General features: G+C 35.8%; 4 protein-coding genes and 1 non-coding gene across 6 annotated transcripts; all 5 read left to right on the top strand.

The window, feature by feature from the left end:
* The first annotated feature begins 17,165 nt into the window (after positions 1–17,165).
* Positions 17,166–18,581, top strand: LOC114273445 (uncharacterized). Its single transcript, XR_014346808.1, has 2 exons — positions 17,166–17,306; positions 18,353–18,581. It is a non-coding gene; the product is annotated as an uncharacterized LOC114273445 (transcript).
* Positions 18,582–24,323: 5,742 nt separating this feature from the next.
* Positions 24,324–26,054, top strand: LOC145804634 (uncharacterized). The gene is made up of 5 exons (XM_082899239.1): positions 24,324–24,872; positions 24,966–25,094; positions 25,200–25,418; positions 25,516–25,637; positions 25,726–26,054. The coding sequence occupies exons 1-5, from the start codon at positions 24,333–24,335 to the stop codon at positions 25,913–25,915; spliced, it is 1,200 nt and encodes a 399-aa protein (XP_082755365.1). The 5' UTR covers positions 24,324–24,332; the 3' UTR covers positions 25,916–26,054.
* A 3,564-nt stretch (positions 26,055–29,618) lies between these two features.
* Positions 29,619–40,422, top strand: LOC114273446 (large ribosomal subunit protein uL1). Of its 2 annotated transcripts, XM_082899240.1 has the most exons (8): positions 29,619–29,786; positions 30,086–30,122; positions 30,956–31,175; positions 31,948–32,113; positions 32,783–32,988; positions 33,924–35,785; positions 36,039–36,265; positions 39,720–40,422. In XM_082899240.1, the coding sequence occupies exons 2-6, from the start codon at positions 30,118–30,120 to the stop codon at positions 33,975–33,977; spliced, it is 651 nt and encodes a 216-aa protein (XP_082755366.1). In that variant the 5' UTR covers positions 29,619–29,786; positions 30,086–30,117; the 3' UTR covers positions 33,978–35,785; positions 36,039–36,265; positions 39,720–40,422. The 2 variants fall into 2 exon arrangements, with proteins under 2 accessions (XP_082755366.1, XP_028071039.1); XM_028215238.2 differs by lacking the exon at positions 36,039–36,265.
* On the top strand, positions 39,730–40,422 carry LOC114273447 (ferredoxin, root R-B1). The gene has a single exon (XM_082899241.1). The coding sequence runs from the start codon at positions 39,730–39,732 to the stop codon at positions 40,183–40,185; it is 456 nt and encodes a 151-aa protein (XP_082755367.1). The 3' UTR covers positions 40,186–40,422.
* A 5,460-nt stretch (positions 40,423–45,882) lies between these two features.
* LOC145803738 (uncharacterized) lies at positions 45,883–47,978 on the top strand. Its single transcript, XM_082897073.1, has 2 exons — positions 45,883–46,799; positions 47,843–47,978. Exons 1-2 carry the CDS (start codon positions 45,883–45,885, stop codon positions 47,976–47,978), a joined length of 1,053 nt encoding a protein of 350 aa, XP_082753199.1.
* Positions 47,979–72,089: the final 24,111 nt, after the last annotated feature.

Below are 72,089 nucleotides of genomic sequence, written 5' to 3' on the forward strand. Positions count from 1 at the left end.
GTTGAAACTTGAGAAAAGTTTACAAGTTAAAGTTAAACCGAAATCATGTTTAACACTTGTTGAAACTTGAGAAAAGTTTACAAGTTGAAGTTAAACCGAAATGATGTTTAACACTTGTTGAAACTTACGAAAAGTTTACAAGTTGAAGTTAGACTAAGACACTTGTTGAAATTTTATGAAACCAAGGTTATATTTAGAAAGGTACTTGGGTACTTGCCAAGATAAATCATCAGTTTGTATTACCGAGGTGTTCACCCCGAGAAGGTTGCACAAGACTAAAGAGCATTTTTGAAGACACAAAATTATTCTAAATATGGAAGTCATACAAGAGCTATAGAGGGAAAACAAACAATGCAAGCATTCAAGAAAGAAGGAAGTTGTATTCATAAAAATCACCTCGGCCATACAAAGAGTTTACATTGTCCCAAAAAACAGAGAAATACAAGAGGCAAAAAATACAGGAAAAAGACATCAAAACTATGATTCCTCAGCATCATTAGCTGGCTGGGTCTGGATCTCAGAAGACTGCTGGGAGGACATCTCGGCTACCTTCTCAGCCGCAAGCTCAACATCAATCTCTTGAAGGGTCTGATCAAGGCTCTTGTCGGCGAGAGGCACGTCCAATGATGCCTGCTCAGGGGTAGCTTCCTTGGGCACCTCCTCACCCTCCTCAACTTGGGTCAAGTCCAGGACTTGATCATTTAGAAAAGGGACTTGGCCCCAGCAGCATCTTTTGATTTCCTCACCAAAACCTCCTCCTCAGATTCAAAGTCGTCATCGGATTGAGTTGGAGTTGGAAGGAATGGAAGAGGAATGGCGTCGGCGTTCTGAAGGGGCGAGTCTGGCAGGGACTTCAAGCTTTTTTAGAAGAGACATCCAACCAAGAGTGAAACCCTTGTTACATGCCTGCTTCACTTGCTTCTCATAGTCTGCCGTGACATCGGCCACCCCTTCGTTGTAGCCCTTCTGGTCGGCCTCCTTTTGCTCAACATCTTTGGTGGCCAAAGCGTTTTGCAGTTCTTTTTGGGCCTAGGCCATCTTTTCCTCGGCGTTATTCTTTTCGACCTTAAGCACCTTCTTGAGGGCCTCAACAGATTCTGTTTTTTCTTCGGCATCATTTTGGGCCTTGATGGCAGCCTCGGCCTGGTCTTTTAGTTTTTTCATTTTTGATTATAAGCTTTTGTTGGCCTTTTGAAGACTGGAGACCTCCCTCTTCATCTCGGCCAGCCTCTCCCGGTTCTCGAAAGATTGTACTGAGAACGAATGGGCATGCTGGATGGCCTGAAAATAAACAGAACAGAAGTTGTTAGAAAAAATTACAAGTATGGAATGAACAAAAAAAAAGAAAACATTGCTAGAAAAAGACACTTACTTGAACGGAGCGTTGAAGCATCGAAGCGTAGTTTTCATACTCGCTCAACTCGGCATTTCGGTCGAGATCGCCAGGGAGAAGCAGAGCGATACTGAGGGCTACGCCAACTTTAATGTCATCGACACTATCGTTGGCCATAACTGGCTTATCTTACAGAGTGATTTTGGGGGCCTAGGGGGCATCATATTTTTTGGATCCCGAGGTGGTTGCAGAGGATGACCTCAGCCTCTTTGATTTCGGAGAATCGGATAGTTAGGCCTCGGCACGTCTCTTCTCCGCAGTAGGTTGGGACTTGTCACTTTCAGCCAGTTTGGAGATCAGCAAAGTGTCTTCAGTGTCAACCTGAGTCACCTTGGCCTTTGGTTGAGCCTTTTTAATTCTTTTTTGTTTTGGTGGAGGCTGGGTTTGCCCTAGTAGAGCATCAACGGTTGATGGGATGCTGGCCAGAAGATCTTCTGCAACAGCTTTTTGACGGTCCATCTCAGTAGAAAAAATGGTTCGTCGCCGACGTTATCGTTGGGATATCGGGATCAGGTATGGAGCCGATGTTGACGGTTGCTCAGTTGGATCAGAGGTTGATTCTTGGTCTGTCCGAGATGTGGACGCGACTTGTGGAGTTGTGGCGGAAGGTGGAGAAATGCTTTTCTTCTTCTTTTTCGGGACGTCAGGAAGAGTCGACTTATACGTAGGGATGAAGTTGAGAAGCAGAGGGGCCTTCTGCTTGAGAACTGGTAGATCCAAAAGTCTCCTCAAGTCTTTGCTAGGAAAGTAAGACTGACGGAGGCCCTTTGGTGGCTGAGGAAGAGCTGCAAGAAAAATAGACATTAGAAACAAATAGAGTATCAAAGACTTTGAAACAAACAAGTAATATGAACATAGGGCTCTTACCATTGCCCTCTACAAAAACTGATCGAGGAAGAGGGTAGAGATGAAGGTCCTCGTTTGGAGTGAATTCCCAGTTCCTCGAGGTAATGAAGTAATCATCTCTAGCTCCCTTGTTAGAGTTTGGGAGGTCGGCTACGATTTTGTATTCTGTGGACCTCGGTTTAAGGTAGTAAATATAGCCCATATCTTTTTTGAAGCCACACATGGTGTAACAATATTGGATGTCGGCTAAAGTGATCCTAGCATTTTCTTGTTTTGCTAAGGCAATTATACCGTTAATAACTCGATAGGAATTGATGGCAAGTTGCATAGGGTTCAACTTATAGTAATTAAGTATTTCACGAAAAAGGGTGTTCAATGGGAACCGAAGTCCGCACTCGATAAAGGCCACTACAGGGAAGGGCATAGAATCAGTGGTGGGCATAATGGAGTCATCATTCCCAGCCAACCTCAGATAGACGTCGGCAGGGATGGAAAACTCTCGCCTAAAGTATTCGAATTTTGTCAGAGTGTCTACCCTATGCTTCCACATACCCATGATATAGGCCTAGCTAGGAGGAACTGGATTTCAGAATGAAAGTGTTTTAAAGGGATATTGGGACCTTGGCAAAAGACCTAAAGAATGTGCTGGGTAAAGATTTGTAGAAATAGTTTCAGTTTTTCCTAATAATCGTGGGTTCTATAAGAAAATCCCAAACCTAGATCTATGGAAACGAAGATTGAAGGCACAAAAATCTAGAAAACAGAAAAGCAAGAATGTGCTTCAGAATCAAGAACAAAGATGGACTATCAAGAACAATGGCTAAAGTGCAGAAGAGTTATGAACAGTGTGTGCATTCAAGACATGAGCAAAAGCAAAATCGTGAAATAAACACACTGTCACGACCCAAACCCGGCCCTATGGGTTTAGCACCGTAACCGGCCAGTAATCCGAGATTACCGAAGGCTTTCTTAACAGTAATACAGTAAAACAGAGTACAGGGCCTGGCGGAAGCCAATACAGTAATTAAACAATGTCCAATGAGCTGTGACAGTCTGTATGCCAAAAAGATTTTTCATGCAATCATACATATACAAACAGTACAGTCTATACAAAATTTACAGTCACACAGTACAGGGACTTAATCCCTTGATAACAGTACAGTTAGCAACTGACAGTCTATACAGTAATCTAAACAGTATGGAGACAGACGGGGGAAACAAACAAAACACCCCAAAGCCATAGCATGGCAACTCGGAACCTCGCAGTGAGGCACAAAGGCTGGCTTGACAAAACTGGAGTCTAACTCACGCTCCTAGCTCCGATCTGGTGGCTGAGCACCTACATATATATATAAACAGTGAGCTAAAGCCCAGTGAATAACATAATGCGTAAAGAGGTTTAGAATGAATGTCCTTACGGTAATGAAAACAGTTCAATTCAATCAGTATTTCAGTTGTTCAGTACAGTAAACAGTCATATGTGGTACATCCATTAGCATAACAGTAACAGTAGGTCTTAAAAGATCGAACAGTAATGATGGCCATCAGTCAGTAAACAGTAGTGGCTCTACGAGGGAACCGACAGAGATCTCTGTAACAGTAACAGTAACAGTAAACAGTAGGTACTAAGGATGCCACAGTACAGTTCAGAAATAAAGGACATACATTCATTCAGTAATACCAGTTCAGTAAACAGTTCAGTTCAGTATTCAAAAGATATCAGTTGAACATATCTTTACACAATTGTTACTCACAGAGTTCGGGCTACAGTAAGCTAGAGCGTGTCTCCCCAGTCGCCAACCCTACACAGTTAACAGGTTGAACACACACTAAGCTACACAGTTGGGAAAGATAACAACTTAATCCCTAATGCCTCGGTGTGTTCTACATCTATATCCTCAACAAGATGCCTTAAACTAGGCCTAAGAATGCCTAGAACGGGATGAGGATGCAAAGATGCACATTTAAAAGCATTTTCAAAAAAACAGAGTCCCGCTCGAGCGCATGTTTCCCCGCTCGAGCGGACATGCAACAAAGGTACACGCTCGAGCGTAAACTTTTCCGCTCGAGCGTACTGTAAAAGTACTGGATGGGTGAAATCTCCGCTCGACGCCCGCTCGAGCTTGAGACATGACTCCGCTCGAGCGCCCAATCCTCCGCTCGAGCGGACTGCAAAACAGTGCAGAGAGATGCTGGTTGCTCGGATTCCATGCTCGAGCGTAACTTTCCCCGCTCGAGCGGAAGTGCGAAATCTGGAAAACCCAGATTGCACCTCCAAGCTCAAACTCAAGTTTAAATGCATCAAAACCGATCCTCTTGGGCTCATTTTCTGGAAAACATTTATAAACACATAGAATAACGTGGTTCAAAGCTCAATTTGAGAAATCAAAGCCCAAGGGTGTTTAATTCAAACCCAATTTCAAACCAATTTCAAATCATTTTCAAGAACAATCTTCAAACATGACATGCATGATCTTAAATCATTTTCAAAGCTTTAATGCTGTTTCAAAAGAGCTCAAGCCTTCAAAAACAAGATGAACTCATGGAGCATGACCAAAAGATGGACATGCATGTGAGGTATGATGAACTACAACCTCAAAACTTCAATATATGTACATGCATGCAACACTTAAGCTTCAATTCAACAACAATGAACCAAATCATGACTTAGCTCTACAATCTAACATGGACCATGCAACAATCAACTCAAAACATGAACAAGAAGACAATGGAGCTACCTTTAGTCTTGTAGTTCAAGAAGGGAGCTCAAATATGCAATCTCCTTAACAATTTCTTCAATTTCCAAACAATTCTACAAGCAAAATTGAGATGAAATCAACTCCTCAAGTCTCTCTCTCTCTAAGGTCGGCTAGAACAAGAAGAAATGGCTGATGAAATGTTTTGATGAAGCATACACAAGGCTTCAAATATGAGTAAACAAAGGCCCCACTAGATGGCAAAAGTGTAATTACGTCAAACTCTTTAATTAGCTTATTTTAATCTAATTTAATCATACCCAATCAGTTTTCAGGTAAATACACCATAAAATCACATTAATTACGAGGGTCATGGAACATCAATCGGTTTCTAATTCGGTCGCCGATAAGGCCTTCAATTAGCAGTTTAAACATATAAGCATGAACAGATAATCATACAGTCAAACAGATAGAATGAAATTTAACTAACATATACTCAATCAATTCGGTTTCCAATTTCAGTCATAATCAATTCAGTTTAACGGTAATCGATGGTTATCGGTAATCAATCAGTCATAAGTCGGTAAACAGTATGAGGGTTGTTACACACACTCAGACACATGATTCATAAATCAATTGCTTGAGTAAAATAGCAATGGCAACTAATGATGAAGTATAATTTCTTGAAAAGCAACAAGAAAAAAGAACCAGGAGGAACAGTGGCTTACCAGAAAGAGGGAAGCCGGAATGGGATTTGCCGAAGTCTGACGACAGTTGCAAAGGCGGAAGATCGGTAGAAATCACACCGGAGGTGGTAAACGAAGTAAGTTGCAGAACTCAGAAAGCTTGGAACAATGGAGGAGATGGAAAGCTAGAGAAAGAGAGAACTTCAGAAACAATGAAAAGTGAAAAGATGAGGGAAAGAAAGAAATTTTGATAAAACAGAAACGGCGGCAAAATGGCCATAAATGTGCCTAGAAGAACGTATGCGCCAGACGGCGCACGTGAGAAAGATTTGATATGTAGACGCGTATCAGGTACGATCTAGTAGGAGAAAGACGCGTGGCTAAAAATGGTTGAGTTATTATGCACGACAGCTCATATGCGTGAGAACAGCTCTTGGATTTCTTGATCTTTAAGAAGACATGTCGGCCTATAGTGATGAACTCGGCTTAAGCCGATGTACTGGCAGGAAGTACCGATATAGGTTCCATCACCTCAGAATGCCGAGGTAATAGAACCTAGGGGGCAGTTGTGAAGATATATTTTCTGAGTGCCAACACGTGACCAAGGTGATTCCGACGTGTCAGCCGAGCTGCCACGTGTCCAGATCATGACGCCGAGGTTATCTCGGCAAGGCCGAGATTATCTCCGAAGATATCAGAATCCGAGATAAGCAGATAAGGGACAGGAGTCCTAGAATGACGAAGGACTTTAACATGGATAAGGATAAAGCTCTTCGGGAGTTTATCTTTATCTATTGGAGAGTTCAGGATGAGCACTGAGCAAGAGTCCATTGAAGCTAGGCTTCTAGTGAGACTAGGATTGAGTTAACTATAAAAGAGAGGCACCCCCAATGGGTCTAAGGTTCGCAATTTATATTCTGAACAGTGAGTTTAACACTATTGATTATCTTTGAGAGATATACTGACTTGATCGTCGGAGTGCCCCCGAGTGGACGAACCACCGCCGGAATCTTCTCCTTCTGTTGCAGGTCAGCTAGGTGTCATCTATTCTGCCAGTTCTCTCCAACTGAATACTAAGTTGGGCAGTGTGATCGGAAAATCACTCACACAATTATCTATAAAAATAAATTTAAATTAATTAAATATTGATAATCATATTTTTTAATCACATTTATCTTAAAAAAATTAGATAATAAATATAATTTAAAAAATAAATCGTTTATTTTTTTAATATTATTTAAATATATAATTATCGATATTTAATTAATTTGATTTTTTATATGAATAGTCTACACAAAATACACTAAAAATTTAATAATTCGGATCAATGAAATAAACCCATAATAACTTAAACTTAAGGTTATGCAAAATATCCTCAATCTGTTAAAACCACCAAATTCGCACTGATTCCCCAATATGCACTGATTTTCCAGCTAACCACTGATTAATTTGATTTATAGTTTAAAATTTATAATTTGCCTTCAAAATCGATCCGCTCTGTTATCTTACTACATATATATTTTTAATTCTAATAAAATATGAAAATAAAAATCAATGTAAGAGAGATTTAGAATGTGAAATTTATTACAAATTAATGTTATATATATAAAAATATTATGTAAAACTAGTTGGTGTTATTTATATAAAAAATAATTATACAAATTAATGTTATATATATTGTGCAAATACTTATAATTAATTAAGAGTATTCTTCATTTAACTAATAAATTAAAATTATCTAAATCACGATGCAGTTATTTGCCAATCCTTCATTAATGATTGAATTTATAATTTTACTCACAAATTGCATTCACATGCACACAAACTACACCTTTCAATCCAAAAAAATAAACCTCATCCTTTTTCTTTTTCTTTTTTTTTGTGAATATTTATTTATTTTTGGTATGCAAAGAAAATGGGGGGTCTTTTGAAGGAACCCACTAGAATTCAGCATGACTCCTACTCCACTCTCTCTCTAACCGCCTATGATTTCCCATTGGCGGCTCCTCATAGAGGTGCAAGTGCTAAACTTAGAAAAATAAATAATAAAACCAAATAAATCCAACACCCATTAACAGATGAGACAAGTTTCTTTCGTAAAGGAAGAGGTAAAAGCTGTTAAAAAAAATAAAATGAATAAAGATAGTTTCTTGATTTTTTTATACCTCAAAGAGGAGTTTACTTTGACACCCACAGTTTTAAATAGCACACTATCATATGGGAAGCATATCAAGAATGAAGAGTAATGATGGTGATTTTTTTTGAAATAATTCATCATTAAATTTTTTTTTTATGACAATCTATAATCATATGGGCTATGGATTAATTCATGAATAGCAATGAATGATTAATATTATACAAATAAAAAAATTACACATAATTTTCATACATAATGATGTGATTTGTTATGCATCTTCATTTAAAATTAAAACACATACAAATTTGTTTATAAAAATGACAGTATTACATTATTCTTGTCAAATTTTTTATATAAATTTTATGATAGAATTTTCCATATCGATATCAAAGTAAAAAAAAATATATATACATATTAATTGATACTTAAAACTATGATAACAACCCTTGGTTCATAACAACTCTTGGAGTTGGAGAGAAGAAGAGAGATAAATTCTTATTTAAACTTTTGTTTATCATATTTCTACCAAAACATTAGAATAATCACCAATAAGAAAGCCCACTTGTATATATATTTAATCCAAGCAATACAGATGGGTTTGTTTGGTATTATCCCCTTTGTTGATGGGTCAACATCCATTCCCTGTCATCACCTAAAACCATGCCACATCAAGATTCTTTTCCATTAATAGAAATTTTGTTTCCCAGATGTGCCTTGAATAGAGAGGTCCATGGCAGAGTGGATTTTATTATTTGCTCATTATGACTCGTTTTTTTTTAAATAATAATAATAATTTATACGCAAAATTTTTATACAAAAACTCATTCAGTATGATTTGAGAGTAATATTTTTAAAATTAGAAATCAAAATAATGAATATTTTATTTTAAATTGAAAGAATTACAAAAAAAAAAAAAAATCATATTATTCTATATAAAATTATATAGAATATATATACACACCTATCATTAGGGTCCTTATTGTTCCCACATTAACATTAGTCAAGGTTTGTATGGTTGTGATGTCTTAAACCTAGTTTCTATAAGGACAAATTCCCTCAAGGCTGATGCTCTAAACACTGCCCCCATTGTCATCCCCAGAGACACAGGTTAAGGATTTTGTTCCCACTCTAGGAAGGAGGTTTGGATATATCCATTACCACCAATATTGATATTGATATAGATAGATAGATAGATAGAGAAAAAGAGATAGCAGAAATTATCTAATAGGTTTGGAACATAAAGTGTTTGTGCGCTCAACCAATGATAATGCATAATTTTCTTGATTTTAAAGTTATGTATTCATTTAGTCCCCTATTATTGATTGGATACATCGTCGACTTAACATTTTTGTAAGACATATTAGGAGAGCGACATAAGAGAGAGGAGAGAGTCTTTAGGTGATGGATCCGTGATCTCTCCCATGAAGAGGTGGAAGCAAATATTTTATATTGTGTTGATCTACCACTTTGCAGGGTAAATGTTTCCTACCTGTTATTCTTTCTCCTAAAACCAATGATTGGCCTAGAAAAAATTTGGTCCAAATAAACAAGTCCTTCATGGATTAGGTATATATGCATTATATACCATGCACTAACTTTTATTCTTGATGCAAAATTTGAGCTTTAAGGGATTAATTACTTGGATCTTGCTTTCTTTCCCAACTTCAGTTCTTTTATGGCTTCATTGCTTCATTGTCTGTAGAAAGCTAACTGGTCTAGATCATATCTAAAAGTATTCTTTATGACTTTACACAGCATTGCTAAATCATGTTTAGTCATTGCTTGCCACTTAAGCATAGTTACTTATTGATATTATATTACATGTACATTTATGTGTGAATTTCAGTGATAAAAGTTTCCATTTCCTATTCTATGTCATTTCTTTTTACAAGATGTACCTTTTTTTTTGAATTAAAGTTTATTAATTTAACACATCTCATGGCCACGACAAAGAGATAGAATTTTAAGAACAGAGAATCAGATCTCGTATATATCGTGTTTATATTATGTAACTTAAGCAAGAGCAACTTGCATTTTATTTGACATTTGTTTCAACATCAGCAAGCTCATGACTAATTCCTCAAAATACCATTGACTCTGCCAAATAAGAAATTCCCCAATTTCAATCAGATCGAACACTTTTGGGAATCATTCATATATGTCATTCAAGCATGCATTGCTTTCATGAATATCAAATTCATTCCTTCTTCTTCAAGTTCATTATAGAAATCAGAGAGACAATGCAGTACCGTAAAATATATTGGAAAAGGGCATAGCTATCGTCTTTGTATATTCTATATAATGGGTCTTCAATCAATTGAGAAGAAAAATTGATAATGAACATTTAATTACTTTTGAAAGTTTCTCTTATCATGCCGTGAGACAAAGGATATCTTTGTGCACAGTTTGTGAAATAACTTTGTATTGAATGAAATATGATGTTGACAATGCATATCTTGAATTTGATTAGAAATTTACAGAGACAAAGAAAAATAAAAGAAAAATGACAAAACATTGCCTATGATATTCAAATATACGGTCAAACACAACCTTAGGGGGGGAGTATATATATTACGTTTTTTTCATCTTTTTTTTTCCCTTTGTTTTCGCCTCTTTCTTTTTCATAAAAACTCATTTCTCAAAACATTTTTATACCTTATGAATTCGTCAAAAAATAAATTTGTTGATTTTATGATGATAAATTGTTTACCAAAAAAACAAAATACGTTAAATCAAAACCGGCAAAATTATAAAAAATAAGTAAAAATTGCTAGTTAATTTCATCTTGGTCATAGTTGGAAATTAATTAATACCATAATCACTTTCCTCAATGCTGGCTGAAATTTCCACCAATGCTTTGAAAACTGGGGCAACCATTATCATCATTTGCCTAATAAAGGTATAACAAAGACAAGAATTTTTTTTTTTTCTTCTTTCTTTCAAATTGCTAGAACAAGAAACTAAAGAAATAAAATTCTCATTACTGATTCATATTGCTAGTTGACTATAACAGTGTTCTAGATGTTAGAAGCACATGTTTGCTTACGTAAACTAGAAGACTGAGTATATTACGGCCATGTTTGTTTGGGTGGAGTTTCGGATCAGATTAATAGTCTAATAAATTATTAACACTATTATAAAAATAGTTAAAGATCACTCTTTGACAAAAAAAAAAAATCTCACTTCTATTGGAAGTGTGATTAAAAAAATTAGATTGATATTTTAATCACACTTAATTTGATTGAGTGTGATAATATTCATTTTTTATGTCACTTTTCAATTAAGTGTGATTATATATTTTTTTTTTAATCACACATATATAATTAAAGTGTGATTATATATATACTACTGTTTTTTAATCACACTTTTTAAATAAGTGTGGTTAGATATATATTTTTTAATCAAGCATTCTAATTAAAGTGTGATTATTTATATATTTTTTAATCACACATTCTAATTAAAGTGTAATTATATATACATTACTACTTTTTAATCACACTTTTTAAATAAGTGTGATTATATATATATTTTTTAATCACACATTCTAATTAAAGTGTGATTATATATACATTACTACTTTTTAATCACACTTTTTAAATAAGTGTAATTATATATATATATATATATTTAATTACACTCCACTATAAGAAAAAGCATCTTTAGCGACTAAAAAAGTACATTTGGTCGCTATAGGTTTTGGCGACTAAAAAAGCATTAGTAGCCAAAAGTAAAGATTTTTGGCGATTAAAAAAATTTAGTAGCCAAAAGTATAGGTTTTGGCGACTAAAAATCTATTTGATTGCCCATATATGACTTTTACCAACTAAAAAAATTTTAGTAGCCAAAAGTAAGGCTTTTTGGTGACTAAAAAAAATTTAGTAGCCAAAAGTGAGGTATTGGGTGACTAAAAAGATGTTTGGTCGCCAAAAGTGAGGCTTTTACCGACTAAAAAAATTTTAGTAGCCAAAAGTGAGATTTTTTGGCGACTAAAAAAAATTTAGTAGCCAAAACTGAGGCATTGAGAGACTAAAAAGATATTTAGTAGCCAAAAGTGAGGCTTTTTGGCGACTAAAAAGAAGTTTAGTCGCCAAAACTAGTAATTTTAGCCTGAGAATTAAATTTTTTAACGACTAAAAAATAATTAGTAGCCAAAAGTATAGAATTGGTGACCAAAATTATGTTTAGTCGCCAAAAGTGGTCTATTTTTTTTTTCTAGTAAATAATTTATTTTTACATAAATTATGTTCAATAAAAAATAATTATCTTTATATATATACTTTTATATTAATATGGGTCTATGTATTATATAAATAATATATGTTGCATATATAATTATATGGTGTTATAGAGATGTAGTGGAAAGAGTGTGTTGTATAAGGTTGATGGTGTTGAGTAGAGATGGCAATTTAAACCCGGCCCGACAGGGACCCGACCCCCCGAACCCGATTAATACGGTTTTTCCCCAAAAAATATCCCCGACGGGCCGGGGATGGTATTAAAAAAATAATCCCCGGTCATTTTCGGGTCGGGGACGGTGATAAGAAATTCGGCCCCGGCCCCGGCCCCCCTCCCCGTTTCTGCCCCGCCTAATATATGTTATGTACTCTCTCTAATATAATATATTATGTACTCATCTCTCTATGATATATATTATATGTACTCTCACCTACCCACCCACTAAATATATCGACTCTCTCTCTCATCTGCTAGTAACAATCCCAAAGCAAACACACCTCTCATCTCTCTCTTATTTCAGATCGATCTCTCTCCCTCTCTACCGCCATGATCTATTCGCTCTCAAGCTCTCACTCTCGCACTGTTCTACTCTCTCACTCACTCTCGCACTGTCCGCGATCGTCCTCCTCCGTCGTCCATGGCCTCTGTCGTCGCAGTCGCAGTCACAACCATCCATCGCCTCCGCATCTCCGATCGTCCTGCTCCTCCTTCGTCCACCATAGATCTGTATGTGTATCGTCCTCCATCTGTGTGTTGATGATCCGATCTCAGATCCGATGTTGTTGTTGTTGACAATCCCAAAACAAACACATCTCATTTTTATGTTGATGTTGTTGTTGTATTCATTTACATTTTGTGTATGTATACAGGTATACATGTATACGTATATGTATATTTTTTTTTTTGGTTTATATTTTTTTTTTGATCTCAGATCCGATCTGTCCATTTTTTTTTTTTTTTGGTTATTTTGTTGATATGTTGATGTTGATAATTCTGTTGATGATGATGTTGTTGTTGTTGTTGTTGTTGTTGTTGATGGTGGTGTTGAAACAGATTTGGGGGCGGGGAATTTTCGGGTTCGGGGAAGCCCGATCCCCGTTGGGGGCGGGGATGGGGACGGTGGAAGGTTCCCCGTCCGGGATCGGGGCCGGGGCCGGGGCCGGGGAGATCTTCACAATCGGGGATCGGGGACGGGGATGGTGATCCCCGGCCCCGCCCCGCCCCGTTGCCATTCCTAGTGTTGAGAGGGTTGATGGTTCAAATCTCCACAAGAGCAAATGAGAAGCTAGTGAGTGCAATATTTTTTTTTTCACATTTAAATGTTACTAATCACACTTAAAATGTGTGATTAAAAATGATCCCTTTTAATTACACTCTCAAAGATCACACTTTAATAAAACTTAAAACGTGTGATTAAATAACATACATTACACAAAAAAAAGTGTGATCTTTATCTGTTTTTGTAATAGTGTAATTTGATATTTGGTTAAACAATTGAAATATATATATGATGGACTATTCAATCTCACAGAAGAGGATGAGATACAAATTAGAAGACTAAGCCAAAGTTTAGACTATTAGTCTATCCTCATAATCCTAACTCAATCCAAATATAGGATATGATACACAATTCAAAGGAATTCGTAGTCCTAGGACTATTAGTTATGGAAATGCTAATCCAACCTAATTCAATTCGCCCAAACAAACATGGCCTACATGTATAATTGAAATTGTCAATACAAAAATCAGGGTGGGAGTGAAAAGAAAGATGCTTGTGTTGAGTAGTAGAAATAGATATTTTTTTAAATCGTTACAATAATTGCTACGTAAAAATATATATTTAGAAAAAATATAACTTTATTATTTTTTTTGAAAATCAAAATTATGTGAAAAAAGTTTACACCAAGTAAATTTTGTAATTTATATAATATATATTTATATACACAAGGGGAGAAGAAAAAAAGGGTAAATTGTCATGGAAATTATGATTCTTCCGGCTACAAGCTGAGACACACAAATTGCCTATTTGTTGTAATGTAAATTTATATAAAATAAATCACGCTTTTAGTCTTTTACTGTTTGGATTTTTAGTGGCGCAATTGGAGTTACAAAAATAGTATTTTTAATAAACAAATTAATTAATTAAAATTGAGTATATTTTGCCTTCCTCAAACTCATTTTAGCAACCATCGGGAGTCGTGGCCCAGTGGAGAAAGCATTGGCCTTCCCTAGTAGAGAGTCAAGTTCGACTCTTGGGGGACAATACTGGATAATTTTTAGTGGTTCTCTATAGAGATCTCGCGCTGTACTCCGATTGAAACTTGGCCTTGCTGGGGTAGTCGATGAGCTTTACTGGTGTCTCGGTGGTGGGTCCCTTTATATGGATTGGGTTAAATCAGGCCCGCAACCAGCTATCTCGAGGCCTGGGCCCACGAATATTATAATAACATCTCAAAATATCATTTTTTTTGTGAGGCAAAAAAAAAAAGAACTTATTTTAGTAAGAATGTCGTACATTGAGTTGAGATTTTAATACATGGGAGCAGTTTGCCTCCAGTCTTTAATCAGATTAGGCGGTGTTGTTCAGCTTGTGAGGGCTCACCACGGATCCTGTTTTGATAATTCAAACCGCTTAATGTGTAGAACTCGTCAAGTAATATATGCCTATCAAAAATCACTTTGATCGGATATCGATAGCTATGTGATCAAATCAGTTTTGTATAAAAAAATGGACGGTGAACAAATTAATGGTTGACAAAAAAATGATAAGACGAGATAGCTATTGATATCTGATCAACGTGATTTTTTACAAGCATATAATACTCGAAGAGTTCTACACATTGAATGGTTCGATTACCAAAATGGGACTCATGGTGGGCCCCTACGGCCCAAACAGTACCATCCAATTCGATTAAGGACTGGAGACAAGCTGCCCCCATAGTACATCTATGTTTTGAACGTAAATTACACATTTTATATAATTTATATATGATGATATTAGCAAAAATTAATTATTTCTTATACAAACAATTATTAGTTGGTCCTGAGGCACCACGTGGTCATGTCCTAAACCAATCACAAATATTCATATCCTCTCATATTTCTCAATCACCCAACACAAAAACGTGGATTCCACCATTTCCACCAATCACAATACATATGAAGCGTCTTGTGACGCTGTCCCTGAATCAACCAATAGCTTCTCTTCTAACAGCGAGCCTAAATTTTAAAAGAGATAGATGAAATTTTTTCAATTACACTCACAAATTACATCCATTTCCCCCTCTATTTTAAGGAGTTATTTGGGAATACACTAAATAAGTGTACTTATTTAAGTTATATCACCTCTCTATTTTTCTATATATTCTTTTTGTAAAAAGTCAAAAAGCACCCGAAAACCTTTGCTTGGAAAGAGCTAATTTAGCTTGGCTAAAAAAAGTTCATTTGGAATAAATTTTTGACTTCTTTTAGTTTACATATGATGGTTACGAGAGAAAAAGGTGAAATAATTATTATTTAAATGTAATATCTTATCTTATCTTGACTTCTTAACCTTTTGTGGGTTAATCCTCCTCTCAAACGAAACCTAAATAAGCAAATTCCAAACAAATCGTAAATTATGGGGAGAAGTGTGTACTTTGTTGTTTTTAACTCAAAATTTAAAGGTTTAGGCTTTCCTCTTGTCCGATCATGAACAATAGGGTATTGTTGGGTTCGTGGGATCCATCATGGATCTCATTTCGATAATCTGAACCGTTCAATGTGTAGAACTCGTCGAGTACTATATGCTTGAAAAAAATTACATTGATCAGATATCGATAGCTATCTCATCGAATTAGATTTCTGTCAACCGTTTATTTTTTCACCATATATTTTTTTTATATACAAAATTGATTTGATCGCGTAGCTATCGATATCCGATTAACGTGGATTTTAACAAACATATAGTGCTCAACGAATTCTACACATCAATTGGTTTGGATTATCAAAACAGGATCTGTGATAGGCTCCCACGAGCCCAATAGTACTCTCTAGTTAGACTGGAGGGAAGCCAACCCCAAATTTAAATATTGAGTAAATTACAAATATAGAAATTGAGATTTGATTAAAATACGAATCGCCTCTTATGGTTTTGAAAATTATATTCCACCCACTGAGGTTTTTAATTTCATAACAAATCTCCATTTTTATTAATAAATCATCCAATCAATTAACTATTTTTAATAATATTAAAAATATATTTCAATTAATAATTTAGGTAATTTTATTATTGCATAAGAGAGAAATTATGAATTTTATTTTTTTAGTTAATTCTGTTAAATAAAAAATTCTAATAAAGGGATATATATAATTTTTTAAACTACATAGGATAATTTCTATTTTAAATAAATTCCAGGATGTGTATTTGTAATTTATTCTTAAATATTCTTAGGTAACTGAACCGGCGGTAGAAACTGTTCATTCAACCGGTTCAGTTTCAACTGTGAACCAAACACGTGTGTCCCTCACCTCACCTGATTGCAGCGGTTCATTTCGACAAACCCTCAATTAAGAGCTGAAACAGAGGAGAGAGAGAGAGAGAGAGAGAGAGAGAGAGAAGCAATGGAATCAACAGCGAGACGAAGCGGAGGAGGAATATTCGAAGGCCTCTACAAGGTGTTAATGCGCCGGACCTCCGTCTACGCCACTTTCGTTATCGCCGGCGCCTTCATCGGCGAACGGGTTAGGGTTCCGATCTCATCTTCGCTGCTTCCTTTTCATATACATGTATATATATATATATGTATGTATGTGTTTGCGTTCTTGATCGTTTTTGCTTCACGACATTTTGGATCTGAATTTCTACAATATTTGTGGTTTTTGAGATCTGTTTAGGGTTGTATCATTGTTTGTGTGGAAATTTGATCTGATTTGCCCATAAAAATGTTGTTCTTTGAGTTTGATTTAATTGAATTGTTGCCAATCAATTGTGAAATTTATTTATTTTCTGCAGGCAGTGGACTATGGAGTTCATAAGCTCTGGGAGTACAACAATGTTGGGGTATTTCAAATCTCCTGTTGTTGAATTTTTTACTTGTTAATTTCATTCTGGTTACATTTTGATTTGAATTATTTTGATTCTAATGGTGGCTATTATATGTATATAATTATATTGTATGTTTGTTATGGTCAGAAAGTTGTTTTACATAAGCACAAATGAGAAACCACGTGTTTCAATTTGAACGAGTGAGAGAAGTTGCAATTCCTCCATTCTAACAGTGTGGTGTCGTTTATGAGTAATTGTTGAAGGCTTTGCTTTATTGCAACTAGGGGTGGGTGTAAACGCAATGGTTTTGCATTTTTAAATCTAAACTTTCACGCAATTTGAAATGAGGAAGATAAGTTAAATTTGAAATTTGTTTACGGATTTTACTATAACCGCTTAGCAGTTGTTTTATGGGCATTATTGGAAAATAAAATAGTGTTAGAAAGATTCAATCCATCTTCTAAGTTGTGTGTTTTATATAATAGTAGAGATAGTTGTACTTCATGTTATGTTTATTAACCGTGGTTCTGTGCAACCTGACAATATATGGGTTTTTCACAGAGTCAGTTTGCATTGTAACTTCATTCAATTTCACATGATATGAGACTTGTATGATGGCAAGGAACTTAATATCAGTCTGCATTCATGACTGAAGGCAGTTGGGTTGAGACTCAGATCTGCTCTAGTTATGAAATCACTGATTGTTATGGTAGCTACTGAGTCCTCTTGCAGCCCTCTTACACTAAGACTTATCATTCCAAATAGGAATGCTGCTTATATAGGAGTAATTGAAAATCTAAAGCATGAAAAAACTGCCAAAGAATCATTCTATTTTATATGTCTACATATGTAGTCTCAAATTTTATTCTACAATTCGTAAAAATCCTGAAAAGTTTAAAATGCAGTAATATTTTAGAACACGAAAAAATAAACTCTACTAAAATGATGCCCATTAACTATAATTTTCTTCCTAGACCTACATTAATTAGGATGCATTGCATCACTTTGTTACAGTTATTAGTTGCTAGCTTGGGAGAATATTGATATACTTCAAGTCGTTAAAGAATTTTAGTTATTTTATGAATCAGATTTGATAAGAAGATAGAATAGGAAGATCATGACATGTTATGTGCATTTTAATCTTTTTAAAGGTTCGTTGTTCTAGTTTTGGCACTTGGTGGCAATATATAAGGAATGCTAACTATATGAATCCTCTATAATTTCAGCCAATAGTTAGATTCCTTCCCTTCTGTATCATGCTTGCTGTTGTTTCAACATTTGTTTAGGTTTGTTTAATTATCTTACCATGGTTTGTAAACTTTTATAATGCAGAAGCGGTATGAGGACATTCCAGTTTTGGGACAGAGGCCAGCTGAATGAATTACCAATCTCCCTTTTCTCGTCTTTTTCCTGGAGTCAAAATGAAACTTCTTATATTGATCTTTGAATAAGTATTGCTTTATTGGAACAATCCAATCTTGATATTTCAAAACATTTAGAACTTAGATTATTGGATTTGAAGCTTGGTTTTTTCTTATATCAAGGCATATTTAATTTTTCATTTTCTTGTGATTTGACTGTTACTTGCTTTTAGCTAGTATTTTGTGTTCATGTACTGAGAGTACAGTTGAGTTAGAGTGGGGGAAAGCATTTTCTTCTGAAATAAGAGGCCGTTTGGGTGAGTGTGGAAGTGAAGAAAGTTCATTTTCCTTCTGTGTTGGTCATGGGTCTGGCAGGGTGTACTACTTCGAACTAGGGTTGTCCATGGATTGGATTTAATTCAAGCCCAAAAGTCCAAATCTATTTACAAAAATATTGGGATCCGAAACTATCGGATTCGTATTTGGGTGACCTATAATTGGATATGGGAGAAATGGGTTTGGATCGGATTCAGATTTGTCTTAATCAGATTGGATTCGATTTTGACATATCTGATCTGAATCTGATTTGAATCTGATCCATTTACATGCCTACTTTGAATTCGATTTCCATATTGTTTAGCCGACTTCTTTGGTTTGTTTTCGTTTTTTGTGTTTTCATTAACAAAAAACTAATACAAAAAATTAAAAAAATGATGTTTTTGTATTGTTTATAGTTTAGTGCAAAAATAATTTTTGAAATTTTGAAAGGGCATTTTTGATATTTTCTTTAAGTGGTTGAAATTTTTTTCTTGAAAATAATTTTTAAAAATGGTTTGCCAAAACTTTTCAAAATAATAATAATAATCAGTGTGTTTGGTTTCAATTTTTTGAAAATTAATTTTTTTTTTTGTTTTTGAGTGAATATTTTTAAAATTTTAAGCAATATTTTATTTTTTTAGATGTATTTTACGTAGATGTATTCAAAAAAATATTTTAAAAAATTATTAAATAAAAATACAAAAAATGTACTAAATTTTTATATTTTGGTACTAGTGAATTTTTAAATTTTTATTCTCACAAATATTATACTTTTTAAGTGTATTTATGTTAGGTGTGTTTAAAAATTAAAAAAAAATTATTTAAAATATTAAAAAAATTCAATGAAAATAAAAAAATATAATTTTTTGAAAAATGAATTTTGAAAATTGAAAATAAACAGAGTGAATAATTTGCGGGTAATGCTAGAGATACTAATTTTTTTATTAAATAAATAATCAAATATCTCACATGGTGCGAATCTCACACCGACATTTGGTCGTTTGGGATCTATACCATTTTTCATAATTTGCAAGACAAGTTTTGTTTTCTAATAAAAGAAAAAATAAAAACATAGCAAAACAATTAGGACTCGCTTCACCTATGATGTGAAACTATTGTTTGGCTCCAATCATATTTATATGTTGTCCCGCTCTAACTATATTTCTTAAATTTACTTATGTATATAATATTTAATTTTAAAGGCTACAATATTAACATTTATTGATTTATTTATTTATTATTTTACATATTTTAACTTGTCATCGCAATAATATATATATATATATATATGTACATCCATAATAGAATTTATTTGTTGTACAAGTATGTAGAACTAATTAGGGTTAGATAAATATCTATCCGACCTGTCAAAATCGAATGTCTTGAATTAATTTGTCATGGAGTGGGCAATTTCAATAGTCTAAGTGGATGGATACAGATGGATTTTTCCAATCTACATAAGTTCGGACAGACGGTGAATGAGAGACCACCCGACTCTATTTGATTTGCTAATACACTCCTAAGAAAATAATTTTATATTTTTATGCTTTGTGTGTTAAAAAAAGACCTTTTTTTAATAATTATATTTGCTATTTATAAATTATGAAAGTTGAACCTATTATTTTTATCATAAAAAATAAACAATCAAACAATTTGGGAGTAGAATAGTAAAGAATTACAAGAACATAGTTCGAAAAAAAGGTACAAAACAATAAAACTCAAACTACCAAGTCAATCCACATTCACCCGCCAATCTACACAGCCTGTTCAATCCGCATCCGCTAACTAAGGTCTCGTTTGACAATTATATGTTTAGTCAAAAAGTCATAATTTGTCACATTACTTTCTTTATTTTTTTACATATCTTTTCGTAAAAAATAAAAAAGTAACTAAAATAGCTTATTCCAAAACAAGACTTAACTAAACGGATGTAGATTGATTTTTTTTCAATCTACTTAACTTCAAATGGATGACAGATGAAAGGTCACACGGCCCAACCCAACCCGATCTAAAACTAACTGACCAGTCAAATTTGGGCCCAGTTCGGGTCTGATAGTATTTCCTAAGGCAATTAAAAGTGGGCACAGTTACGGGTCCTATAGGCTCAATTCAATTTTGGGAGACTGACCCAAAGGTCCAAGCCCAACATATCATACCCCATTTAGACCCAAAACAAATTTAATACTCCATTAAATCCTCAAATTAACAATAATACGAAAATACCCACAATATATCATCCAATTTACACGCGCGCAACCATCTCCCACGTCCCCATCATCTCAGTCCGATCACTACACTGTCACGTCTCCGCCGCTCGAAATCGACTCCTCAGTCCTCCACCTCTCTTCCGTTCAACTCCATCCCCTCTGAAACCCTAACTCTAACCAGAAAACGTAACCGTTCATCTTCATCACCCACAATCATCTCAGTCTGATCAATACACTGTTACATCTCCGCCGCTCGAAATCGCATTCTCCATCCTCCATCTCTCCTCCGTTCGACTTCATTCTCTCTGAAACCCTACCCTAACCACAAAACCAAACCGTTCAACTTCAACACAACACCAAGCCGTTCATATTCTCCAATCGGCGACTCTCAACAACACGAAGAACCATCACCACTCTGAAGAGATTTCATAGTTCCTGACTTCCGATTCACAAAAATGGGGAAAAAAAGTAACATCTCTCTTCACCTATTCATTATTTTTCACATTTGTACATCATTCTTTAATATTTCTTATATACACATTTTACATACTTCCAAATGTATAAACCCTCTTTTAATATATATATAGTCCCCTGTTTTTCAACATTCTAAACACTGTTTTTGCACATAAATCCCTGTTTTTACACATTCAACACCTTATTCTTATTCTTGTTGTTCAATATTGGTTTCTCTTATTCTTATTTTTGAATTTTTAATCTTCTTGTTGTTATTGTTGCTTTTTACAAAATACAATGGGCTGTTCCTATTGTTCATACTGTTTCCTTATAAAAACTGCAACATCATAGTGTTTCATTTCATCACTATACAAGCAACATATCTAAATTTATTCAAAATGCAAATGAAACTGCAAAATTACACAGTTTAACCACTACTCAAAACAAATAGCTAACTTATTATAAAGTGCAAATCAAACTGTCAAATTATACAGTTTCGTAACTCTTACCAACAAAATACATATAACTTCATATTAAACTGCATATAAAACTTCAAAATTATACAGTTTTGTCACTATATTACTCATACCCTGTTGTCACTTTCATTTTTTCAGAAATAGCTGTTGGAAGATATTGGAAGAAACAAACCCGTATGCCCACAAATCCAATCAGGGATTTAACCATCTCCCCTTTTGAAAGTCCCTCTCCTGTATCCACTCAAATGCCACCACCACACCCAAAAACAACCAAATCCAACAGACCCCACCAAAAAACCCACAAAACAACCACACCACCTACAAGAAAAAGCCCAAGAACTACACCACAGACCCCACCCACCCAACAAACACCAACCACACCTCCAACCACAACAAAAACAAACAAAAGAAAGCCAACAAAAAACCAAGAAGCTCCTCCAACCAAAAAAAGAAAGCTCCAAGAAAGCCAATCAACTCCCAAAACAACAACCAAGGCATCAAAAGAAAAAAAACCAGCAGTCCCTGCAAAGAGAGTCCAACAATTTAATTATCGTTCCAACATCGGAACGGTAATCAAACTGTTGAAGGGGGTCAAATTCACAAAAGCCCAACAGACAGAGCTGCAAAAAACCCCTTTTTGGCCCCTTATAAATGCTCTCTCCTCAACACAACTGAAGGCCTCTTGGTGCAGATGCTACAATTCCATTGTAGCAGAAATGACAACACTCTACAACAAAAGAAAAAGATCATTTGTACTTGGCAAAAAGGAAATGAAACTCAGAACCAGTGATGTCAAGCTCATTTTTGGTATCGACTGTGGAGAAGACAGCATCACCACCAAATCCTATGCAAGACCAAAGGATTTTGAGCTTCCATTTTACAAACGAAGATGCAAATCAGTCAAGAGATTGGATGGCAAGTCTTTGACCAAAATGTTTCAACAAACAAAAAAAGGAAAATCAACCAATGATTGTCAAGATCTTGCAAGGGTAATCACCATTTACTTGTGCTTGAAACTTCTCATGCCCACAACAGGCCATACACTCAGTTGGAGTTTCCTCAACTATGTTGACAATCTCAACAACATCAAGAAGTACAATTGGGTTGAGGCAATAAAAGACACACTGATGAATTCAATGGCAAATGCAAACAACAACCCAAGGCATGTCACTGGATGCGTCATGTTACTCTTGGTAAACACATTACTCAACTACTTCCCACAAAAATATCAGACATTCACTTATTTCTAACTATCTAACATATTTCAACTTTTTTTTTTTTTTTTTACAGTACTGGTACTGTGAGCACAGTAAACTCCTCCGACCATCCAACAAAGAAGGCTTCCCAAGGTTTATGAAATAGAACCTTGGCAAAATGTACTCCAAGTGGAAACACATCAGCCTCGCTCACTTTGAAAAGGTATTCAAACTCTTCTATACTATCCTAGCACAAATCTATTCAACACTCTTTTCATATTCATTGTCGTACAAATCATATTATGAAACTGTGAAAATTTTCAGTTTCAAAGCACACACTTCTTTAACATCACTCATGTTATGAAACTGTAACATTTTTCAGTTTCAAAAAACATATTTCGACACTTAACCCACATTACTCACAGTACAACTCATCTTATGAAACTGACCAAATTTACAGTATTACTGATATATGCCACATTGTTCCAATGCAGGTTAACCAAAGTGCTTTAACCCCAACTGAACAAGAAATACAGTTATTGCATATCAATCAAAGCACATCAACAGACTATTCAGCAAAGAAACAAGACCACAAAAAGGACAATAAGCAAAAAAAGAAAACAAAAGCAACAAAAAAAAGAACACTTCTAGACAGTGATGAGGATGACTTTCTCGAAGAAGAACATCATTCAGAATCAGAATCACAATCAGAAAAAGAAGCACAACAAAAAAAAAAAGAAAAGAAAGCAAAAACCACAACAAGAACCACAAAGTGATGAACAAGAAGAAAAGAGTGATGATGAAAAAAATCAAGTGACTGATGAAGAAAAAACTGATGAAGAAGAAACTGAAGAAGAAGAAGAAACTGAAACTGAAGAAGAAGAAGAAGAAGAAGAAGAAGAAGAAGAAGAAGAACACCTTGATCAAGAAGAAGACCAACAACAAGAACAAGAAGAACAACAAACAAACCAACACGAAGAAGTCAATGAACAAGAACTGACAAACCAACAAGAAGAACTGCAAGAGAAATCTGACATACTTCATGCACAAGGTAAACTATTGTCTAATACTAAAGCATACTGCAAAATTTCATTAAACTAACCAAAACACAATCCAACATTTTTATAGGTCATGACCAACCACAAACACCAACCAAAGAGGACGACAAGGACAAGCTCATATCAGCCCTGAGAGCACAAATGCAAGAAATGGAACAAAAATTCATGGCTGAATTGCATAAAAAAGAAGATCAATTGAAGGAAATGTCCACCAAAAAAATTGGCAGTCCCCAACAAAGATCCATGGTCAAGAGAATCAAACAAAAATCAAGAAAACAAGCACATCACCCAGATTTTGAATACCAACCAATGACCAAACCCAAAGAAGATGCAACAAACAAGACACAAACTGCTGCTGATGTACCCAAACCAACACAGGGTACCAATGAAGAAAAACAGAAGAAGAATGACAACAAAAAAGAGGGTGCTCATGAAGCAAAACAACAGCAGAAAGAAAAGATGCAAGAACATATTGGCCAAGAGAAACCAGTTGCTGTTGAAACAAACCCAAAAGAGCATGCCAATCAAAAGAAGACAAATCTTCAAGTATTGGAAAGTGATGATGATTTCCAGGAAGAATCAATCCCAAACAAGCCACTCACCATTTCATGCCGCAAAACAAACAAGGTTTGGCATAGCCTATCCAAAAAAGACCAAGACCAAATTCAACTCATCAACAATACACAATCAACTGCTTGTGTCTGGTCTGGCAGCGAAGATGAAAACTGCGTATACTTTTCAGATATATGCAGATTGACCAACAGGGAACCCTTATATGGGAATGTAGGTCTCCAACTGCACAATTTTACAGTTTCTGTACGTATTCAATAACCTATTCCACAAACCTAACACATTCTCATATATAACATGTTTCAGGTCATTGATGCCTTCTCAGAAAAGCAATTGGCACTCCAACCAACCATTGAAGAATTTGAGAAAAACGATCTAGTCTTTGCAAGCAATCCATACGCAGGAAGATCTTACGTTTTCTCAACACTCATCAATGTAAGCAAAACTTAACATACCTTACAACTGCAAAATTTTCTACTTTATCAACATGTATTACTACATAGTTTTATGACATATTTCAAACATATATATGACTTACAGACTCCACTACAAAACCAAGATCAAGCACTGAGAGAAAAACTGATGGACAGCCATTTTCCAGAAGCAATGAAAAACAGATATATCCATTTCCCAATCAACCACGACAACCATTGGACAATTGTGGTCTTTGACAATGCTGATGGAATATGGAGACACTATGACTCTTTGAGACCAGCAAAACATTGCCATAACAAGCACTTTGAAATTGCAAAGCAAATTGTAAGTTAAAATAAAATTTCATACTTAGTTCCATCCCTTTACAAACATCTCAACTCATCACTATAACTAACAAAAACACCCACTAACTATTTTGTAGCAACAACATCAACTGAGATGGAATAAAGCATTACTCAGCAAACAGGGAAACATGTTTTCATCTCAAGAGTGCGAGACAGAAATTGCATCAATTGAGGAATGCCCACAACAAACCCCACACTCGTAAGATACAAAATCCATAAACTAATCTTCCAATATGCTAATTTTTGCAGTTTCACCTAACTAATTAACTTCATCTCAAACATTGCAGGAATGATTGTGCAATTGCCGTCTGCAATGTTATCAACCAATATCTCAACTGGCAACCTGTGCAGAAAAAACTTCGTCCAACTAAGTGGGTCAAATTTCGAGCACAAATCATCAATCAATTCCTCAATGATGAGAACCGATCTTGGAAACTCGAGCACTACCAAATGTTGACAAAACATACCAAACCATAGAAACAATGAACAAACTTCTTAACAATACAAATATTCAAGGGAACATATCTTTGAACCTTTTTTTTATTTTTTTTTATTTTTCTTTTTTAACATGTGACAAGTACTTTATATACTTTTGGGAATGATCTTTTTCTGGTTATCATGGTTATGGTGAAAATGATTGATGTTGTTGTTGCTCTTATTATTATTATTATTATTATTATTGTGGTTCTTCTTTTCATTGTTTGTCTACCTGTTTGTGGTTGCATATATTTTCATACAGTAAAGGTTGATTCTAATAATTCTTCAAACTGCAAAATTTTTCAGTTTCATCAGCTTGTTTCTAATAATTTTTAAAACTGCAAAATTATGCGGTTTCATCAGGTTGTTTCTAATAATTCTTAAAACTGCAAAATTATACAGTTTTATCGCTATGAAATATGAACTGCGTTTCCATATTATACTGTTTCAATAAGAAATTTTCAACAACCTTCTCTGCATTCCATAAAAATAAAAAACAAAACCAGACTATTAGAAAACAACTTCAATAAGTAAAAAACACATCAACAAACAAAAAACAATTCAACCAACTTTATTCATTACTTCCATAATACCAAGTATCACATTTTTTATTATCATAATTCCTCAAATTCAAATACAAATCCAAAAGAATAGATTGCGGCCTCAAATAGCAGCCTTGCACGTCTTCTTATTGTGATTCCCATATTTCAAGCACCTCCCACACTTGATTTGCTTCACATTCTCACCCCTTGAAGGTATCCTCTTCTTCTTGTTCCGCCCGGGCTGCTTCTTCGTTATAGGAGGTTTGATAACCGAACTACTGGCACCATCAAAGTCAAATCTCTCACTTGAAGGCACTGGATAAACAGATTCCTTGTATGACTCTCTAAAACAATCTACATGAAAAAAAGGATCAATGAAACCATACACATCTCTACCACTACTACGCAAAGCATGCACAGCATGACAACAAGGAAAACCATTCAATTGCCATTCATGGCAAGAACAAGTTTGTCTACCAATATCAACATAAAAAGAAATAGAAGAATGAACCTCAAGCACAGTATCACTCGCAACAATCACATCCCAAGACTCAGCTAGCTCCAAAGAGTCCACCAACTTCTTTTCCATAACTGGACACAATTTCGTAGTCCATCTTCTAGATTCAGCTCTTCTATCCGACAATTGAGTCATGATTTGAACCCTAATCATATCAACCATACAAGTAATAGGCAACTCACGGGCCCCACCAATCCAATTATTATAAGACTCGGCAGCATTAGATGACATCTCACCATATCGTTTCCCTCTAAAAAATGCATTGGCCCACTTATCATTTTGCAAACCATCCAACATACTATCAACTCTACCATTCCCAGCAATACGCCTCAATTTCTCCATATAATGTTGGAAAGAAGCAACCGTTGGCGCATAAGCACATTTAACTAATATTTTCATCAAACACAGCTTATAGTTAGTACGAAGTCCCACCAATTTGTCAATCAAATTTCTCTTCAAATGATTCAAGCAATAAGCATGATGTGCATTGGGGAAAACCACTGAAAGAGCGTCTAGCAATCCATGTTGACGGTCCGACACAAAAGTCAATCTCCGGCCTGAACCAACAGCCTTCAACAACTGACTTAAGAACCACATCCAATTATCTTGATTTTTAGCGTCAACAATCGCAAAAGCCAAAGGAAACAAACCTGCAAACAAACCCACATGAAACTGCAAAAATTAGCAGACTCACAATACAATAACACACTGACAAACTAAACCAATACTAACTGCAAATAAATACATACCTTGATTACCATCCTTTGATGTAACGCCCCTTCAAAAATGTACCATCAACAAACAACAACGGACGACAAAATTGAAAGCCATACAAACATCCATGAAATGCCACAAACAACCTCCGAAAACACCCACTACTTTCATCCACATCTAATTCAAACACACTTCCCGGATTCGTTCTCATAGCCGTCTCAAGGTACCATCGAAGCTGGTCAAAATAAGTTGCAAAATCACCAAACAACCCACCTCTTGCCTTATCAACTCCTAACCATGCAACCCGATAAGAAACATCTATACCATATTGCTTCTTCAACTTTTTTTTAACTTCAATAGGACGAGTCAACGGATTATCACTAATATCATTTTGCACAATATCAGACACAAGTCTAGAACCAACCATTTTGCTACAAGATCTACGAGCAACAACCCCACAAGTATGCACATTATCCAACTTCATTATAAAAAAAACACCAGAATCCATCAACACCCTTCCATGCACAAACCATTTACAACCCGTAGACGACTTCATCATACATTCAGCGGTTACTCTTGTTGCATCATTCTTCAAATAATTCACTGCAAAACCACACTGAACCGCATACTTAGCCAATGCAATGCGGAACCCCGACACTCCGCCTTCAAATTCTTGACCAACACTATGTATAATCCCCTTCCAACTAGCAGACAACAAAACTCTCTCTGGTTCTGGATAAAAACTACGCAACAAACCACCAACATCATCACAATCATTCACAAAAGAACTCTCACAAGTTACAGAATCAATCCTACAAGAATTACCATCATCAACCTCCACAACTCTCTTATCCCCCACAATAACATCAACAACATGACAACCACTACCACCTACCATTGACAGCATATTCCCCAAATCATCATCACATTCAACAATACAATTAGAATATCCAGGAACAGAGAAAAACAAACAAAAGTTACCAACACTCAACTCCTTGAACTTCGCACATATTTTCTCAACAACTTCATCATAACTACATCCGTCACTAATCTTAATAGCAGCACAACAATTACTGTATTTGCACATTAACATGAAACACCGCTCCATACTACAAAATCAGAAACCAACAAACAATTGTTCACAGATTCCAAACTGCAAAATTATGCAGTTACAACATATCAATAACAACAGTACACAATTTACAATTCCAAAACTGCAAAATTATACACTTACGACATATCAATATCAAAACACCAGAATTCACAATTCCAAAATACAACTTCAAAACACATTACACTATACGACAAACAAAATCAACAAAATCAAAATCAAACAAACAAAATTCGCCAAACACAAACCACATATCACGCAAATTTGCTTATATATATATACATACATATATGTCGACAAAATACAAACCACATACACACACAGACATATATATATATATATATACATATATATATATATACATATATATGTATATCTATGTATCGACAGATACATACATACACATACATATATCTATCACCAGAGAGAGAGAGAGAGAGAGAGAGACAACGTACGAAGATATCGCCTATACACAGAGATTCAAATCGCACAACCAGATCCACCTCACAGCACAATGAGATCGACCACACAGCACAATGAGATCGCCACAACGAAGAGAAATCGAGATCGCGGAGACGAAGATTTGATTTCCTTTTTTTCAACGAAGCAAAAATTTGATTTCTCACGTACATATAGATCTCAAAACAAAGGGTAACACAGTCATTTAAAAATACGAAAATAAAAAACGGGACCTCTGGGTATAAAACTAAAAAAACTGTGAACCTATTAAACTATTAAAAATAAATTAGGATTAGAAGGGAAATAGATCTTCTACATAGGACTACATGATAATTTTCCCTTGAATTTTTGTGGTGGTCAAAAAAGTAAACCCAGCCCAGTCCGGTTTGGGCCACAAGTGTGAGAAAGCAACTCTCACGTGTTTAGGGTTGGCGCTTGTGAAGAAATTATTTATCCCGAACGAGTCTCTCTCTTCATCCCTCAGTTATCGGCTATCACAAACCCTAATCTAGGGTTTTCTTCTCTCAGGTACACATTTTCTCTCTCTGATCTAAACATGAATTGCTGTGGTCATACATAAGGATCTGTGTATTACACTGCCAGATTTGTATATGGTTGAGAATCACTTCCATTTTCACCTTTTGTACTGTTTGGTTGCTGAGAAAGCTTAGAAAATCAACAAGAAACGGTTTCTTGTTTTTTGTTTTTTTTAGTTATCTAAAAGGTGCCATTGATGAAATAGGAATAAAAAATTGCTTTGATTTATAGTCTTCAGTCGTTATTGAATGATAATTGAGTGTTTCTTGTGTTTTTTGTTTTGGTGGCAGAAAGTCGGAAGAAAAGGAAAAAAGTTTCAATCATGAGGTATGTCAAATTTCTGATCTTGTTATATGTGGAGTTTCTTTGGTTTTGTTTCATGTGTTGCAACTCCATGCTTTTAATTTGTGTTTCTTTAAAAAAAAAAATTGGGTTCTCTCTGTATTCCTACATTTATATTTGTTGTGCTGTAGAAAGGTCTATTTTGAAGTAGTAGTGGCTTGCTTGAATGCATTTTTATTTGAAACTGTCCATAATTTGAGTATTGTACGATTGACATTAAGATAAGACAGACGTCTAGTTTTCATGTACTTTTCTGTGAAAATGGTTTAACCAGTACGAATTGTTTACCATCTAGTGCCTTGCTGTTATTTTTCGATATGTATTATTGGTTTAATAGTGGATGAGGGTGTTGTTAGCATAGGCCAATTTGTGATCACTCCCTATATGAGACACGTGAGAGACTCAAGCAGCCATTTGGATCATTAAAGACGTTGATGCTTGTCACTGTGGTGTTTTTTGGGTCCAAACTGTAATTTTTTCCCATGTGGTTTAATAGTTTTATGGCATTGTTTAATGTGCAGTTTTTGATTTGAGGTCATTGTCCAGTATGTCCCCAGATTAACTCATTTTGTTAATTGTTGTTAAACCCTAGTGTCTTTTCATGTTTTTAGAGGCTTCAGTCTTGGAAAGTTGGTGCATTTCTACTTTATAGTTATTCAATTCTCACTGATGATGTGCAGTCATATATGCTCTTTGTACATTTGTGAAATGTGTCATTATAGTTCCTTTATAGTATGTTTTTTTTGTTACTTGTAAGGCAATTTTGTTTTTATGTTGTTTAACCCCATTGAATCCTTTTTTTTTTTTTTCATCTACAGTAAGCTTCAGAGTGATGCCTTGAGGGAAGCAATCACCCAGATTACTAATGATGCCAAGGAGAAAAAGCGTAACTTCACTGAAACCGTTGAGCTCCAGATTGGACTGAAAAACTATGATCCTCAGAAGGACAAGCGTTTCAGTGGTTCTGTGAAGTTGCCTCATATCCCTCGTCCCAAAATGAAGGTTTGCATGCTTGGTGATGCTCAGCATGTGGAAGAGGTAATCCTGCTATGACAAACTAATGAATCAAGAAACTGAAGAGAAGTTTTACATTTTGGAGAAGGGGGAATTGATTCTTTAGTTGTTTGTTTTTTTCTGTTTGAACTTTTTTTGATACCCAAAAATTAGCATGTTTAATATCCTTGAAACTCAAATAACTGGAAAATTGCATTTTATATCCAATAGCGACCCTAGATTTGGAAGATCTTGTTGTCTAAAGTTCGATGATTTTTGTGTTAAAAATTGTTTTTTTTTTTTTTTAGTGTCATGTATATTATATATCAATTTTATTGTTTGATCAACTATTAGTTGCATGGTGATAGTTGTTACTTAGATGAAACATTGGCGTGCACTGCTTCCTCAGCAAAACTTTTCATTGCAAGCATCCAGTTTGTGTTTCATTTTCTTCATATATATATATATATATATCTTGTGGTTGTGATTAGGTATTTATTCATTTCTCTGATTAGCTAATCTCATACTGCTGTGGAAGTGATTGTGAAAACATGCATGAATGATTTTTTATATACTTCCTTTGCTACATTTGTTTTTCACATGACTGTTCAGGCCAAGTAAGCAGCAAACTGCTGCAATTGTTTGTATCCCACACTCTTAGGCGCAAGAGTAAGATTAGCTAATGCTTAAACATTTGCTTGAATATTAAAGAAGAATGTGCCTGCTCTTATTTTATTTTTATGAATTCCTGACTAAGTTGGGTCAGCGACTAATGTCTGTTGTCTTGAGGTGATCCTTTGTTTTACTTGATCTGCAGGCTGAGAAGATAGGTTTGGAGTATATGGATGTGGAAGGGCTGAAGAAACTTAACAAAAACAAGAAACTGGTTAAGAAACTTGCTAAGAAATATCATGCCTTCTTAGCATCAGAAGCTGTCATCAAGCAGATTCCCCGTCTATTAGGACCTGGTCTCAACAAAGCAGGCAAGTTTATATGATGGATCAGCCATCAACTCTCTGGATCATTTATTGCTGCATTAGATATATTGATCTCATGGATGGTGCTAGTTTAATTGTCTTTTGGCCTTGTAACCATATTATTTTTTTAAACATTTTTTCCCGCCAATGGCTTGTGTAATCACATGATTGGGTTGATCTGTATTAAAAACATTCTCGTGTTGTTTGAGTAGAAGTCTGTGGCCTTGCATGTTGGCACTTTTTACCTTCCTATGAGCTATATATGCATTTTCTATTGTCAGTTTCCATTTTTGTGAGAGGTTACCTGTTGCCTGGCTAAAGTAATTGGTGAATGGTGAGTGCATATACTATGCTAGGCAGCCACTATGGGTAATTTATACGTGCAATTTCTAGTGGTGGAACACCAATTAGTTTTATCCAACAATGTCACTGATTAGAAGGGAAATATTTTTCAGGCTGATTATAGAGTTGAATTTTTTTTTTTCATTCTTCATTATTCTAGTAGTGCTGTACTTTCCATCTCTTTGTTGGAGTTGCACTGGAAAGGATTTTTATATATGGGACTAGTTAGATTTATTGGGCAGTTGTATCCTTTTTATTCTCAGTGGTTGGAGTGGAATGTGTCAGTTTGTTAACTTTGTTTGTATCTGACTAGTTCCATTTCTTCCAATGCAGGGAAGTTTCCTACCCTTGTCACTCATCAAGAGTCTCTCGAGTCTAAAGTTAATGAGACTAAAGCGACAGTCAAATTCCAACTGAAGAAGGTTCTCTGCATGGGAGTTGCTGTTGGCAACCTCAGTATGGAGGAGAAGCAGATTTTTCAAAATGTGCAAATGAGTGTTAATTTTCTGGTTTCATTGTTGAAGAAGAACTGGCAAAATGTGAGTTTAGTGTCTCTCCTCAACTAAACTATGAAGTTGCCATGAATTCATGAAGTATTGCACTCAACTGTTACCAGGGGCTGTGCTGCAAATCTGGCACTGCTGTTACTTTTCTATTAGGCGTTTCCATCTTAATCATTTTCTTGATTTCGATTCTTACAGAATACTTATAAAAAAATATTACTATTATTGGTTGCCCTTATGCATCATCGAGCAGTTACCTTTGTAGGCAATTAGGTTGTTGAATTGACTAGTGTATTTGCGATGTTTTGAAATTTCAGCTGCTACACACACAAGCACAGCTTTAGGACTTTAAGAAGAGCTGCATTATAACAGAATAACGTGGTGAAATTGCTTATCAAAATGATTATATACAATAAACACAAACCAGATTAATGTGTTGAAATTGAATCGAAATGTATATACGCCACACACCATAATACTGTGTTAAAATTGTGGAGGAAAAGAGAGCAGCATGTTCCTAAAATAGCTATGATGACCATGATTGTTAAGGTGAGTTTATAAAGCTTTATGCATTTCTTCATGGCTCTTTTTAAGGACTCCTGTTTTCGGTGTAGAAGTAGAACACACCACTGCCGAATACCTCTTGACAACTTCATTGCAATTTTCATCCTAATCTCTTTCGCTGTGTTTGGTTAGGGAATTTGAAGAGGGATTTAGAAATGGAAAGGAAAAAGAAAAAATTAGGTGAAATGTGGGTAAAATATACCTACATTTCACTTAGTTTCACACACATTTTTCCTTTTCATTTCCAAATTCCTCCCCAAATCTCCCAGTCAAACACAGTAATGATTTATGTCATGTTGATTGATTTGCTAACCGTGTGAAGCTATGATGGGGTGTTTTCGTGTTTGGATTCTTATTTTTCATTGTTAAATTATCTTAATGACATTTTGTTGTTGATTGGAAATCAGGTGAGGTGCTTGTACCTGAAGAGTACCATGGGGAAACCAGTCCGCATCTTCTAAACCTTCTTTCTCTGTACTCGAGCTGTTTTACGGAGCAATTTAGTGTGAGCCAATGCTTAACAGATTTTTCTGGATTGAGCAGTTTTCCCTTTTTGTTAGCTGTTTACTTTGATGCCCTTTTGAATTTAATGTTTTCTATAAATTTTTATGGAGATGTGGAACTATATCATTCATTTACTGGATGATCCTTTTTGTTTTTGGTGGCATATGCATACTTTATCCTAGAAAATCTTTTTGCATATTGTTTGCTTCGCGCTTTGTGTTACCATTGCTCCAAATATATATATACTCTTGTTTTGAAAGATTGCTTCTGATTTGAGAATTTTTACCAGAATTGGAAGCAGCACCAAGTTTTTCAATGGGTAATTGCAGGTTTGTTTGGGAATTGGCTTTTTTAGTTTTTTATGAAAAGATTTGTAAAAATGTATGGGGAATGAGTTGATTTTTTGGTTAATTTTGTATGTTCCAAGAGCTTTGTGACTGCAATTGTTATGCATATGAAAACTAGAGGGGTTTGAGACTTCAGTGGCCAGTGTTGAAAGTTGGTGTTGCCTATAGAGGGTCTTTGGGGTGTCTTGCTCTGTCTTGTTTTGTTATTTTCATTCTTCACTTTGATTTTGATTTTAACATATTTTAATTTCACAAAAGAATAGAGGTGATGGTAAACTTCAAGAATGAAATGTATTTATGATTTATTGCAAGTATTTATTTTGTAATTTATTTTTATTTTTTGTTTTAAAATTTGTATCAAGGGTATTGTTTTTTTTTGTAATTTTGATCGCTACTTATTTCAAAGAAAAATATTAATTATAATTTATAATTAATTTTCTTATTTAAAAAATAATTAAAATAAATAATATCTTGCCAGGCAGTGTATGGTGGTCCTCTATTAGAAAATATTTGTGAATACACAAGCTTTTAGGCTAGTTTTAAGTAGTTAGGCCTATCTTGAGAAATTTTTTTTTTTTTTTTTTTTTTTTCTTTTCGGACTTATTAGCTTATTACAAAAAAAATGTATAAAAAATTAAAGAGTTGATGTGATTTAAATAAGTTAATAAATTAATAAATTGATTTTTTTTTTTGGTCTTTTGAAAAAAGGTCATTTTAAATATATATATATATATTTAAATGGGATGTATATGTATATACGGTAATGTTATATGTATTAATTAGTGTAATAATACTAGTTATGACACTATTATTGACGTCATTTATTATAAATATTAAATTTTTTTTAAATTGTGTCATATCATCAACTAGTATATTAGTTAATACATTAATTAGTATCTATAAACATATATATTATAAAATTAGTAAATTTTACTCAGATGAGTTTTATTTTTGAGAAGCACACCAGGAGTATAAAGATCTATTAAGTGGGATAATTGTTTACGAAACGGATTAAGTCATGTGAGTTGTATGATATATATTATTATCAAAGTTTGCTTGGTGCAAGCAAACTATAAAACTACAAATAATTTTTTTTAATTAAAAAAAAAAGTTATCTAAATATAAATATATTATTTTTTAATAAAAAAAATGCAAAGTAAACCAGGGGCGCGGCATTGGGTAGTTTCGGTTCGGCAATTGAAAGTTAGGGCATCTTCTCTCTCTCCGTCTCTATAGAAGATGCCAAACGCTTTTCTGCCCCTCTTAAATTTGCTTTTGTCCGACTCTGGACCCATGCGAAAGGCCACTTTCTCTTCTCTTTTCTATAAATAAGGATTTGGAGGGTGGTCAGGCCTTGGCCAACTAGAAATAATCTCCACTCTCCGGCGAGTCACTCAATCATCTCCGACAACACTTTCGTAAGATTTTCCAATCCCTACTCTTCATATATAATAATAATAATAATGTACTTTCTTCTCTCCGATCTCTCCTAGTTTTATCTCTTACTTTTCACTATTTTCTTGTTTGTTTCGTCTTCTATTTCCTTTTGATTCTGACCCTGCTGCATGGATGTAATGTTGCACAAAATTATTATTATAAAAAATTTCACACATATTTTTCTTTTCTTTTTTTAAATTGCTTCCCAAATCACTCGGCCAAACACGGCATCAGGTACATTTCTATAGGGAATTGTTCTTCAAAGGGCAGAAGAGAAGTATCAATTGGAGCAAATGTTATTCATGGTTTGCTCTACCATTAAATGTATTAGTACTTGAATGTGAGATTTTCGCTATCTGTTGGAATGACACGAAGCCTAGATTGAAGAGCAGAGAGCCACTCGCTTTGCTTCTTCTCACAGTGCTCCGACAGCAAATGCCTTGTTGTTGCAGGAATGGATAGTTGAGTTCCATTTACTTTTAATTTCTGATGAGGCAACAGGTTAATGGTCGCATCCACTTCCATGCTACAACCCTTTGGATCCTTGTCTTTTGGATCAGGGATGAGTCTCCCTTTTCTTTGAATTCTTTTGTTCTGCTTTTTTTGCACATCTCGTTCCATATATAATAAAGTCTTTCTGGTTTGCTTTTGTTTTGCTTGAGGCTGTGTTTATTGAAAGATTTGATGAGAGAAATGGAATGGGAAAAACAATCTCACTTTTTTGTTTGGTTATAATGGAAAACACAAGGGAAAAGAAATTGAGAAGAAAATGCAGTCCCACGTTTTGCCTTTTGTGTTCACGTACGCTCTATTTGGTTAGGAGATTTGCGAATGAATTTTAAAAGGAAAAAGAAAATGATTGGTGAAATGTAAATAAAATATAATTATATTTTATCTAGTTTCACATACTTTTTCTCTTTCTCTTCCAAATCTATTTCCAAATTCCCCAACCAAGGATTTTTTTTCTTCTTTTTTCTCAATTTCTCAACTCAACCAAACATATCAAATCCATTCAATTCTTTCTCCTTTTCTTTCTCTTTCCATTTCCCTCATCAAATTCTCTAACCAAATACAGCCTAATATACAAGGGAAATAGGGTGAAAAAACGCAGGATTTCTATTTTCCATCTATCCTGGAGGCTATAATTTTCTTAAAATCTTTTTTTAAATATCAAATTTGAGCTTCTTTTCCTTCAAAACATCCTAAAACATTAGGGGATTCAAGTGTCTAATTTGGGTCTAGGGGTTGGATGCTTTTTATGAAAAATGCTTGGGAGCACTAATTAGGTGGCAGTGGGTCCCGCCATTAATGATGTGATGTTTTGGTCTTGGAATTGTATTTTTTTTTTTTTTACTTTTTTAATGCATTAGTGCTATTAGTGGTGATGTTTTTAGTGGGATGAATTATTATTGTGTTTTTTATATCCTTAGCTTTGTCACACCTGGTGGATACACACACATATATATAGGTATACAATGAGAGTAATAGAGAAGTCCATGTAACACCGGTAGCATGGCAGGTATTTCCACTTGATTTATCGTAGAACTAAAAGGCTGGGTTATCTGTTAAGTGGCAACACTAGATGCAGGAAATAATGTTTGTTAGTTAAAAATAGGGGTGTACACGGTCCGGATTGGTTCGGTTCTGAGAAAATCCAAGAACCGAACCGATCCTAACGGTTCTGTGATTTTAAAAACCAGACCAGACCGTTACACTTGCAAAACCGGACCAGAACCAAACCGAAAAAACGGTTCGGTTTCGGTTTGGTTTACGGTTTCAAAAATTTCTATTTATAATAATAAATTGTTAATATTAGCAAAATAATCACTCAAACTAATTACATTTAACTCATGATATATATACCATCCTAATATCATTAAAATTATAAAAAACTAATTAATAAAAATAAAACTTGATATTATATATATATATATATATATTTTAAAATTCGGTTTGGTTCGGTTCGAATTGCGGTTTTTTCATAAAATCCATTAACCGAACCGTTTTTACGGTTCTCATATTTCTTAATCCGAAACCGAACCAATTCTTAATAGAACCGAATCAAACCGTATGATTCGGTCCGAATTACCGGTTTGAACGGATTTTTGACCGGTCCTAGTTAAAAATTCTGACACCTTTCCATGGTTGGTACAACATGGAGCCTCGAGTGAAGAGCAAAGAGCAACTCGCTTGCCTCTTCTCGTAGTGCTCCAAACATTGAATTGCTTCTCATTGCAGAGATGGATTATTAGGTTCCATTTTATTGTAAATTACGGCAAAGCAACATAGTGATGGTGGTGGTACTCATGTTCTACCCTTTTGCCTTTACCATTAGATTTAACGTGTTGGGGAGGCTGTGCATGAGCGCAAGAGCAGACAACCACTTTCTTGCCTATTCTCACTAGACTCAGAACATTAATTTTTCTTATCATTTTGGGATTGATGGGGAATGCCTTCCCATTTTGATTGATGTGGTTATGTTAAAAGTTTTGATGCAACCCGTAGGCTGAGTATGATTAGAATGAAAGTGGTGGAAAGTACGGGAAAGAGAAAAAAACAAAATATTTTCAGAGTTTGTTTAGTATAAAAGTGGTGGAAACTACAAGAAAATTATTTTGTACAACTCATAAAAAATCATTATGATTTGTTTGTTCTTGAAAATATTTTATCGACTAGATGTCGTAGAGAATTGAGAATTCTAATTTGTTTCAATTCAAAGACTAAGCATGATGTGAATAGAAATCCAATATTTTGCAATGGGAACAAGGTCAAAAATTGGAGTCGATTTTTTTATGAAAATAAAGATCTTGATAGAGATAAATTAATTAAATTCAAATTTTTTCTTTGGCCCAATTATCGATTAGAAGATTTAGCTTGTATGAATCGCTATTGGTTTGATACCAATAATGGTAGTCGTTTCAGCATGTTAAGGATACATATGTATCCACGATTGAAAATTCGTTGATGATACATTTTTCCTATCTATCCTGTACCATATCTGCTATATGAAAATAAACAGATGCACACATGACTTGTCTTCCATCTCATTCTAATATATGATACTAATTCAATAACGTAAACAACATGATAACTAATTTTTTAATTTTTTGCAAAATACATAATAAAACACACCGAATATTTAAATTTGTCCTTGCATGCGGTTACTTGTAATTAAAATTTAAAATTTATGACCTCTTTTTTGTTTTTTTTATCTTGCAAAATTTTCATTCTAATCAAATGTTTACAATATATATTTTCCTTTCCATTTCTTTTCTTTCACCTCAATTTCTACCACTTTTTCGCTTCAACTATTTTTTTTCTTTCTAATCAAACAGAGCCTTGGGAATATTGTTTTACCCCGCTACAGCCCACCTCTAATCATAGTAATCACAATAATAAACAAATGATGGGCGGAGAGTTGAATCGGGACAGAAATTGCTTTTGGTGCCGGAGAATTGTTTATAGGGGGCGATAGGTCATGTACTCTCTGCATATGTGTCCAATTTTGAGAGTTGCCATGTGACGGCTTGTAATGTTGAATATTTGAGTGTAATGGACATTCTATGTTGATCTACTATTGCCATTCATTTGGTCACTAGCTTGCTCGTACATTTACACTTATAGTGTGTTTGGTTAGAGGATTTGGGAAAAGATTTGGAAAGAGAAAGGGAAAATGTGTGTGAAACTATGTGAAATTTAGGCATATTTTATTCTCATTTCACCTACCTTTTCCATTTCCCTTTCCAAATTCCTCCTCAAATCCCCCAATCAAACACAGCATTAAGGTTGCATTTCTACATCCAGTGAACCTATTGGCAATACAGCTGAATCTTGCTGCAACACAGCATTAAGGTTGCATTTCTACATCCAGTGAACCTATTGGCAATACAGCTGAATCTTGCTGCTTGCATCCAGGTAAGCAAATATGTCAACCGCGATACTCCCCTCTCCTCACTGCTTGTTCAGAAGTGCGCCACAGAACCGAACTGCCAATGCCTTTGTCAAGACCCCATCCTCTCTAGGAACCGTAAAGAGCGTCTCTAAATCCTTTGGATTGAAATCCTCAAGTTTTAGAGTGTCTGCAATGGCAGCATACAAGATCAAGCTGATAACCCCAGATGGTGAAGAGAATGAGTTTGAAGCCCCTGACGATGCTTACATCTTAGATTCTGCAGAAAATGCAGGAGTGGAGCTTCCCTATTCTTGCAGGGCCGGTGCTTGCTCAACCTGTGCGGGGAAATTGGAGTCGGGTTTGGTTGATCAATCTGATGGATCTTTTCTTGATGAGAACCAAATGAAGCAGGGTTACTTGCTCACTTGCATTTCATACCCAACTTCAGATTGTGTCATTCACACTCACAAGGAGGAAGATCTTTACTGAGAGCATCCATCATACCCTGGTCCTCTGTTTTGGTGCAAGGAAAGTCTCAGATAAGGTTTCAACTTGTTATCTATCGATGTTATGAACCAAATCAACCATGTTCGTTCCCATAATTTCAGTCCCCTTTTCTTTCTAGCTTTTTTCAATGCTGCTTGAAGTTGGTTTTGACTAGAATCAATGTTTAATTAAATTTTTTTTTTAAAAAATACTACTAATAATAAATTTTTGTTTAAAATACAAGTGAGACATCAAATTTGGTTGATAACTTGAGAGTTGAGAATGGCCTTAGTTATTTTATATACTGTAAAATATAAATATATCTATTGAGATTTGTTTAAAATATGTGAATGCGGTTATGAAAATTACAAATATCTTTTTATCATAATTTTTTATTTGACAAAATTAAAAGAAAAAAAAAATTAAATTTTTAACTATTTTTCCATACAACAATAAATATTACTTTAATTGTTAATTGAAATATTAATTTATTAATAAAAGGGATTATTTATTATGTGATTAAAAACCTGAAATTTGAAAGGTTGAGATATAATTTTTAGAATTACAATAGACAATTTGTTTGCATTAGATGTGGATGTTTAAGAAAATATTTTTAAAATTTTAGTTTTTTTTTTTTTTTTTCCCTCCATTTGTTTGACGGTTCATATTTAAGAACATTGCATATCATAATTCAAGTGAGCAAGATCATGAACCATGATGAATAGTAACTGCATGTCGTGTGTCCTGAATTTAGATTTAGAGAAATAAAACTGGACAGTACAGTGTTACCTAAACAGCTCTCTTGTTGAATTGAAACCTCTCACTCATCAGTAGGAGAATGGTCATTTGATGGTATGGAGCATTGTGTCACACCATTTATTACTTTACTCTTGTCTTTTAAAAATTTAACAAAAGAATTGTTCCAAGATTACCAAATAATTTGTCCGTCAGTATGACATAATGTCCAGGGTTGAAAGCAGAATTGCAACATGACATGTAATGTAACATGGAAAATTGGCCTATTAAGAAGATTACTGTCATGCAAACCAATAAATTTTTCCTATCAGTAGTGACATAGTGTCTAGGATTCTTGGAGTGAAGAACCTAACCACAAGTTTTTCTGCAATCTTGGTGTGAATGCATCTTCACACTACAAATGCAAAATGATTTCTTTTCACTTATCTTACTCGAGACAATAAATTTATTAGTCAACAATTAATGAAATAGGTGTCACCACTCACTCATATATATATATCAATCATTTATGACTACAAATATGTAAATAGATGATATACATCAAATCCAAAGCATCCATCAATTCAGAATCAAAATATGTCAAAAACTTTAAATGGAAGTGTTGTTCAATACCTAAAGAAAAATCTATTATTAGCTCTACTCATTTACTAATACCAAACAGATTAACCAACCCCAATCCATTCTAAGCGACATGAATAGCGTTAGTTAGCTGCCACAAAGTTGTGGCCTTAATCTTACTAGTCTTCAAGTTGAGGCTCTTGAACTCATCCACTATCCACACACTTGTTTCCAATCCATTATTGCAGCAGTAACTATGGTTTGCAAATTGCTCAAGCGGCAGAAAAAATAATCATCCTCCCTGTTTTCACCACCACCAATACCCATTTGATCGAACTCTTGAACAGCTTGGCTAAGTGTCAAGGTGCGCTCATCTAAGGGTCAACACCTTAATGTCACACTCATTTGTGCCATTTGGAGAGCCAAAAACATACCCAAGAAGTTGTTGATGCAAGTGCAAGCCAAGGTCCAAGGCATGGTGTAAGATAGCCCAAGACATGCCATGAAGCAGCCAGCCACAACAAACCACAACAGGCCAAAAACTTACCTGTCCAGCAGCAATTGTAGGCCAACTTTTGAAGGGTCAAATGTAATCTTTTTGATTTGTAAATTTTTATATAAATACCTTAGTATTAAAGGTGTTTTGGGTCCAAGTACTGTAATTTTCTCTTCTTGTAGAATTTTTTAAAAAATCCATTATGATTCCTCAAACATAGTGGATGTTTCCTCTTGCCAAATAGGAAATGGCTTAACAAGCTATATTAAGGAGGAGGTACCCAAGTGTTGAACCAAACCACTTGTGCCTTTAAAGTACCTCCACCTAGCCATTGATAAGGCAACTTTTGTAGCACTTTTGGTGCATTGTTCAACGATTATAATGCCTTCTTTTGGTGCATAGCTTTGCACAATTAAGACTTGGAAGCAACTTAAGCATGAACTTTATATCCAATTCTTTCCTGAAAATGTTGAGCATAATGCTTGGCATGCTTTGCAGGATCTCAAGCACATCGGCACCATAAGAGATTACGTGAAACAATTCTCTGGGCTTATGCTAGACATCAAAGACATGTCATAGAAAGCCAAGCTCTTCTTCTTTCTTGAGAGATTCAAGCCATGGCCCAGAGTTGAACTTCAAAGGCAAAGAGTACAAGATTTAGCCCATGCACAAGTAGCAACTGAGTGCCTTACGAACTACGCCGAACCTAAGCAACGGGATAGTGGTTCCCCGCGCAAGAGTAGGGGAGGTGAAAAGTCCCAAGGCTATGGTAAACCTAAGAGTGGGGGAGCCAACATTTCTACATCCAAAACCCATTCGGGTGGAGGACAATGGCAACAAAAGAGCTATGGTGACAAGGTAAAAGCCCCTCAACAGTTCTCTACAAACAAAGCAAAGGGCCCTATCTCTTGTTTCTTATGCAATGGGCCACACCGGTTATTTGAATGTCCACAAAAGCGTGCCTTGAATCCTCTAGCAACAGTGCCTGACCATGTCTCTCAACCAAGTGACGATGATAGCAAGGAAAAAGATTGCAATCTAGGCGAAGTGGCAAGGGTTCTAAGGCAGCTGGCTCTAGAGTGGGAGCCTTTCATATGATGAATGCCATGAAGAAGAAGGCTTCTACAGGGAGGCCTAAGAAGAATGCCAAGAGTGGCAAAGTGGGCAAGCATTCAAATCCTAAATAACTTATGGAGTCTAAAGATGAAGACAAAGGGAAGAAACCCATGTATAGTGGGAAATCATCAGGCAAGTTGAACAAGAGCAAGTCGAACAAGAGCAAGTCATCCAACAAAGGTTTGATGTTTGTGGATGTAAAACTTAATGGGATGCCCTTCCATACTTTGATTGACACAGGGGCCACCCACAACTTTGTTGCTGGAACCGAAATTGAAAGACTTGGGCTATCTTTAGAGAAGGATAGTAGCCACATCAAGGCGGTTAACTCGGCGGCGTAGCCCATCTATGGGGTTGCAAAATCTGTTCATTTAAGGTCAGCACTTGGAAAGGAAGAATAGATTTCACCGCAGTACCCATAGATGACTTCCAAGCCATCTTTTGGTTGGATTTCTTGAGAAGCACAAAGACGACAGTCATGCCTTATTCTAATAGTATGTGTGTCATGGGGGACAAGCCATGTCTTATTCCCACTATAGCCACCAACAATAGTGACCAGTTTGTCTCAGTTATGCAACTCAAGAGGGGTGTTAGGCATGGTGAACAAACTTGGGTTCCTACATTGAAGTTGAATAAAGCTCTTGAATATACTCCTGTCCCAGCTGCAGTTAAGAAGGTCTTAAGGCAATTTGTAGATGTTATGCCTGAATAATTGCCTAAGGAGTTGCCTCCACGCCGGGGTGTGGATCATGCTATTGAGTTGGTACCAGAGGCAAAGCCACCAGCTCGTGCACGTATAGAATGGCTATTCCCGAGTTGAATGAACTAAAGAAGCAACTTACGGAGTTATTGGAAGTAGGCTTCATTAGGCCATCAAAGGCCCCATTTGGTGCACCTGTCTTGTTCCAAAAGAAGCATGGCAGTAGTCTTTACTTATGTGTGGATTATCGGGCACTCAACAAGCTAACCATCAAGAACAAGTATCCCCTTCCTCTAATTGCAGATTCATTTGATCAATTGAGCAAAGCGAGGTATTTTAGAAAGCTAGATCTTCGATCGAGGTATTATTAAGTAAGAATTGCCGAGGAAGACAAGCCTAAAACCACATGCGTTACTCACTATTGTTCCTATGAGTTCTTAGTCATGCCATTTGGCTTGACCAATGCCCCAGTAACATTTTACACCATGATGAATGAAGTTTTTTAAGAGTACTTAGACCAATTCGTGGTAGTATACTTGGACGACATTGTAATTTATAGCTCTACTTTAGAAGAGCACGTGGAACATCTCAGAAAAACATTGTCCAAGTTAAGGGAGCACAAGCTTTATGTCAAGCTAGAGAAGTGTTCTTTTGCCCAAGAGAGGATTAAGTTCCTAGGGCACATTGTTGAGCATAGATGCATCAAAATGGACCAAGAGAAGGTCAATGCTATTCAAGAGTGGCAGCCACCCGCTAATGTCTCAAAGCTGCGGTCATTCCTTGGGTTAGCTAATTATTATTGCAAGTTTGTTGAAGGCTACTCAAGACTAGCTTCCCCATTGACATAGTTGCTAAAGAAAGGCAAGCCATATGTTTAGGCAGAAAAGTGCCAACAAGCCTTTCAAGCCTTGAAAGAAGCTATGTCAAAAGACCCTATTCTTGCTCTGCCTAACTTAGGTAAAGCTTTTGAGATACAAACTGATGTATCTGATTTTGCTTTGGGTGATGTTCTTTTGCAGGATGGTCACTCAATTGCCTATGGGAGTAGGAAGTTCAATGATGCCGAGCGGAGATATCCAGCTCAACGGAGATATCCAGCTCATGAGAAAGAGTTGCATGCAGTAGTGTATTGTCTGAGGACTTGGAGGCACTACATCTTGGGCTCACGGTTTGTTGTAAAAACTGACAATACAGTGGTTAGCCATTTCTTAACACAGCCCAAGCTAAGCGCACAACAAGTACGATGGCAAGAGAAGTTGGTAGAGTTTGATTTTGCCTTAGAATACAAGGCTGGTCCCACCAACCATGTTGCTGATGCACTAAGTAGGAAGGCGGAGCTTGTCGTGTGCCATCATGTATGTTCACTTCCATTTCAACCAGCATCAAGGAGAAAATCAAGGCTTATCTAGACAAGGATGCTATGGCAGAGAATCTTATGAACCTTGTCAAAATAGGCAAGACTCGCCAATTTTAGGTGCAAGATGGACTTCTAATGACAACAGGCAACCGCATCTTTGTACCCAGGGCTGGTGATTTGAGAAAGACACTTCTTAGAAAGTGCCATGATACACTTTGGGCAAGACATCCGGGTTGGGAGCAAACATTGGACTTGGTGAAACAAGGATATTATTGGCCCCAAATACGTGATCATGTTGAAGAATATGTCCGCACTTGTCTCATTTGCCAGCAAGACAAAGTTGAACATAAGAAGAAAGCAGACTTGCTTAAACCTTTGCCCGTGCCTAAACGTCCGTGGGAAAGTGTATCACTTGACTTTATCACTGAACTGCCTAAAGTGGGAGACATCGAGACTATCTTGACTATTGTGGACCGATTCTCCAAGTATGTCACCTTTGTAGCTACCCCAAAGTATGTTTCAGCGGAGGAGACTGCCCAACTCTCCTTCAAGCACATTGTTAAATATTGGGGTATGCCTAAAAGTGTTGTTAGTGACCAAGATTCACGTTTCGTTGGCAACTTTTGGATAGAGTTATTCAAGCTTTTTGGGTCACAACTTAATACTTCATCAAGCTAACATTCGGAGACGGATGAGCAAACTGAACGCTTCAACTGTATGCTCGAGGAGTATTTGCGCCACCTTGTCAATGCTAATCAACGAAATTGGGTGCAACTTCTTGATGTAGCACAGTTATGCTTTAACTTTCAAAAGAGTAGCTCTACGGGCAAGAGTGCCTTTAAGATAGTGAATGGACAGCAGTCACTGTTTTCTCACACAATGGATGGATCTTATGAAGGAAAGTCACCCAAGGCTTACCAATTTGCTAAGGAATGGAAGAGAAACCATAACATTACTTGTGCCTATCTTGAAAAAACAACAAGTAAAATAAAAAAATGGGCTGATGAAAAGAGGAGGCCACTTGAGTTTAGAGTTGGGGATCAAGTTCTTGTCAAACTCAATCCCGAGCAATGCAAGTTCATGAGGGAAAGAGACAAAAGGCTAGTGCGCAAATATGAGGGATTAGTAACCATTCTAAAGAGAATTGGCAAGTGTGCTTACAAGATACATGCTCTATCTTGGCCAAAAGTGCACCCGATTTTTCATGTGAGTTATTTGAAGCCTTACTATCCAAACAAGGAAGATCCAACCCGAAATGAGCTGAAATGCCAAACCATCACATCCAAAGTAGGAAAAAGGTCTATTGAATCTATCTTGGCCGATCGGGTGAAAATGGTTTCTAAGAAGAAACAAAGGCAACACTTGGTGAAATGGAACGGCCTTGGAGATGAAGAAATAAGTTGGGAACGGGAGGCAGACTTGTTGGCTTTTCAAGACGAGATTGATGCTTGTTGGGTAAAGTTGTCGAGGGCGTCGACCGTTCAAGTAGAGGAGACTGTCAAAGTGTGCCCATTCCAGGGTCAACACCTTGATGCCACACTCATTTGTGCCATTTGGAGAGCCAAAAACATGGCCGACAAGTTTTTGGTGCAAGTGCAAGCCAAGGTCCAAGGCATGGTGCAAGACAGTCCAAGGCATGCCATGAAGCAGCCCAGCCACAGTAGGCTAAAGACTTGTCTGCCCAACAACAACTTTAGGACAACTTTTGGAGGGTTAAATGTAGTCTTTTTGCCTTGTAAATTTTTATATAAATACCTTAGTATTAAAGGTGTTTTGGGTCCAAGTATTGTAATTTTTCTCCTTTTGTAGAATTTTTTAAAAAAATTATTATGACTCCTCAAACATAGTAGATGTTTCCTCTTGCCAAATAGGAAATGACTTAACAGGCTATATTAAGGAGGGGGTACCCAAGGGTTGAACCAAATCACTTGTGCCTTTAAAGTACCCCAATCTAGCTATTGGTAAGGCAACTTTTATAGTACTTTTGGTGCATTGTTCAACTATTGTAATGCCTTCTTTTGATCAATGAAAAGTTCATTTCACCTTTATATTGTGCAAAGCTTTTTAATTGTTGCTTGCTTTACTTTTAGCTTGTTGCTTGCTATTTTATGGCTTGTCTCTAATTTTGTGGCTCATTAACTTAACTAATATTGTGTTTGGTTGTCTTTGCAAACCTTTTGAGCTTTATTAGCGGGCTAGTAAAGAGAGTTAACTAGTGTCACACACACTTGCATATCTTTGTCAAGGCTTCCGCATTGCCAATGTGTGACACTAAGCTTGTCTAAGTTATCATCCATGTGGTGCAAGCAATCTTCATAATCAGCAGCCTTGAATCCCTCAAATCTACTCAGCTTTTTAAGAAATGCCTTGGTGGAGTCTGCCCAGGCTAGGCTCACAGCCAATGCGAACTTAGCCAATCGGTAAGGGCTCTGGCTTTGCTCTCCCGTTGCCAAAAGGGAGTGAAAACACAGTCTCGGATATATGGTGGCATTGTTGCATGAGCCCCGATGCATACTCTAGCATTCGTTGGACATAAAAGACTCGAGGCCTAATCTTGGCCTCAATATTCATGAGAGAATAATTTGGATTATAAGTTGTAAATTGATACGGACCACTTTTTAGGTAATCCGATGCATCATCAATGCTATCCTTCAAATTCATTATGGGGTGCTTCCAGAAGTGGTCCTGGTCCTGAAGATGAAGATGATGATGATGATGACTCCTCATGGTTTTACGTTTACCATCATCACCCATTTGTTGAGGTTCTGGATAGAACTCCTAATGTATTGTTCAGTCTCATTCACAACATTTAGGCAATTCCTTATTAATTCAGATTCATCAGTCAGGAGGAGCTTCTTCAAGAATGACTTGGTTGATCGACTCCTGGCTAGGCTCTCAGATAAGGCCATCAATGCCAATTGACGCGGGATTTTTTGTTATTGTTGTTGAGTATCATTACTACTGAATCATTAAAAATATCAAATATCAAATATGAAGCATTACTCATCTTAAAATATAATTTAGGCCCCGTTTGGAGACTTACTTTTTTAGCCAATTAGTCAAAAAGTTACTAAATTAGCCAAAAAGCTAACAACTCATACAAAAAAGTCAAAGATTCTCTTTTCTCTCTACTTTTTGCACATCTTTTCGTAATTAGCCAAAAAGTCATCCCAAACATACAAGTTTTTTTTACCTACCTTTTTAGCCAAATAGCCAAAAAGTTACTAAATTAGCCTGTTCCCAAACGAGGCCTTAATAAATATGAATGTTGTAAGACAAAGAATAGATAATTTTCAATTTAATAAATATGAATGCTTCAAGTCAATTAGAAATGTGTAGTCTATAATAAGGTCTCATTTGGGAACATGCTAATTTAGTAACTTTTTGGCTATTTGGCTAAAATATGAGCTAAAAAAAATTAGTATGTTTGGGATGACTTTTTGACTTTCTACGAAAAGATGTGCAAAAAGTAGGGAGAAAAGAAAATCTTTGACTTTTTGGTATGGATTGTTGGCTTTTTGGCTAATTTAATAACTTTTTGGCTAAAAATGAGGGTTCCCAAATAAGGCCTAAGACTATATTTATGTTTAAAAAAATAATAAATGGTTAGCATAATTTTGATAATTTTTTGAAAAACAATTATGGTTTGACCATAGAACTATGTATATCCGATTAATCTCATTTTTTATATGAATAATATACTCGATAAACTTTATAATATGTATGGTCCAGGTCAATCAAAAAAAAAGTTGATACAAACTTCACCATGGCGTCACAGCGGGGGTGCTGTGACATCACTCTCCCCAAGTCCTAATCCAAGATAAGATATATATACAATCTATATTTAATTATGACGTCTTGAGATTTTCTGTTCTAAATTTTTTTTTTAATGCATTTTGAAATGTTAAATCATATTTTAAAATTCATTTATCTTGATAATCTTACATAATCTTATTACAATTCAAAATATATCTAATCATATAAGATAGAGATTTTAGAGACAGAATATCCAGAAAAATTATGACCACCAAATGGATACAAGGAAAACCACCCATCCTTATGCCACTCCCAAGTGAGACAACCCCCCAAAATCAGCATCCCCAATGAATAGCAATTTCCCTTGACTTTATCACCAACCCCATGCCAATCTCGTGCATCTCTCTCCCTCTTTCTCTAGAAACCTATCTGTATTTTTACTTTTCTTACCAACCACCACCACCATCATCATCATCATCATCATCCAACAAAAGGCTCTGGAGAGTCAAGCCATGGCAGCCTGTGGAAGCCTCCAACACATCTTCGAGAAGCCAATGCCTGAAAACCTAACACTCCTCGAATCCCTCTCATCATGGAAACATATCAAATCTTCAAAACCCATTGAAGATTCATCTTTCACTGAAATCTTTGGTGAATTGCATTTCAAAGAGAATCCAGAATCATCCCCATCTTCCACCACTACTCTTCCCCTCTCATCCTCGTCCTCCACATTATCATCTTCCTCTTCATTGTCATCCTCATCATTGAAAGCCATAGTCGAAAATCTCGACAATGAAGGAAGCACCAAGAGCCAAACATCAGATTATTATTCAAGAAAACAATACGTGGGTTGTCACAAGAACAGCGACAGCTTTTCGTCGATGAATTCAGATAGTTTGCAGCTATGCACTGAAGGACTTGGATTCGAAAGCTCCGACGATGTCGACTTGAAAACCGACATGGGTAGTAATGATTGGCAGAGCCAAGATGATAGAATGTGCATTGCCAAAAATTCATTGAATGAATTGAGGAGGTCGAGGAGATGTGGAAGAATATTCCCTCCACCGATATCGAGCATTGGGAAGAGTGGGAAGCCATGGGTGAGCTTCAAATCGTATCGCCACGATGGTAGGTTTGTGCTCAAAGAGATAAGGATCCCGGATAACGAATTGTTGCATGCTCGTCGAGAAGATGGCAGATTGATTCTGCAGTTTTGTCAGTCTGACGATGAGATTCTCGATGAAGATGAAGATGAAGACGAAGACGAAGAAGAAGAAGAAGAAGAAGAAGAAAAGAGTGATTTTGATGGCGATAATAGTAATGTGAAGGAAGATGAAATTTGTGCTGGAAGGGATGTGGATATCAAGACCAATGTAGATGGAGGCGATGATTCGGATTTGTATAAATAATGGGTATGGAAGCTTCAAGGTTTTGATTTTTTGAAAGCCAAGCATTCAAGGTTTTTTTTTATTTTTTTATTTTTCTTCAAGTTCATGCTCTTTGATCCATTGAAATGTGCAAATAAGTAGGATAGCAAAGGGGGATGAATTTGAGTTTGTTGTTTATTAGAATTAGTTTTTAGTTTTTTTTTTTTTTTTTTTTTTTTCTTGTTAGTTTTTACAGTTATTTGCATTTTGGAATGTGAAATTTAACACTCTAGAAATGGTGAGATTCTTTACGGGAAAGGGGTGCCTGCTGTACAGCAGGTACTACAGTGCAGTAAAACGGCACAATTTTATGTTTTTTTTTTTTTTTTTAACATAATATTTCTTTGTTTTGTTTTTTTGTTGGTGTGTGTTGCTATTGGTTAGTTTCTGGTTTGAGCACACCTATCAACATTATATTACTTTAAAAAAATTAACAAAAATAATAAGGAAAAATTATAAAATAAAATAAAATAAAATAAAAAATCTCAAAATTTAGTCTTTGTAACAAAATAAATTATGAGTTTTTAATTTTATTAATTTAAACTTTAATTTTTTATTTGTTTTTAATTTAAACTATTGACCTATTTTTGTTAGGTAAATTAATAGAAAATGATATTTTAGACATTTTATGTATATCTATATTGAGTTTAATGACTAAAAAAAAATTATGAGTTTTACCTAACAAAAATAGATGAATTGTTGAGATTAAAAACAAATCAAAATTTTAAAGTTTAAATTGATAAAATTAAAAATTCATAATTTATTTTATTACAAGGATCACTATATGAGATTTTTTTATTATTTTTTATAATTTCTTCAAATAATAATAATATTAATAATAACAACAACAACAATAATAATATTGTACTCATTCAGACAAATCAATAAAAAAAAAAAAATCATAAAACCCTCAAAAAATTACTGTTAAATTTACTTGCTACGATGTGTATTATTACATATTATTTATTGATTTGTTGAAAAATCAACCAATATACTCTGATAAATATCAATGTCAAATAAAATATAACTAGTCTCATTTAATTTTTAAAAACATTAAAAATATAATAACCAATAAGTAATAAATTTCAATTCATGTGAATTTTCAAAAATAAAATAAAAAATATGCTAGTAGATATTTCTCCTTATTACAATAAATGTCTATAAAGATTTGTAAAGTTTTATTTTGTTTTGTTTCAAACCAAAAAAAAAAAAAAAAAACAATGAAAGAAGAAGAAACTGTATAGTTTGGCACGCACAGCACGCCCTGCTGTGCTCTAGCCCGTTGTCCGAGATGTACTCAAACATATGAGAAGAAGGAATATGTCTTGGTTTTGGAAATCCCTATTTATTATGAATTTTTGTCTCAAAAATTATCCTGAAAGTGAAATGTACCATGCAAATTTAAAAGGGTGAATTTCATCAGTGCAACATAAAAAAAAAAAAAAAAAAAAAAAAACCCTATTTACATGTTAATGATAAATCTTAAGGTTAATTACACTAATAGTCCCTATAATTTGGAACTTGTGTCACTTTGGTCTCTGACTTTTCAATTGTGACACATTTGACCCTAAATTTTGAATCTTGTTTCAAATAAGGACAATTGAAAATATAATTAGATTTTTCAAGGGAAAAATCATCAATTTAATAAAATATAAACTAATTTGACAAAAATAAATATCAAAAAAATATTTTTAATTTTTTAAAAATTATTTTTATCCACCAATGATAAAATTATATAAAATTAATAAAAATTACATGATTAATTTTTTAAAATTAATTTTACATGATCATCGTCCAAACACATAATAAAAATTAATTTGGTAAAAAAACAAATAAATGTCTAAAAGATTTATCAATGTTACATAATTTTATTTTTAGTAGGTAGAAATAATTTTTAAAAATTCAAAAATATTTGTTTGACATTTATTTTTGTCAAATTAGTTTATATTTTATCAAATTGACAATTTTACCCTTGAAAATTCTAATGATATATTCAATTGTCTTTACTTGGAACAATGTTCAAAATTCAAGGTCAAATATGTCACAATTGAAAAGTTAGGGACTAAAGTGATACAAGCCCCAAACTATAGGGACTATTTGTGTAATTTGCCCTAAATCTTATAACATTAAAAATTAATTTTATAAACTTTTTCATTTATTAGAAATTATTTTTTTAACTTTTCACTTATTTTCCTATTTAAAATTTGTGGAATATAGGTCAAATTAAGAATAATTATTGTTTATAGTATTACTTTTTAAATAATTTTTCTAAATATGTAATATTATTGCTGAATTTTTGTCCCAACTATGCCTGCTTTTGTGAGGATAAACCCATTCCAGACAAGATTAATAGAAGGAACAATCTTACATACACACAATTCGTTTATAAAAAAATCACAAAAAAATTAATGTAGCCCAAATTCATTTAAGATACGCCCTACAATATATAAGAATTTAATCTAAATAACACATTATTTTTCTACGTATATGTATGCATATGAATTTTATACACATCCTTAATTATAATGAATTTTTTTTTTTTGGTTAAAGGAAAATCGTCTCACTCTCCCGCAGGTTAGGGTAGGGCCCCTTGCCAAGATCACTAAGATATTATGTTGTCCGTTTTGAGTAAGGAAACTATAATCTGAGAACTTATTCCGATCTCCTAAGACAAGTTCCACGTAAATTAGGACTCGCGCAGCAAGAGAGTATTGAGTTCACACCAAGTGCTGTGGTAGCAATAATTTGAGACTAACCTCCTAACTAATTGCGTTATGCCAAAGAAATTGACCTAAAAAATTTTTAACTTGAAACCTAAGTCTTAATTCCCAGACCTTTACCAAGTGCCAAACACCCTTAGGTTATCTATAATGGAAGTTATAAGCATATTGACAACGAGTCCGGATCCTCAACCGCCCTCTCCTGCGGCTCTTCCAGCAGTGCCCCAAAATGACGTCGTTTTGGGGCAAATTGCAATTAAAAAAAAAAAAAGCCAGAGCAGAGCAAACCAACGAAGGAGAAGAAGGAAGAAAGGAGAAGAAGGAACTGTTACCTGCATATTTTCAGTGAGTCGAATAAACAACAAAGATGAATAGAACACAAAATTTCCTCAACAACAAATTATCAAAATTCCAAATCATCAAACACTTTATAAACATATGTAAGAAAAACCCACAAAATTAAACACAAACACACACACACAAAAAAAAAAATTTTGAAAACCCACCTACCATCAGACTTCAACAAAGCCAAAAAGGACAAAAACCACAAATGCAAGTAAAAGTATGAACTGTGCCTGAAGAAACCACTGATCAGTAACTAAAAAAGAGAACCCAGAATTTGAGCCAGCATCAAATTCGCCTTCTCATCCAAATCTATCAAATACCCACAACACCAAATCATTCACCGTCCATTTATATCAATCAACCACCACAACCCACCTCCTCCACCATCGGTGTCGCTACCAATCCACAGTTCAACAGTAAAACCAGGGAAAAAAATCGGCCACCTGGTGGTTCATTTTGGCGGTGGAGGGCGGCGAAACCGGGTTGGATCTTCAGCTGCTATTGCATGTGTTTGGGAGATAAAATGAGCGAGAGAGTGTGTACTTATAGAATGGGGTGATTGGGCGACGGCAGCCAAATCCTAGATCTAGATCGATCGAGATGGTGGGAAGAGACCAAGGGTCTGCCATTGCTTTCTTCTCCCTTCTCTGGTTTGCTTTGCTCTATCTTTCTTTTTTTTTTTAATTGAAATTTTGCTCCAAAACGACGTCATTTTGGGGCACCGCAGGAGAAGGCGGCCGAGGATCCAGACTCATTGACAACATGGTACTAGAATCAGTAAAACTAGATTGAGTGGCCGACACTTAATCCCCTTAAACAAGAAAATAAAAAATAAAAAACCATGATTTTGCAAAAAAAAATTTCGCTCTTTCCATCCTGTTGGTAAAAATTCAATTCAAGCCTAATCGACAATAATTTGATCGACAACTTGAACCAATTTTTAAGTAAACACAAATAAAAATCATGTTTTGTGGTTGAGTTTTTTGCCTTAAACAGATTAAGGACTTCCATAGAGATAATTAAATGAAGAGAAAAAGGAACAGAACAGAAAATGTATTAATTCGAATGAATTGTCACTTGTCACTAGTTACAAGAACTTAAATAAGAACAAAAGATTGAAAAAATACAACAATCAGCAGAGAGAAGAGAAATAGGAGGGTTAGAAAAGCTACTTGTTTAATCTACTCCTAACGATGGCTAATTTAGAACTACTTCTAAATAACTCTACACGAGTATGTTTGATGGTTTTTTTTTTTCATTCCTCAAGCCCTCCTTTTATACTTGCTTGGCCACCTCATGTTGTAGCTATCAATCCATGATCTTCCTTGATCTTTGCTCTACTCAATCATATCTTATCTTTATAGGAACTACTTGTAGATTTTGTGCTTTGACTTAGTTTTGGCTCCTTGATCTCAATAACTACTTTTCAAATGGTTGCAATAGCTAACTTTCTGACCCTTCATTCAAACTGTCATCATCCTACATCATGCCATGTCCTTAACACATTGTCATGCCACGTCAGCATGCCCGTCGACAGACATAGTAATAAGAACAACAAATGTGGCCACTGTTATTCTTTAAAGATAGTTTATGATTTCAATCAACAAACCATAATCGAATTTGGTTATAATTAATAGGCCACAATCGACTGAAAAATAAAATGTGGTGCAAACAATGCCCCCCTCATTTAACTAGATTGAAGAATGGAATCCAATTAAATAATTTATAAGGCGGTTTAAAAAATCTTTTATGGTGCAAACAATGCCCTCGCCTGATTTACATCACCAGTATTTTCTAAGGCTTTACACTACTCACAAATGGTGTAGCTTGAGCCCTTTTGCATTTAGAGCAACTCCAACTACTCTCTACTTTTCACTAGCTAAATTACAAAAAAAGTACACTCTTTATTTTACCTAATTACTTTAGCTATTGTGTTCTCCAACCACGCTCTTTATTTTAGCTAATTATATAAACTAACTTAATTAATTTTTAAAATAAAAAAATACTAATTGTTGATATTTTACTAATATAAATTAGCAATAATAATAAATTTTCCCATACAAACATACAAAACCTATAGAATTAGGAGAAAAAAAATATAAAATACAAAATAAATTATTCCGTAATTCATCAAATAGAATTGAAAGAATATATAAAATCCCAAATCCAAGACATAAATATACAAAAATCTAAAATATACACATACATAATTATTTGGAGAGCCTATGGGGCTTTTCAATTGTATCCACTAAAAAAATAGAATGGTAAAATAGCTAGTCCATTGGAGCTCAAAATTAGACTTACATTGGTTAAAATGCCTAACAAGCCTTGTTTAACTATCCCCTTGGAGATGCTCTTACTGAAGCAAGGCATATGCGTACACTAACATTCAACTCCATTTCAAATTTTGAAACAAAAATTATTAACGCAAAGTATAACCATTTAGCCGTTGGTCATTATTAGTTTGGCCAAGTATTAGCTATTAAATGGCCATTTTTTTTTTATTCCATCAAACTTACAAGTATAAGATGTTTTTGTTAACCAGTTCATCAAAATTAACTTTTGATGTGAACCACAAACCCATGGTGGTCATTGGGTAGCAAAAACCATAATATTAAATGGTTTTAGAAAATCAAAACTTTTGACAAATTTAACAATGTCAAAAAATTCAAATTCAACAAATGTGGGTTGTTCATAATTTTCAGCCATCTTTGGCTTAAAATTATGCCTCCCAAGTGAATTTTCACCATTATTTTGTGATGAATTTTTAACATTTTTTGAGAAAAGGGGTTGGTTTTTTTTTTAGCCATTAATAGCTTGTCACTTTTTACCACATTTGACAAAACATCATGCCCCCCAAGTGAACCTTTACTATCAGAATTCTTAAATTTTTTTTTAGAGAATGGATTATTTTTTAATTTTAGCCATTAATGACCTATGAAAATTTACCAAAGTCATATTATTTTCATGATTTAGTGTGCTAACCCTTCAAGCCACGTACATTGGCTCTTCATGAATGATTGACTCTTCAAAACTATGTGTATTAATCTTATGAGCCACATTATTTTCATATTTTAATTTTTCATTGGCCATTATGTCTTCTAATTTTTGTTTCCAATGTAGAATTTCTTCATCAATTAGAAAAATTTGGCCTTTAAGTCAATAAATTTTTTCATCATAGTAATTTAAATCTCTTTGTGTAAAATAATACAAAGATGACAAAATTATTTGAAATCTTTGCCTATAAAGAGAATTAATTTCTTCTTTCAGGGCAAAGATTTCACTCCCACACCAATAAATTTCATCATCACAATTCCAAATCATTCTTTTTACATCATTTTTCATGCCATTATGTTGGCAATAAATAGTAGAACCACCACTATAACACTGACAATTTTTAGAATATGAAGTATTTCACTGATAATCTGTATCCATGGGAACACTGCCACTCCATTGTCAATTTACATCCATAGGTTCACAAGATGTAAACATACCTATTGAAGGCATGATTCCATAAGGATAAGTCTGCTTCTTCACCATCATCACTCGAAGTTAGAATGGCCCCACTGGGCGTGCCAATTTATGTTAGTAAAAATTCAGTTCACGTCTAATCGACAATGATTTGATCGACAGACTTGAACCAATCTTTAAGTAAACACAAATAAAATCAGGCTTTGTGGTTGAATTCTTTGTCTTAAACAGATTAAAGACTTCCCTGGAGGTAATTAAATGAAGAGGAAATGAACATAACTGAATATGTATTAATTTGAATGAATTGTCATTTGTCACCCGTTACAAGAACTTAAACAAGAACAAAAGATTGAAGAAATATAGCAATCAACAGAGAAAAGAGAAATAGGGGGTTGGAAAAGCTACTTGTTTAATCTATTCCTAAAATGACTAATTAGAAGTACTCCTAAATAACTCTACACAAGTATGTTTGATGGTTTACTGATGTATTTATTTTTTTTCATTTCTCAAGTCCTCATTTTATGTAATAACCCCGATCTCTGGCTAACATTAATCCATAATTAATTGTGCCCAATTAGTGATTAAGGTGAAGTTCTGAATTAAACTGCACGTGTGTTACATTGTTTGTGTTTATATCTGTTAGGCGTAGGAAGATCTGTTCATGTTTTAGTTTCGATTTGCGAATTGAAAGCCTTATCGGCGTCCGAATAAAAAATTGACTTGATTTATGTGTTAATTAGAATTTATAGAATTTTATGGTAGGTTTAATTAAAATTCGATTCGGAGCGATTAAATTTGATTAAAATAATGCCATTTGTTTACTTTTGATCAATTACTACTTATTAGGCCATTTTGACTCCACTAGCTTATGTTTTCTTTATTCACTCTTCCTCAACTTGATGCAAAATGTGAGAGAGAGAGAAATGAGGGATTTGGGTCCTAGTGCAAGAATTGAATTCACATAGAGAGAATTGCTAGGAGAAAAGAAGAAAATTGGAAGCTTTGGTCATCTAGTTCATGATTCTAGCACCTAAAGCCCAATAGATCATCTAAGGTATGGAACCACGCCTTTAGCCTTGAAGTTGTGTTGATTCATGCATGAGTTCAAGTAAATTGAGTTATATGATGTGAGAATCAAGCTTAAGGAGTATGGAAGTAGATCAATCTATGCATGCATGCATGTTTCATAGCATTTTGAAGATTGATTTTCAAGAATTCCTTCATGCATGTGTTGGGTTCACTTTAATTTTGGAAACACAATGAGTTTCATGTTATTTAGTAGCATTTGATCATGTTTTGGAGGGCCTTAGCTCAAAAATGTATATGCATGTTATGTTCATGAATTAATTTTGAGTTTAAAGTTGAATTTTTGTATAATTGGCAAGCCTTTGGGCCATGATTTCTTGTTGTAATTCTTTAAGCACGTTGTATTAAGAGTTTTCATGTATTTCCTCAAGTTTTGGCCCAGAAAAATGAGTTTTGGATGCTTCAAAGGATGAATTTGAGCTTAGTGATCGAATCTGGAACTTCCAGAAATTTGATCCATGCTCGAGCGAGGAACTTCACGCTCGAGCGTGCACTCTGAGTACATGCACTTCCGCTCGAGCGACGGTGGTTACGCTCGAGCGTGAAATGCATATACCCAGAAGTTTTTGTGTTTTGCAGTCCGCTCGAGCGAGGGAATCTACGCTCGAGCGAAGGTCTGAGTCTCACGCTCGAGCATAGGTCGAGCATCCGTCAAGCGCGAAAAACATGCAACCAGTACTTTTCAAGAGTTTACAGTCCGCTCGAGCGGGGAAAGTCACGCTCGAGCGGAGCTTCAATGTCTGCATGTTCGCTCGAGCAAGGAAAGCCACGCTTGAGCGTGGACCTTATCTTTAGCAAGTTTTAAGAAATGTTTTCCAATGCATTCGTGTATCCTCATTCCATCCTAGGCATTCGTAGGCCATGTTTAAGACTCCATAATGAGGATTAAAGGTTAGAAACACACTAAGAGCAAACGACATAAGTTATGTACAATTCGAACGTGTGTTCAAGAGTGTATCTGTTATGTGTCATGTAGGTCACGTGCCATGTACCGTTTGACCAATCTGCTCCGTCTGTCTGTCTCAAGGCCAACTGTGAGTAATAACATAGTAAAGCTATGTTCAACCTTATTTATTTTCTGTATGATGGGATAAGAATTGTTTTCTGAAATGTTATGTTCTGTACAATGAATGATTGTCCAATTTCTTATATGTATTCGTGACATCCTTAGTATCATGTGATATGTGTTGGCTGTTACCCGGTATCGGAGGTTCCATCATGGAACTTAATCTGTCTGCACTCTGTTACTCGTACCGGAGGCTCCATCATGGGGCTCAGCGTGTTTATTCTCTGTTACCCAGATCCAGAGGTTCCTTTATGGAACTAGTTATTCATAACCCTCACGTGTCTGCATCCGTTCTGTATCTGCTCTGTTAGCGCATATGGATGTATCACGTATACTTACGCATGACTTATGATTCTTGTATATGATCTGGACAAATTATGAATTTGATACGAAACTGAATTATGAATTTTGAATTCTGAATCTGTATAGACTCATTCATTGAAACCCTTTTACTCTGTTATTGTTCACTGAGCTTTCGTTCACAGTTTATATTATGTATGTAGGTGAGCCGGGGCGTGATCAGGGCCAGAGTTGACGGCCTTCATTTCTGTTTTTGTCAACCAACCATTGTGCCTCCCGAAGAGGTTCCGATTGAAGTCTAGTTACATGGTTGTTTTGTACTTATGTTAGTCTCTTTCTGTTTTGTACAGTTGGGTCCTGGATATTACACTCTTGTAAATGTTTTGTAATTATGATATCCTTCGATCGACACGCTTATGTATATACAAGTTTTGAAATATTCTGTCCTATGTTTATCGACACAGCTCATTGGACTATTTACGTTTTGTACATTTGCTTCCATAGCCCCTTATTATGTGCTTATCTGTTAAGAGGCCTTTGGTAATCCACAGATTACTAGCCGGTTACGATGCTAAACGTACAGGGGCGGATTTGGGTCGTGACAGAGTGGTATCAGAGCACGTGTTCTACTACATACACAGGTCCATATGAGCTTAGGATGTCCTAGTAAGAGTTAGGGGCATTCCATCTGCATGTGTGAGTGTGTGGTAATCCAAATGAATATGAAAACTGAATGTAAATTTGAGCAAATGAGTTGAAAGGAACGAATAAGATTATGCCTATGTTTATTATCATTTGATGTCTCTATAGTAACATGGAGAATGCAAGGGGAAGTGATGTAAATGAATCTTCAGAGGCTCGCATGAGCCGAATGGAACAAATGTTCGCAGCATTGACTGAAACTTTGACACAACAGCAACAACCTTTGCCCCCTCCCCTTCTGCCGGCACAAGTCGAAGCAGATAATAATAACATCATCAACTTGACACAGAAATTCATGAAAATGAAACCGCCGACATTCTATGGTGGAATTGAACTGTTGAAAGGAGAGACGCGGTTACTTGAAATGGAAAAGTATATGAAGTGTTTCCTTGTTCTGAAGTCCAGAAAGTCCTCTTAGCCACCTATACTCTGAAGGATGAAGGCCGAAGGTGGTGGTTACTGATTCGAAGTGGCAATGGGAATATGACGTGGGCACAGTTTAATGCGATCTTCTATGATAAATATTTTCCCTAGTGTTTCAGGGATCGGAAAGTGTCTGAGTTTCAAGAACTTAAACATGGAAGGATGTTTGTAGCTGAGTATGAAGCCAAATTCACCGAACTGGCACGGTTTGCTCCATATATGGTGGATACTGATTATAAAAAAGCACGAAAATGTGAAGGTGGACTAGATTTGGAGGCGTTTGATCGAGTAGGAGTATTGAAATTGCCTACTTATGTGGAAGTTTTAGATAGATCCATAATGGCAGAAGCCACACTAGCCGCCATGAAAAAAAGTAAGGCCCCAGCAGTTATACAAACGGATTGGAAAGGAAAGAGGTCTGGGTTTGGTTTTAGAAGAGGCCGGTCTTATGCTAGTAAGAAGCAGAATACGGGGTCTACAAGCAGCTCGAGTCAGAGTAGTGGGTCTATCCCGGTCTGTTCTGATTATGGTAGAAGGCATAGGGGTGTGTGCTACCGAGTATCCGGTGCTTGTTTCCAATGTGGCCAGACAGGTCATGTAGTGAAAGATTGCCCACTCAGGTCTGAGAATACTAGCCGTCCTACGACAAGTTCAGCTGGATCTGCCTCTATGGCCAAAACAAATGCAAAAGCCAATGCTGGGAAAGAACTTCTGAGACAAGGTCGAGTGTTCGCCTTAGTGTCCAGTGACGTACAAAACACCTATACTGTGGTGTCAGGTACACTCTCTGTATGTCCTCAAAATGTATGTGTACTGATTAAGGCTGAAATGTACATCATTGAGGCCGTTAATTAGAATCTCTTAACTTCACTTGTTGGTCAAACTGTATACTTTATGTGTGTTGAGTGTCAATCAGGTTGTACATCGTCGGAGCATAAAATAGGCAAAAAGACAGAATTTGGACAGAGTTGACTTTCCCGCATGTGTGCTGACTTTTTCTGGGAAAGTCAAACCGACATTTTAAACCTGTTTGAACGAGATTGGAAGTATAAAAAGGCAAGTAAAAGGCTAGATTAGGGTTCGGAAGTTGTTTTAACCTAAAGGGAGAGGCTAGGGTTTGGAAAGGAAGAGAAACAAAAGCTCCAAGATGTCTCCCATGGTGGGTCCTTCTCTTTCTACCTCCTTCCACTCCTCTATGAGTGGCTAGTCGTCTTTTCTAGGGTTTTGATGAAACCCTAGCCATGTAATTATTTTGTTTTCTTTTTGATCTTTAATTATGTAAATGTTTGAACATTTGTATGGTGATTTAGAAGTTTCTTTATTATATTTTTCATTATCTCTTCGAATATTTGACTTTCTGTGATTGTTGAATATTATCCATACATGAGTTTTCTATTCCTTCATATTCAAGGTATGAGACGAACCATGCTACGAGGAACGAGTCGTATCACTACCTTAGTTTAGAGTGAACGATTCGTATTACTTGAGATGGTTCGTGCTCGTACATTGAATGTGATGATCTTCTTGTTAAATGCTTTGAGCTTATAGTTGCGAAGCATTAATCCGTTCAAACCATAGCATAATTGATTTCAATTGGAAACCCTAATTATGTGGTTAGTGGTGAATTCTCTACCCTAGGATTTTTCCCCTAATTTAGTAAACCTAATTTCATTTATTATTGATAATTTAATTCCTTAGTTTAATTTATTTGTTATTAAATTAGGTTATAAACAACCAATCTTTTTATCAAAATTAATTTAGGAATTTGACAATTAAATTAGTTTAATTTCACAATAGTCCCTGTGGATCGATACCTGAACTTGCCATTATTATGATTGAATTTGGTATAGTTTAGTATTTAATTTTGGTGTGTTCAACGACCCATCATGTACTGATAGATTCTGGTTTTACACATTCCTTTGTATCTCGCATGCTTTCTCTCATAAATTGACTAGACCATTAGAACTTATGACATAGGTGTTATCTGTATCTACGCCGTTTGGGGATTCTATGATGTGTGCTCATGTTTATCCAGCATGTGATATTATGATCGGCGATATGATATTATATGTTGACTTATTGCCCTTGAACATTGATCATTTTGATTGCATTTTGGGAATGGACTGGTTGACTAAATACTGTGCTACCATTGACTGTGCGAGTAAATCTGTTGTGTTTAGACCACCGGGTATGCCTGAATTTACTTTTACTGGGAATGGGGTAGTTCCTCCCCTATATCTGATTTCAGCTTTGAAAGCCAGAAAACTGCTTAGGAAGTGATGTATAGGTTACTTGTGTTGTATACTGACTGCATCATCGGACAGAACTAATATAGAAACTATCCCTGTTGCTTGTGAATTTCCCGATGTGTTTCCAAATGACTTACCTGGGGACTTAGTTGATAGAGAAATTGAGTTCACTATTGAGGTGTTTGCGGGAATACAACCTATTTCCAAGACCTCCTATAGAATGTCTACCTCAGAATTGAAAGAATTAAAAACTCAACTTCAAGAGTTGTTGAATAATAAATTTATCCGTCCGAGCACTTCACCTTGGGGTGCTCCAGTCCTGTTGTCAAAAAGAATGATGGATCTTTGAGGTTGTGTATAGACTATCGAGAACTGAACAAAGTAACTATCAAAAACAAATACCCTATGCCCCAAATAGATGACTTGTTTGACCAACTTCAGGGTGCCCAAGTATTTTCCAAAATTGACCTCAGATCTGGGTATCACCAATTAAAGGTTAGGGCTAAAGACATAGAGAAAACTGCATTCAGAACTAGATATGAACATTATGAATTTTTAGTAATGCCGTTTGGGGTGACCAATGCACCTACTGCCTTTATGGACCTTATGAACAGAGTGTTTAAATCATTTCTAGATGAATTATTATTGTGTTTATTGATGATATCCTGATTTACTCCAAAAGCAGGGAAGAACATGAGAATCACTTGAGAACTGCTCTACAGACCTTGAGAGAAAAGAGATTATATGCTAAATTGTCCAAATGTGAGTTCTGGCTTGACAGTGTGGCATTTTTAGGTCATGTAATCAACAAAGATGGTATTTCTGTTGACCCTCAGAAAATTAAAGCTATTGTGGATTGGCCTAAACCGATAAATGTGACAGAGATTAAAAGTTTTCTAGGACTTGTAGGTTACTACAAGAGATTTGTAAAAGACTTTTCCAAGCTTGTCATGCCATTGACCCAGTTAACTCAGAAGAATGTGTCATTTGATTGGAACGAACAAAGAGAGACAGCCTTTCAAGAGTTGAAAACCAGGTTAGTGACTGCACCAATTTTAACTTTGCCCAATGGTACTGATGGGTTTCAAGTTTATAGTGATGCTTCCTACAAAGGTTTGGGGTGTGTATTAATGCAAAACGGAAAAGTGATTGCCTATGCTTCTCGATAACTCCGACCTCATGAAAAGAATTACCCGACGCACGATCTCGAATTAGCAACTGTGGTTGCTTTGAAAATTTGGCGTCACTACTTGTATGAGGTAACTTGTGAGGTGCATACCAATCATAAAAGCTTGAAATATTTCTTCACCCAAAAGGAATTGAACATGAGACTGAGGCGATGGTTAGAGTTAATCAAAGATTATGATTATAGATCTTATATCACCTAGGGAAAGCTAATACCGTAGCAGATGCCTTTAGTCGAAAATCCAGTGCAAATTTGTCATGCTTGCTGTCTAATTGAAAAGAATTGCTAGATGACCTGGAACAGAAGGAGATTGAGATTGTCGTGCGAGAACAATGTGGGATTTTAACTGCTATGTCCGCTCAACCTACAATTCTTGACGAGATCAAACAGAAGCAATGTGAAGATGAATACTTAAAAAAGATCATAGAGGAATTTGATTCAAAGCTGAGGTCGGGATTTGTGTTTGAGAATGACATGCTGAAATTTCAAAACCGTCCTTGTGTACCCGATTGTTGTGATTTGAGAAAACGTGTTATGACCAAAGCTTACAGCAGTAAGTTTGCCATGCACCTCGGGAACACGAAAATGTATCACAATTTGAAACAGAATTTTTGGTAGCCTGGAATGAAAAAGAGTATTGCAGATTTTGTGGCTAGGTGTCTACATTGTCAACAGGTTAAAGCTGAACATCAACGACCCGCTGGTTTGTTACAACCACTCCCATTGCCAGAATGGAAATGGGAGCACATAACCATGGCTTTCGTGGTGGGATTGCCTCGCTCTTCTGAAGGTATGGACTCTATCTGGGTCGTTGTAGACCGTTTAACTAAGTTTGCCCATTTTCTGCCTGTCAAGACTATTTATAATGCGGATAAATTAGCTAACTTGTATGTGAACGAAATTGTGAGATTGCATGGTGTACCGGTATCTATTGTATCTTACAGGGACTCAAAGTTTGTGTCGAGATTTTGACAGAGTTTACAACAGGCTTTGGGGACTGAACTGAGGTTGAATAGTGCCTATCACCCACAGACAGATGGACAAACTGAACGAACCAATCAAACCTTAGAAGACATGCTTAGAATGTGTGTATTAGACTTCCAAGGAAGTTGGGAGACCTATTTACCATTAGCTGAATTTGTGTACAACAACAGTTACCATTCAAGCTTCGGAATGGCTCCTTACGAAGCTTTGTATGGAAGAAAATGTCGTTCTCCGATATATTGGGCTAAGGTAGGTGATAGATCTTTGTTGGGACTGGAACTTGTGCAAGAAACAACTGAGAAAGTGAAACTAATCCAGCAACGTCTGAAAACTGCACAGAGTCGGCAGAAGAGCTATGCTGATGTCTGAAGAAGAGATAAGGAACATGAAGTTAGAGACCATGTGTTCATTAAAGTGACCCCAATGAAGAGTCAAACTCAGTTTGGTGTTAAGGGCAAATTGGCGCCAAGGTATGTTGGACCTTATGAAGTCCTTGAAAATATCAATCCAGTATCGTATCGGGTAGCCTTACCACCGGTAATGGCGCATATGCACAATGTATTTCACGTATTGATGCTTCGAGAGTATTTGAGAAATCTGCTCCATATCATTGAACCAACACATGTGCTCTTGAAGGACGACTACACTTATGAGGAAAGACCTGTCCATATTCTGAACCGCAGGGTCAAAAGATTGAGAAACAAAGAAATGCCGCTGGTAAAAGTCGATTGGCAAAATCATGGAGGAACTTATGTTACATGGGAAACAGAAGAAGACATGATAAGAAGATATCCTGAACTATTTCCGTTAGACCCAATGTTCTTCCAAAATGAAGCTAATCCGAGTTTGGAGGACCAAACTCTTTTAAGGGGGGGAAGACTATAACAACCCCGACCTCTGGCTAACGTTAATCTGTGATTAATTGTGCCTAATTAGTGATTAAGGTGAAGTTCTGAATTAAACTGCATGTGTGTTACATTGTTCGTGTTTATATCTGTTAGGCGTAGGAAAATCTGTTCATGTTTTAGTTTCGATTTGTGAATTGAAAGCCTTATCGGTGTCCGAATCAGAAATTGACTTAATTTATGTGCTAATTAGGATTTAGAGAATTTTATGGTAGGTTTAATTAAAATTCGGTTCGAAGCGATTAAATTTGATTAAAATAATATCATTTGTTTACTTTTGATCAATTACTACTTATTAGGCCATTTTGACTCCATTAGCTTATGTTTTCTTTATTCACTCTTCCTCAACTTGATGCAAAACGTGAGAGAGAGAGAATTGAGGGATTTGGGTCCTAGTGCAAGAATTTAATTCACATAGAGAGAATTGCTAGGAGAAAAGAAGAAAATTGGAAGCTTTGGTCATCTAGTTCATGATTCTAGCACCTAAAGCCCAATAGATCATCTAAGGTATGGAACCACGCCTTTAGCCTTGAAGTTGTGTTGATTCATGCATGAGTTCAAGTAAATTGAGTTATATGATATGAGAATCAAGCTTAAGGAGTAGGGAAGTAGATCAATCTATGCATGCATGCATGTTTCATAGCATTTTGAAGATTGATTTTCAAGAATTCCTTCATGCATGTGTTGGGTTCACTTTAATTTTGGAAACACAATGAGTTTCATGTTATTTAGTAGCATTTGATCATGTTTTGGAGGGTCTTAGCTCAAAAATGTACATGCATGTTATGTTCATGAATTAATTTTGAGTTTAAAGTTGAATTTTTGTATAATTGGCAAGCCTTTGGGCCATGATTTCTTGTTATAATTCTTTAAGCATGTTGTATTAAAAGTTTTCATGTATTTCCTCAAGTTTTGGCCCAGAAAAATGAGTCTTGGATGCTTCAAAGGTTGAGTTTGAGCTTGGTGATCGAATCTGGAACTTCCAGAAATTTAATCCATGCTCGAGCGGGGAACTTCACGCTCGAGCGTGCACTCTGAGTACATGCACTTCTGCTCGAGCGACGGTGGTTATGCTCGAGCGTGAAATGCATATACCCAGAAATTTTTGTGTTTTGCAGTCCGCTCGAGCGAGGGAATCTACGCTCGAGCGAAGGTCTGAGTCTCATGCTCGAACGTAGGTCGAACGTCCGTCAAGCGTGAAAAACATGCAACCAGTACTTTTCAAGAGTTTACAGTCCGCTCGAGTGGGGAAAGTCACGCTCGAGTGGAGCTTCATTGTTTGCATGTCCGCTCGAGCGAGGAAAACCACGCTCGAGCGTGGACCTTATTTTCAGCAAGTTTTAAAAAATGTTTTCCAATACATTCTTGCATCCTCATTCCATCCTAGGCATTCCTAAGCCATGTTTAAGACTCCATAATGAGGATTAAAGGTTAGAAACACACTAAGAGCAAACAACATAAGTTATGTACAATTCGAACGTGTGTTTCAAGTGTGTATCTGTTATGTGTCATGTAGGTCACGTGCCGTGTACCGTTTGACCAATCTGCTCCGTCTGTTTGTCTCAAGGCCAACTGTGAGTAATAACATAGTAAAGCTATATTCAACCTTATTTATTTTCTGTATGATGGGATAAGAATTGTTTTCTGAAATGTTATGTTCTGTACAATGAATGATTGTCCAATTTCTGATATGTATTCGTGACATCCTTAGTATCATGTGATATGTATTGGCTGTTACCCAATATCGGAGGTTCCATCATGGAACTTAATCTGTCTGCACTCTGTTACCCGTACCGGAGGCTCCATCATGGGGCTCAGCGTGTTTATTCTCTATTACCCGGATCTGGAGGTTCCTTTATGGAACTAGTTATTCGTAACCCTCGCGTGTCTGCATCCGTTCTGTATCTGCTCTGTTAGCGCATATGTATGTATCACGTATACTTACGCATGGCTTATGATTCCTGTATATGATCTGGAAAAATTATGAATTTGATACGAAACTGAATTATGAATTCTAAATTTATACGGACTCATTCATTGAAACCCTTTTACTCTGTTATTGTTCACTGAGCTTTCGCTCACAGTTTATATTATGTATGTAGGTGAGCTGGCGCGTGATCAGGGCCAGAGTTGACGGCCTTCATTTCTGTTTTTGTCAGCCAACCGTTGTGCCTCCTGAGGAGGTTCTGATTGAAGTCTAGTTACATGGCTGTTTTGTATTTATGTTAGTCTCTTTCTGTTTTGTACAGTTGGGTCCTGGATATTACACTCTTGTAAATGTTTGGTAATTATGATATCCTTCGACCAACACGCCTATGTATATACAAGTTTTGAAATATTCTGTCCTATGTTTATCGACACAGCTCATTGGACTATTTACGTTTTGTACATTTGCTTCCACAGTCCCTTATTATGTGCTTATCTGTTAAGAGGCGTTTGGTAATCCACGGATTATTGGCCGGTTACGATGCTAAACCTACAGGGGCGGGTTTGAGTCGTGACATTTTATACTTGCTTGGCCACCTCATGTTATAGCTGTCCATGATCTTCCTTGATTTTTGTTCCAGTCAATCATATCCTATCTTTATAGGAACTATTTGCAGATTTTGTACTTTAACTTAATTTTGGCTCATTGATCTCAGCAACTACTTTTCAAATGGTTGCAATGGCTAACTTTCTAACCCTTCATTTAACATGTCATCATATATACCAAGTTCTTAACACATCTGCCATGCCACATCAACATGCATGTCGACAGAAATAATAATAAGAATAACAAATGTGGCCAATGTTATTCTTTAAAGATAGTCCATGATTTCAATCGACAGACCATAATCGAATTTGGCCATAATTAATAGGTTACAATTGACAGAAAAATAAAATGTGGTGCATAGAACAACAAATGTGGCCAATGTTATTCTTTAAAGATAGTTTATGATTTCAATCGACAAATCATAATCAAATTTAGCCATAATTAATAGGTCACAATCAACAGAAAAATAAAATGTGGTGTAAATATCTTTTGTAATATTTTGTCCAATTTTTTTGGTAATTTAATGTCTAGTTGTTGGCTTTTTGGCTTTTCGAAGGGTATTTTTGTAAATGTGAGCGTGCCAGTAAGGATCAATCAGTCCTTACAGAAATTGTGATTGCCAACCAATTATCAGACGATTGTGTTTTAGTTCTTTTCAGCCTCAATGAAGAGGACTTTTACTGGTGGCTTGACTTAGGAGAAATTAATAGAAACAACAGTAATATGAAGAACAATTGAAGTATTTCATAAAAATGAACACTTACAATGGTCCGAACTCAGCCTCGGAGAGGTTTACAACAGCAATCTACTTGAATCTACTTGAAGCTACTCCTATGAATCGAAGTGCAGTGCGGGTATTTAAAGAACAGGTATTTAAAGAACAGGTATTTAAAGACTGGAAATGTAAAAGACTGGAAAAGAAAATATATGAAGTAAATGACTGATTTGTATGATCTGAGTCCGTTCCCTTTTTTCTGGGGGCTGCCCTGCTATTTATACTCGTCAGTGATGACCTTCGAACTGCACTTCGAACCGTCGAACTGCTCCTCCATGATCGCTGATCATGCTTCCTTACAAGTAGCTCCATTACGCCATTACTGGCAGTTGAGCTTCCCTCTTGTACTTGAATTTGAATATGAGTAACCGTTGAAGACATGTCATCTTGCATCCCGTTATTGATCTAGTGTTACTCAGATCATGTGAGGACCAATATTTATTGCCACGTGTACGATCAGGATTAAAGGCTTGAATAACCTTCCTTTATTACCCTTACTCTGCCACGTGTCGAACTGTAACTGGCTTTTACAAAATATGTAGCCAACATTACCCCCCGCACTAATATACCCAATACTTGGTGATATTAGTGGATTACAGTTTTCCCGCGCCTCTAGAACGTGTATGGAGTCCAAATTCTGGAAACACAACCGTCATCCATTTGGTGATCATTTGCATTAACTCGTCGAACATCCCAATACCTTAGTATTCGAACAGGCTATGGCTGCATCAACTTCCCTTTCTACTGATCAAGCATATGAAGAGCCTTTGAGTGATGTTGTTCCCCCTTGAAAGAACCACCACGCATTCATTAGCCACCTTTACCCGCCCTTCTCTATTCAGGTAATGGAGGCTTTTGCAGATTATAAACCTTTGGACTACGAACACGTTGCCTTTAATCCCTTGGTTTACAAACTTACAGATACAAGGAGTACTTCCCCTAAGCTCCCTTTGTATTTTGACTGAACTACTCTCAAGCCTTTGCTTCGACAAGTTGCAAATATGGACTTAGGAAACTCTTCTTCACAGACCTCTGCATGGGATGAAGCTGTAACCTCTTCACCCTCTGGGGCTTCTGGCTGGACAAGCTGGTCAACTCCTGAGACTTATGATTTAAGGGAGCGAATCAATCACCATTTTGTTGAGTTCACTGACCCCTTGGAGTTTCCCTCCTACGCTCGAAGCTCAGTGGTCTACCCTTACGTGCCCATTGACCTTCGACGTAGCTTGGAAGAGACTCTGCTTATGGCTTGGTATACTTCTTCCATGCCTACAAAGATAATGCACCCTGCCCAGCGTCCAGAAGAAGCACAAGGGTACACCCCTTCATTCTTAGCCAAGAAGGCGAAGATTTGTTCTTCTGATTGGCTTGATTACATTAATGCCTTTGTTCCTCCTGCTCCCGTGCCATCTCCCATGATAGAGGCATCCACACCCTCTTCTGCATCTTCTGAGATAGAAACATCTACTCCCTCCCCTTTGTCTTCTGAAGCAGAGCCATCTACTCTCTTCCCATCTTCCGAAGCAGGATCATCTTCTCCTTCTCCTTCTCCCATTCTTTCCTGGACAGAGAAACTAAGACTTGCCCTTCCAATGGACAAAGTTTTTCCACCTTACCAACCTCCTTCACCCCCTTCTCCAGCCGAGCGAAAGCAAGCTCAACTTTTGCTCGCGGCTTTCTCCCACCTGCCCTTCAATGTTCTTGAGGATGACATTCCTCTTAAGAACTTTCAATGGGCTTGTGATGTCCTGACTAGGGGTTATGTCCTCAACCCTCTTGCCCAAGCAGAGCTTCATTTGTTTTTGGACCAACTCCCAGTGCTCCTCTACTGGCATCGGAATTCTAAGATCACCATCCAAAATCTGGATCAACTTTTATCTCTCCGAATTCATGCCCAGTATGAAGCAGAGAATTTTATCGAAGAGTTCGATGACTTCAGGAATAAAGATTCTGCGTACTGGGATGATTTGGTTATAGATGAATTGGAACAAAAATCGAGGGAAGAGGCTTTCGAAACAAAGGCTGAAGAACTCTATTATGAAGTGAGAGCTCATTAGCTTATGCAACCAACTTTAGAAGAGATAGAAGAAATAATAAAGAAAGAACAGAAATTTATTGACCATTGCTGGACAAAATTTCATGACCTTGTTATTTATTCTATTCCTTATTTTTATGAGCTTGAATTTGTACCCAGATAGGGTTACTTAATGTAATCATCTTGGCTTTAATATAAACAAAGTCTTTCTGTACTTAACACTGTTTGACTCTGTTTCCTTTTATCTCTTAAAAGCTAACTCATAACTTCGAATTGAACAATCTCATCCTTCGAGTCAATTGTTTAATGAAGTACTAAAAGAACCAACATGTCTTATTCCAATTCGTGGAGTAAAATTGACAATTCTGGCCGATATCGTCTGGAATTAATGCTTTAAATTTTAACAATATTACCCCTCAAAACCAATTACAACCAACATGTGGTCATGGTTAATATAGTCAATCAATTTCAAATTGACCATTTTTCTTTCGAAGAGTAATATGTATAAAAAACCAACAATTGGTTTTGATGCTTTGAACAGTGTTTCTCATACTCAGAGAATACTAGGGTTTGCTCCGAAGGTCGTTACTTTGATTCATAATCCCTAAACAGGTCTTTAAACCCTTTGAAATAGACCAATAATCAAGCAATTTAGCACCTTTACGCATATAATAGGCTTCGAAGCCGGCTTATGTATTTCCAAGCCGTTGTTATTCGATTTTTTGGCGCCAACATCTTGTCTTCGAAGCCAAATATTTCATTTCGAAGCTGGCCCCACTCCCGGAATAAGCTCTTCCCTCCAAAACTATCAATATTGGAAGAGACTCCTCGCATTCGTACTTTTAGTACTTAACGACTCACGGGGTATAATTTCGGACACAAAGATTTTAAAACCCTCTCGTTTCGTGTTCCGAAATCTCTTGCCTTTTACAAACCCTTCTCTCTACTGGTTCCTCTTTGC

This window comes from Camellia sinensis, chromosome 12 (genome assembly GCF_055761805.1).
Source record: "Camellia sinensis isolate YWXY chromosome 12, ASM5576180v1, whole genome shotgun sequence".
Classification (NCBI taxonomy): Eukaryota; Viridiplantae; Streptophyta; class Magnoliopsida; order Ericales; family Theaceae; genus Camellia; species Camellia sinensis.

Excerpts from the sequence above, each read along its gene's own strand:
- LOC145804634 (XM_082899239.1), top strand. The coding sequence starts at position 24,333 with ATGGTCAAGAGAATCAAACAAAAATCAAGAAAACAAGCACATCACCCA. Across the intron at positions 24,873-24,965 it reads GGGAACCCTTATATGGGAAT|GTCATTGATGCCTTCTCAGA; the intron begins GTAGGTCTCCAA and ends AACATGTTTCAG. Across the intron at positions 25,095-25,199 it reads TTTTCTCAACACTCATCAAT|ACTCCACTACAAAACCAAGA; the intron begins GTAAGCAAAACT and ends TATGACTTACAG.
- LOC114273446 (XM_082899240.1), top strand. Across the intron at positions 32,114-32,782 it reads ACCTGGTCTCAACAAAGCAG|GGAAGTTTCCTACCCTTGTC; the intron begins GCAAGTTTATAT and ends CTTCCAATGCAG. Across the intron at positions 32,989-33,923 it reads TGAAGAAGAACTGGCAAAAT|GTGAGGTGCTTGTACCTGAA; the intron begins GTGAGTTTAGTG and ends ATTGGAAATCAG.
- LOC114273447 (XM_082899241.1), top strand. The coding sequence starts at position 39,730 with ATGTCAACCGCGATACTCCCCTCTCCTCACTGCTTGTTCAGAAGTGCG.
- LOC145803738 (XM_082897073.1), top strand. The coding sequence starts at position 45,883 with ATGCTCGAGGAGTATTTGCGCCACCTTGTCAATGCTAATCAACGAAAT. Across the intron at positions 46,800-47,842 it reads ATGGTGCAAGACAGTCCAAG|AAGTGGTCCTGGTCCTGAAG; the intron begins GCATGCCATGAA and ends GGGTGCTTCCAG.